Consider the following 72,089-nt stretch of genomic DNA (forward strand, 5'->3'; position numbering starts at 1 on the left):
TGTAATGTAATTTTCTCGAAAACTATGCAAGATAATTCCATGAAAATCATCATACATTCGTTTCTACATAAGATCTTGATCCTTCCAGAAAATTGCCAGAATCGGTCCACAATTTCATATACCTCCCATACAAAAGTACATATTCCCGGAAAATGGCTTTTTTGTTAATAACTTCCGTCAGAATGTCGATATCTTCACAAAATTTTACAAATTAAAATCTTATGTCAATAGAATTCTTTCAGAGAAAAATTTTCTGTATCGGGCCATAATTGGACATAGCTCCCATACAAGGTCCCCTCCCGAAAATCACTTAAACGCGCATAACTCATTACTAAATAAAGATATCCATATAAAATTTGGTATAAGTATTGCCCATATGCATAGAAATATTACTGTGAAAATTTTTTCCGATCGGTTCAAAATTGGTCATAGCTCCCATTCAAGGTCCCCTCCCGAAAATCACTTAAACGCGCATAACTCATTACTAAATTAAGATATCCATATAAAGTTTGGCATACGTATTGCCCATATGCATAGAAATATTACTGTGAAAGTTTTTTCTGATCGGTCCATAATTGGTCATAGCTCCCATACAAGGTCCCCTCCCGAAAATCACTTAAAAGCGCATAACTCATTACTTAATTAAGATATCCATATAAAATTTGGTACAAGTATTACACATATGCACAGAAACATTACTGAGACATTTTTTTCCGATCGGTCCATAATTGGTCATAGCTCCCATACAAGGTCCCCTCCCGAAAATCACTTAAACGCGCATAACTCATTACTAAATTAAGATATCCATATAAAGTTTGGCATACGTATTGCCCATATGCATAGAAATATTACTGTGAAATTTTTTTCTGATCGGTCCATAATTGGTCATAGCTCCCATACAAGGTCCCCTCCCGAAAATCACTTAAACGCGCATAACTCATTACTTAATTAAGATATAAAGTTTGGAACAAGTATTGCTTATATGCACAGAAATATTACTGAGACATTTTTTTCCGATCGGTCCATAACTAGTTATAGCTCCTATACAAGGTCCCCTCCCGAAAATCACTTAAACGCACATAACTCATTACTAAATATAAAGTTTGGCAGAAGTATTGCTCATATACAGAGAAATATTACTGTGAAATTGTTTTCCGATCGGTCCATAATTCATCATAGCTGCTATACAAGGTGCCTTTCAGAAAACACTGAAAGGCACATAACTCATTACCAAATAGTGATACCCATAAAATATTTGGCATTAATACTATTTTTGTACACATAAATGTTATTTCAACATTTTTTCACGATTAGTCCAACCTTGGTCATAGCTGCCATACAAGGTTCCCTCCCGAAAATCACTTAAACGCACATAATTCATTACCAAATATTGATTTAGCAAACTTATTGCTCTTATATACATAAATTACACTATAAAATTGTTTTACGATCGGTCCATATTTGGTCATAGCTCTCATACTAGGTCCCCTCCAGAAAATCATTTAAATGCACAATATTCATTACCAAATAATGATATAGATACAGAATTTTGAAATTTTGTCTTTATATACATAATTGGTCATAGCTCATATACAAGGTCCTTTTACGAAAATCTCTTAAACGCACATTACTCATTACCAAATAAAGCTATTGATACAAAATTTGCCACAAATATTAGTTTTGTATACAAAAATTCTATTTCAAGATTTTTCACGATCGGCTCTTAACATGGGTGCGGTCGGTCCCATACAAGGTTCCCTTCCGAAAATCACTTAAACACACGTTACTTATTACTAAATTACGATATAGATATAAAATTTTACTGAAATATAGCTTTTATGTACAGAAATTTAGCTTAAAGAATTTTTTACGATCGGACTATAATTGGTCATATCTAGGTCCTGCCCCTGAAAGCACTTTAACCGTATTTAACTAGTTGCATTATCAATTTGTGTAGATTATATATATGTATTTTGAAAATCCTTTAATTTTTCACACACATGCAAATTACTAAATATCGCTAAGAGCTATAAAAATATAAAGAAAATTGTGTTTGTAATGTTCAATAAATCTTGGAATTGTAATAGATTTAAGTTGTTTAAATCTTGGGATTTTTCTATTTAAGACATGAGAAAACTTATTTCTACAAATATTTGATCAATTAGAAAAGTCTTAATATAAAAGTAGCTGGTGGAGGGTATTTAAGATTCGGCTCAGCCGAATTTAGCACTCTGACTTGTTCTAGGTTCTTATTAGATTCTAAGACGACATAGCCATGCCCGCCGTCTGTCGAAACAGTTTTTTAAGAACCGAAATCTATGCCGATTGGTCCACAATTGATCCTATTTCAGCCATATAGCCCCTTATCAGGAAAATAATTTTATTATCAATAAATAGCAAATTAGTTAACCGTAGTATAATAAAAGGATTTATCCATAAAGTCCTAAATTTATACGATAGATGCTGATTGTCGATATACATATGTGATCCGTCATAACCGAATATAATACTATTACTATTTTCTCGGGAATGATTTTGGTACAAATTTTTTCGAAAACAGCAATTATGTATTTCATAACTATATAGTACGAAAGTATTTGGAAATTTTGTCTAATTACGTAAAAGCAAACCATTGACTCTTTGGAACAAATCATTGTTTGATTTTACATATTAGTTTTAAAAAAAATAATGAAACCCTAAACAGAAGCAATTGTCCCTAAGGAAAAATTTGGTTGTGAGAACTCAATTCTCTCACAATGCTTCAAAACTTTTTCCCGGAAATAGCGGGATAATAGGACTTGAAAGATATTTTTTAACAAACACATAACGGTTTTTATTTTTTTTACACAATTTTATAGCGTTTAACAACCCTAAATATTTTTATTTTTCACAAACAAAAAAAAAATATTTTTTATTTTTTTTTTTTTGACAATTAAGTTTTGTGTGTTGAAATTAAAATAGATAAAACAAAGTTGTAAATTTTGGCATTGAAAACGAAAAAATTATTTAAAATAAACTAATTTTTTCCAAAAAAGAGATTTAAAGTCCGTCAAATATATTTATTAAATGTTTACTGATCAGATATGGGCAAAATAAATTGAAAAATCTGCGAACTTACAATTTTAAATGTTATGTTATACTTATACAAAAATTCTACCATTCTTAGAGTTAGGTACCGAATGACAACTCCTTTAGGTACCAACTGACAAGCATCAATTTCTTTATATTCTTTGGTTATATCCAAGAACATATTTTTGAGTTTCAGGTTAAAACGTCATTTTGGGATTTTTTTTTTAACTTTTAACTTTACACCGCTATAACTTTGGCGGCCATTGCTAAAAATTATTCCCGAGAAGATAATTATACTTCTAAGATGTCAGACAATGTTCACACAAAGTATAGTTGAAGTGCTATTAAAAAATTATTTTTTTTGGAACCGTAAAATTTAAAATAGAAAGAGAATTCCCGATATATATGAGTTCCCCACTGGAGCATAGGCGCAAATTTATCTTAAGTAACCATTAAAGTTTATACTAACTTTGATATAAAAAATAATTTTTTTTTTTTTTTTGGAAATTCAATCTACTGTTTTCATTTGCTCTTCCCGAAATCGTAATAAAATAATTTATCTAATTGGTGTTTACACACTTTTAAGCTCTAAAGGGAGCTGCAGGAATGCTAGGCTTAAGATCAATTTCTTGTCGAGATAGTATATTTAATATATTTGTATATATAGAGTCTAAACGGAACGAAATTTTCACAAATATTTTTAGTTGATGCAGTTTGTTTGGTATTGAAATTGGGCAATATCTGTCGACGGTTTCATTGCATTATGAGGATCGGGCCATAATTCACTTTACCACCCATATAAAGCCCCTGACAGAATATTACTTTGACGTCCATAATTGGCTTAAAAGTACCAGTATATAAATTAAATTCGACATAAACAGATATTAAAGCATGTGAAATCATTTTTTCAAGTTTTAAAAGTATACAAGATCCACTTAAGAAAATTACTATAACGCTCTTAACTTTCTTCAATTCAATTCAATTCTGCATAAACAGATTTTATAGGAACTTCAATATATGTATCAAAATTTTATGAGGATCGTTTCATAATTGCCCCTACCCCCCATATAAAATCCCCTACAGAAAAATTATGATATAACAACGAAATTCGACATAAACAGATTTAATAGGAACTCAAGTCTCTCTATTGAATTTTATGATGATCGGTCCATAATTAGCCCTAACCTCCATATAAGATCCCCTACAGAAAGTGACTATAACGCTCATAACTTGCTTCAAAATTATAGTATAGCAACGCAAGATTTTGACAAAAATATGTAGTTCATAAGCAAAAATTGCATTTTTTATACCCTCCACCACCATCAGTGGTGATAGAAGTTATATATAAGTTTGTCATTCCGTGTGTAACACCAAGAAATATTCATCTGAGACCCAACAAAGTATATATATTCCGGGTCCTTATTAAATTCTGAGTCAATTTAGCTATGTCCGTCTGTCTGTATGTCTAAAACACGCTCACGTTAAAACTAAGTAAAAGAAATCAACCAAATTCACCAAAAATATTCATAGTTATGAGTAAAAATTTCAGACTACCTCGAAAAAATTACGGATTTTTTCGTAATTCTTTCTCAGAAACTACGATGAATTTTGTCACACATTATTTTTCTTACCCAGGGATCAATTATGTTGAAAATCAAAATAATCGATCCGAATTTTCCAATAGCCCCAATACAATGGTATATATTCCCAGAAATTAGTTTATCATTAATAACTCCCTCAAATATATCGGTATCAACACGAAATTTTGCACATACAAATATAATGTGAACAGAAATCATACTACCAACGTAGATCTCAGTCGGTCCACTATTGGTCATAGCTCCCATATAAGGCCCACTGCCGAAAATCACTTAAAAGCACATATTCCATTGTCAAATAAAGTTATTTTGATAAAATTCGACACAAATATTTTTTGTCTAAATATGAATCACTCTACGAAATTTTTTCCGGATAGGAAAATCACTTAGACGCATATATTACTTAGTTAGGGAATATTTATGTTAAATTGGAGATATAAAAGCAATTAAATTTGGTCGTTTGGCATAAAAATATTTAATTTTTCACACTTATTTTCGAAAGTATATAAGTTCTGGAATCTAAATGATTTCTTGTCTTGTAAGTAATTTATACATACACATTACTAATGGATACATACATATAAAATAAATAGTAAATTTATATTATAAGGTTTTTCCAACCAAACCAAGCGACAAACAATCAGATGACAAGTTAATGACATTAGTTTTTCCATTAGAAACCAAAGGAAATTATTTAACTTTTCTTTTATCTGTGCACTCTGCCATTTGATCTATGTACGTACTTTTGTGATTTAGTACGTCCAATGATACGAAATAAATAAGTTGTACGACAAACATCATCCACATTTCTTTAATAAGAGAATAAATTATTTTTTGTGTTTCATGCCACTTAATATCATAAAATTAATAGCCTGTTTATCGATATCAAATGAAAAGCTAAGCGAACGAAAATTAGTCACTCGAATTGGACTCAAATTTAGTTTATTGAAAAACAGTGGAATATAAAAGAAAACAAGTCAGAGTGCTAAATTCGGCTGAGCCGAATCTTAAATACCCTCCACCAGCTACTTTTATATTAATACTTTTCTAATTGATCAAATATTTGTAGAAATAAGTTTTCTCATGTCTTAAATAGAAAAATCCCAAGATTTAAACAACTTAAATCTATTACAATTCCAAGATTTATTGAACATTACAAACACAATTTTCTTTATATTTTTATAGCTCTTAGCGATATTTATTAATTTGCATGTGTGTGAAAAATTAAAGGATTTTCAAAATACATATATATAATCTACACAAATTGATAATGCAACTAGTTAAATACGGTTAAAGTGCTTTCAGGGGGAGGACCTAGATATGACCAATTATAGTCCGATCGTAAAAAATTCTTTAAGCTAAATTTCTGTACATAAAAGCTATATTTCAGTAAAATTTTATATCTATATCGTAATTTAGTAATAAGTAACGTGTGTTTAAGTGATTTTCGGAAGGGAACCTTGTATGGGACCGACCGCACCCATGTTAAGAGCCGATCGTGAAAAATCTTGAAATAGAATTTTTGTATACAAAACTAATATTTGTGGCAAATTTTGTATCAATAGCTTTATTTGGTAATGAGTAATGTGCGTTTAAGAGATTTTCGTAAAAGGACCTTATATGAGCTATGACCAATTATGTATATAAAGACAAAATTTCAAAATTCTGTATCTATATCATTATTTGGTAATGAATATTGTGCATTTAAATGATTTTCTGGAGGGGACCTAGTATGAGAGCTATGACCAAATATGGACCGATCGTAAAACAATTTTATAGTGTAATTTATGTATATAAGAGCAATAAGTTTGCTAAATCAATATTTGGTAATGAATTATGTGCGTTTAAGTGATTTTCGGGAGGGAACCTTGTATGGCAGCTATGACCAAGGTTGGACTAATCGTGAAAAAATGTTGAAATAACATTTATGTGTACAAAAATAGTATTAATGCCAAATATTTTATGGGTATCACTATTTGGTAATGAGTTATGTGCCTTTCAGTGTTTTCTGAAAGGCACCTTGTATAGCAGCTATGATGAATTATGGACCGATCGGAAAACAATTTCACAGTAATATTTCTCTGTATATGAGCAATACTTCTGCCAAACTTTATATTTAGTAATGAGTTATGTGCGTTTAAGTGATTTTCGGGAGGGGACCTTGTATAGGAGCTATAACTAGTTATGGACCGATCGGAAAAAAATGTCTCAGTAATATTTCTGTGCATATAAGCAATACTTGTTCCAAACTTTATATCTTAATTAAGTAATGAGTTATGCGCGTTTAAGTGATTTTCGGGAGGGGACCTTGTATGGGAGCTATGACCAATTATGGACCGATCAGAAAAAAATTTCACAGTAATATTTCTATGCATATGGGCAATACTTATGCCAAATTTTATATGGATATCTTAATTTAGTAATGAGTTATGCGCGTTTAAGTGATTTTCGGGAGGGGACCTTGTATGGGAGCTATGACCAATTATGGACCGATCAGAAAAAACTTGCACAGTAATATTTCTATGCATATGGGCAATACTTATGCCAAATTTTATATGGATATCTTAATTTAGTAATGAGTTATGCGCGTTTAAGTGATTTTCGGGAGGGGACCTTGTATGGGAGCTATGACCAATTATGGACCGATCGGAAAAAACTTTCACAGTAATGTTTCTGTGCATATGTGTAATACTTGTACCAAATTTTATATGGATATCTTAATTAAGTAATGGGAGCTATGACCAATTATGGACCGATCAGAAAAAACTTTCACAGTAATATTTCTATGCATATGGGCAATACTTATGCCAAACTTTATATGGATATCTTAATTTAGTAATGAGTTATGCGCGTTTAAGTGATTTTCGGGAGGGGACCTTGTATGGGAGCTATGACCAATTATGGACCGATCGGAAAAAAATGTCTCAGTAATGTTTCTGTGCATATGTGTAATACTTGTACCAAATTTTATATGGATATCTTAATTAAGTAATGAGTTATGCGCTTTTAAGTGATTTTCGGGAGGGGACCTTGTATGGGAGCTATGACCAATTATGGACCGATCAGAAAAAACTTTCACAGTAATATTTCTATGCATATGGGCAATACGTATGCCAAACTTTATATGGATATCTTAATTTAGTAATGAGTTATGCGCGTTTAAGTGATTTTCGGAAGGGGACCTTGTATGGGAGCTATGACCAATTTTGAACCGATCGGAAAAAATTTTCACAGTAATATTTCTATGCATATGGGCAATACTTATACCAAATTTTATATGGATATCTTTATTTAGTAATGAGTTATGCGCGTTTAAGTGATTTTCGGGAGGGGACCTTGTATGGGAGCTATGTCCAATTATGGACCGATACAGAAAATTTTTCTCTGAAAGAATTCTATTGACATAAGATTTTAATTTGTAAAATTTTGTGAAGATATCGACATTCTGACGGAAGTTATTAACAAAAAAGCCATTTTCCGGGAATATGTACTTTTGTATGGGAGGTATATGAAATTGTGGACCGATTCTGGCAATTTTCTGGAAGGATCAAGATCTTATGTAGAAACGAATGTATGATGATTTTCATGGAATTATCTTGCATAGTTTTCGAGAAAATTACATTAGAATGTGTAAAAAATGCTTATTTTTTTCGAGGTTGTTTTAAATTTTGATTCATAACTTTTCCCGATGTGAACCGATATTGCTCATTTTCAATACCAAACTGTACCGGATAATAATGAATATTTTGGGTGAATTTGGTTAAATTATATTGCTTCGTTTTAACGTGAGCGTGTTTTACACAGACAGACAGACAGACAGACGGACGGACGGACGGACGGACAGACGGACATAGCTAAATCGATTCAGAATTTCATAAGGACCCAGAATATATATACTTTGTTGTGTCTCAGAGGAATATTTCTTGGTGTTACACACGGAATGACAAAGTTATATATACCCTCTATCACCACTGATGGTGGTGGAGGGTATAAAAAGAGGGATATGTGTATGTAAATCTGTAGCTTCTAAATAATTTGTCGGTTATATAATACATCAAACTTGCCCTTTTCATATGTATTTAATATTAAGGGTATACATATGTATATTTAATAAATTATATTAAAATATGATTAGGTAATTTACAAAAATTTTCGAAAAAAGTAGGATTTTGAACATGACTCTCTACGATTTCAATGAAATTCGGCACACACATTCTTCATGTAAATACGGAATTTAAAGATATCCAAAATTTCCAAATTCGTTACAGTTCAGATTTTATATTTTTTAGGATTTTTTTCAACAAGCATAAAATTTGACATCGTATATTTTCTTAACTATTTATCCGATTTAAATCGTTTTAGTCCCCAATTAATGTCTTGTAGTTCGACAATATTTTATTTAAAATATTAAAGTTTTAACGTAAGGATGATTATATCAAACAAGTACTTTTGTCAAAGATATCTCAAAAAAGGTACCTTCCATTTTCTTTATTCCTTCACATAAGATTGCTTATAGTGTACTCAACAATAGATACAAAATTTGGAATGGGACAATGAGGGGATCTCAAGTAAATCAACTTTAAGTAAAATAATCCACATCATTTCCATACAAATTTCAAAATTTATACTTTTATTTGTTGATGAACACAAAAATAAATTTGAAACAAAAATTAAATTATTTATGAACATAAAATGTATGTTCAATAACAAATAATTGTTACAAATTATCATAAATTGTTTTTGTATTTCAATACAAATTTGAAATATTTTTGTGAAAATTAGTATCAACTTTTAGTTATTGAACAGACCCAAAATTAAAATTTGTGAAATTTGTATGGAAATGATACAGATTATTTTACTAAAAGTTGATTTACTTGAGATCCCCACATTGTCCCATTCTGAATTTTTTATATATTTTGAGTACACTATAAGCAATCTTATGTAAAGGTTTAAATAAAATGGAAGGTACCTTTTTTGAGATATCCTTGACCGAAGGACGTTTTTCGATATCATAATCCTTATGCTAAAATTATAATATTTTAAACAAAATATGGTCAAACTAAAAGACATAGGCTTTCATTAGGGTCTAAAACGATTAAAATCGTATAAATAGTTTAGAAAATGGCGTCATAAAATAACTCCCCAAAACAAAAATGAAATAAGTCCTCAAATTTGGGAACTTATTTCATTATGACATAATTCCCCAATTTTAAAATGAAAAAAAGCCCCAACGAAATGAAACAATTTCCTAAATTAAAATGAAACAACACCCCATTTTTTGGGATTTATTTCATATAAAACAAATCCGTTGGACATACCATAGAGTAGAAAGTCCTTGCGACCGGCCGCAGGTCGTCTATTAAGGGAATCTTTATTAAGCGATTTAATTGAAATGTATTAAACTTTGAAGCCCCACTCGAAAGTATGAGGCACCTTCTTATTTTGGAAATATCACTAAAACCGACTTGTTTCATATGAAATAAATCCCCAAAAATGGGGTGTTATTTAATTTTTATTTAGGAAGTTATTTCATTTCGTTAGGGCTTTTTTTCATGTTTAAATTGGGGAATTATTTCATAATGAAATAAGTCCTCAAATTTATATTTAATTTTTATTTTGGGGAGTTATTTCATGACGGCGCCCCTAATAGCCGGCCTGCGTCCGGCGCAAGGATTTTTCATTTTTTAAGAATTAAATCCCCAAATTTCGTTGTTTTTGCTTTCTGAACAAATTTTTAGGGAGTTATTTCATTTTTGTTTTGGGGAATTATTTCGTGGGGAGTTATTTCATGACGCCTTATTTCTCATTTAAAATGGGGAGTTATTTCATTATGAAATAATTCCTCAAAATTCAAAAATGAAATAAATTCCTAAAAAAATTTTTGGGGAGTTATTTCATTATATTACTTTTATCACACGGGGTAAAAAAAATATATGAGCAATTATCAAAATTTAATACACATCACTTCCAGCCTAAAAATTGCAAAATTGTAAAACTCTATGTCTTCATTTCTAAACGTATTCGGTTTTGAAAGTTTACAAAATTAAAACAAGTAAGAGTGTTATATTCGGCTATGCCGAATCTTATATACCCACCATCAAACCTCGTTTGACTCGAACGAAACTTACTTATGTCGAATTTCATCTATATACTCGTATATTTAGGCCAGTTATAAGCGTTAAAGTAATTTTCTGAAGGGGATCTTATATAGGGGGGTAGGGTCAATTATGGGTCGATCCTCATAAAATTTGGTAGACAGAATTTGGTTCGTATTAAATTTACTTGTGTCGAATTTCATCGCTACACTCGTATTTTTAAGCCATTAATGAGCGTTGCAGTCATTTTCTGAAGGAGACCTTATATGGGGGGTAGGGTCAATCATGGACCGATCCTCATAACATTTTTTAGATAGATTTTGACTCGTATGAAACTTACTTATGTCAAATTTCATCTATATACTAGTATTTTTAAGCCAGTAATGAGCGTTAAAGTCATTTTCTGAAGGGGACCTTATATGGGGGGTAGGGTCAATTATGGACCGATCCTCATAAAATTTTACATAGTGATTTTGGATCGTAAGAAACTTACTTATGTCGAATTTCATCGCTATATTCGTATTTTTAAACAAGTTATGGCTGTTAAAGCTGCTTTTCGAGGGGCCACTTGTATGGGGGCTATCCGAAAACGTGGACCGATATTACCCATTTCCAATACCAAACAAACCTTACCTATAAGAAATATTTATGTGAAATTTCAACCCTCTAGCTCTTTCCATTCGGACTCTATCGTGCTTTCAACAGACAGACAGACAGACAGACGGACGGACGGACGGACAGACATGGCTAGATCGTCTTAGAATTTAATGAGGACCCAGAATATATATACTTTTGTGGGTCTATGATCAATATTTGGATGTGTTACACTAACTAATTTTTTCACCTTCCTTTTTTTTTGTCCATAGCTTTAAACTTTTGGACACTATTCGTTATAGTGCTTAAAAGATAAATTCTTTACAAGCTTATCCGTGTGATATCACTTTACGTATTACAACTTGGATGATGAAATTTGTCACCAGGTTTTTCCAATTTTGAATTTTTTACAGTTTTTTTTTTTTTTGACCGGGTGCTGACGCCCCTTAATAAAATACAAAAATATTATACACAGTATGGTATATATCTCGTTAATGTGCCCTGAATAGGAGACCGGTATGACAGCTACAAAAGTGGGAAAACTTGAACATAAATTTTTTTAAATATCAGTTTTTGGTGCGGCACATTCGCACTTATATAGGAAATAAATTGCGTAAATTGAGTTTTTTGTTATTTTGAAATATAAAATCGGAGGAGCATGCAAAAATATTCGAATGCAAAAATTTTATGAACTTTTTAAAAATTTTGTAAAATTAGCTTTTTTTTATTTTTGCGATTTTATATATCAAACATCGACTTATACAAACATTTAATGATTAGACATGAAGATAATGACAAACACAATGGTTTAATGGTTTGGGATCATAAATGTATTTAAAATGTCCTTGTAAGCTACAAAGACGTCACTTTTATCTAAACACATTTTGCCAATGCACATCATGGATGATGCTCAAAATTCGTCAAAATGATCACCATTTGCAAGTTTTTTTAATACTTTAATGTAAAACTGGGGCTCATCAAAAGCATCACTCTATAAATATTTAATTCCTTCAAACTATAATTTTTTAATTGCATTCCCTTATAAATCAAGCTCGTAGAATTCAGATATTAACAGTTTTTTTCTTAAATTTTACTAATTTGCGATTTTTCAAAAACTATAAGCAACAAGTTACAAAATTACCGAAATGAAATTTCTTACTGTGTATTTTTAAAAATTTTTAAAATAAATTTTATGGTATGTATTTAATGCGCTAAATTTGAAATATTTTTATAATTATGTGCATTTTTTTATACCCTCCACCACCATCAGTGGTGATAGAGGGTATATATAACTTTGTCATTCCGTATGTAACACCAAGAAATATTCATCTGAGACCCAACAAAGTATATATATTCTTGGACCTTATGAGTCGATTTAGCTATGTCCGTCTGTCCGTCCGTCCGTCTGTCTGTCTGTCTGTCTGTCTGTCTGTCTGTATAAAACATTCTCACGTTAACACGAAGCAATAAAAATTAACGAAATTCACCCAAAATATTTATTATTGTCCTAGGCAGTTTGGTATTGAAAATGAGCAAAATCGGTTTACACCGGGAAAAGTTATGAATCAAAATTTGAAACAACCTCGAAAAAAATAAGCATTTTTTACACATTTTGATGTAATTTTCTCGAAAACTATGAATATAGCACTCTAACTTGTTAATATTAAATATATAAATACTATTTTTAAGAATTTTTTTTAATATTTAAATGAAAACCGCTATAACTTTTGCGCCCCTCGATCAAAATGATTAACGCGAACGGATTCATTACGTATTAGGGTCTGTTCATATTCACACAAAATATTTTGAATGTGCCATCAAAAAATTTTTTTGATTTTTTTTAACTCTAAAATTAAAAAAACTTTGATAATTGCTCATATGTCTGATAGACGGCCTTCGGCCGGGCGCAAGGGTCTTATCCTCTGGGGTACATTGGACACCGGCTTCGCTAACAATACACTCTCCCTGCATCAAGAGTGTTCAGCCTTAGGCCGGCTATTTAGGAAATCTTTACTAAGCGAAGCCGGTGTTGGTCAAATTATAGAGTGGTGAAGCCTTGCGTCCGGCCGTAGGCCGCCTATTTAGGAAGTATTTATTAAGCGAAGCCGTTGTTTTACATACCATAGAGTAGAATGTCCTTGCGCCCTGCCGCAGTCCGGCTATTAAAGTAATCTTTATTAAGCGATTAAACTATTAAAGTAATCTTTATTAAGCGATTAAACTGAAATGTATTAAACTTTGAAGCTCCACTCGAAAGTATGAGCGACCTACTTCTTTTAGAAATGTCACTAAAACCGACTTGTTCCATAATTTGTTATTTTTAAATTGGAACTTATTTCATTTTGAAATTAGGGATTTGTTTCATATGAAATTAATCCCTAAAAATGGGGTGTTATTTCATTTTAATTTAGGAAGTTATTTCATTTCGTTGGGGCTTTTTTTTTTCATTTTTAAATTGGGGAATTATTTCATAATGAAATGTCCCCAAATTTGAAGACTTATTTCATTTTTGTTTTGGGGAGTTATTTCGCAGGGAGTTATTTCATGTCGCCCCAATTGTGTTTGCTGTAAAAATTGCAGACGATTTACTTAAAAATGCATTACGAATTCATTTACAACAAGTAAAAAGTATAATCGGGCGAGCCCTACGATCTGATACCCCACAATTGTTGTAAGTATATCTAAGATGTGTGGGATGTAAATATCAAATATGAAAAGCTGCTTTTCTGATAGAGGCTATATATGGGGGCTAGGAAGCGATATCAAATCAATAGGTTGGATCAAACACGTGTACCAAATTAATCGACTCAGAAAATGATTCTTAGCCGATTGGTATACTTAAGGTTGTTATAGGGACATTAATTCTATGCGTTACACACGTTAATACAAATCCAATATACCCTCCCAATTAAAGTGGTGTAGGGTATACAAAATATATCTTCCATTTTCAGTATTCATTCACTAAATTTTTAAATATATAATTTAATTTCTTGATGAAAACAATAAAAATTTGAAAAATAAATAAATTTTTTATTACCAAAAACGTATTTTTAACTGTATGAAAATGATGTGAATTATTTTACAAAGTAATAGGTGATATTCTTGGGGTTCCCCTCATTGTTCCACTCTGATTTTTTATATATTTTGCTTATGACACAATAAACTAAAATACTGAAAATAGAAGAAACATTTTTTGAGATATCCTTGATTCAAGGATTTTTTATTTTATTTATTCTTAAATCCACAATAGTAACGACTAAAGGTGGAAGTACACAACACGCGTTGAGGTGGCAACGCGCTTAAAGTTTTTCAAACTTTTCGCGCTTTACAAGCTGCAAGTTACACACCACGCGTCATTTTCATCTTTCTTTGAATGTTTTTTAATGGGGCATTTACATATTCACGAAATCTAGTACTTATGAAAATCCACTTCGTAAGTAGATTTCGTTAAAATCTAATGAAGCAATGGAAATCCACGAAATTCACCCAAAATATTCATTATTATCCAGTACAGTTTGGTATTGAAAATCAGAAAAATCGGTTCAACAGGTTCAGAGATATGAATAAAAATTTCAGACAACCTCTAAAAAAATCTTGCTTTTCAACTGTGTTTTTGTATTTTTTATACCCTACACCACTTTAGTGGGGAGGGTATATTTGGTTTGTGCTGATGTTTGTAACATACAAAAATATTCGTCCTATACCCACGTTAAAGTATACCAATCGGCTTAGAATCGTTTTCTCAGTCGATTAAGCTATGTCCGTCCGTCCGTCTGGCTGGCCGGCTGTCCATGTAAACCTTGTGCGCATGGTACAGGTCGCAATTTTTAAGATATTTGGATGAAATTTGGCACGCACGGTTCATTTGGACGAAGCCTATTGAAAATGGTTAAAATCGGTAAATTATTTCACCTAGCCCCCATAGAACAGAACCCCCCGAAAAGGGCTTCTGAGCTCATAATTATGTTAAATATACAGGTATATCGATAAAATGCGGTACAACTAAGTTTTGTCTTGATGGCCCTGCCAAATTTCATAAAGATCGGGCCCCATTTGACCCTAGTTCCCATACAAAGCCCCCTTCAGAAAATTACTTGAATGTCCAAAGTTATCTTATAAACACAAAAATCGCGATGAAATTCAGCACAATAAAATATTATGTAAATATAAATATATTCACAAAATTTTATCACAAAATTTTATTTATATTTGCCCCTAGCCCCCATATAAAACATCTTTCAGAAAATTAGTTTTTCATCCATAAATTGCTTAAATGTATCGAAACAAGGTAATATTGAAGATAAATGCTTTATTATAAAAAATAAATCACATTTAATATTCATAACTGGTGAAGGGTATCATATGGTCGGCCACGCCCGACTATACTATCTTACTTCTTTTTTTTTAACTACTGCAGATTAATGAATGAATTTTGGCATTTATAAGGTTTCATAACCATAAAATATGTCAAAAAGTAAATTAAAAATTGTTTTATTTTAAAAAAAAAATAAAAATAAAAAATAATTAAAAACAACAACTGAACCCACCGAATAGGGCTTTAAAGTTCATAATTATGTTTAATTATACTCGTATCTCGACAAAAAGCTGCAAAACCAAGTTCTATACTAGCCTTGATGACCCTCATGAATTTTATAATTATAGGCTCTCATTTGATCATAGCCCCTATACAAAGTCCCCTTCAAAATTTGACCTAAATGTCCACAATTTTATTTAACAATAAATAAATGGCTTAAGTATATCTGAGGAAAGGTACAATTCAACTTAAATGTTTTATTATGACAAGTAAATCACAATTTAGTTTTGTAACAGATGTAGGGTATTATATGGTCGGCCTCGCCCGACTATAATTTCTTACTTGTTTTAAAATTACAATTTTTTTTTGTTTTTATTTCGATGAAAAACATTCAAATTGAATGGATAGCCTATAGTTGTGTTGTACAAGCAAATCTAGTTCATTTTCGACATGTTTTAAATCAAATCTAGTAGATTTGGATTTGTCAAAACTGTATGGCAAATCTACATGATTTTAACTAGTCACAAGTCCACTAGATTTGTTCAAAACGTCTCAGTGGAAAGGTAGCATAATATTAATTTTTTAGATAGCAAATTTTGTATAGTGAAACACCCTCTTGTGTCAACATAGAGAGGCAATAGCAAAAATTAGTGTCATTCACTTTTTGTCGCCATATTAACCTTTTGGCATTTGCTGGTTTTATTTATTTATTTTGTTTTATTCAACAAAACAAAAATAAAATAAAAATCAATTTAAGCTGAAAATCAAACAAGAAATATAAGCTGTTAAGCCCAATATCAAATTAATGGACACAAAAGCGCCTCCGAAAGCATTGTCTGTTGCTTCCCATGTTCATCAAGTTGTAGAATGGATTAACAGGAGGAACCAACTAAAAACACGTTAGAGTGCTATATTCGGCTGAGCCGAATACCCTTCACCAGCTAGTTTTATATTAATAACCTTAATCTTTTCTAATAGAACAAGCAAAGATTTAAATATTTTAAATCTGTTACAATTGCAAGTTTTTTTTCGCAGCATTAGGTCTGTTCGCGCACTTTCCAGTAAAAAATATCCAGTAACTTTATGATATAGAGTAATTTTTAATTTACTCCCAATCAAAAAAATATCCAAAAAAGTACGCGAACGCAAATTTGTAAAAAATTGCAAGTTTTTGTTTATAAACAACTATTAGTAATGCCCTTTTGCTGAAATCTCAATCGCTAAATAAAACACCAAAAAACAAACAATTGAAACTATGATTTTTCTTATAAATAAATGGATATTTAAAGATAACAAAACATGTAATATCATTACAAATATTTTGTTGTTTTAAAACTTCATGTTACAAACATATTAGTAAAACAAGTAAGAAAGTATAGTCGGGCGTGGCCGACCATATGATACCCTACACCAGTTATGAATATTAAATGTGATTTATTTTTCATAATAAAGCATTTATCTTCAATATTCCCTTGTTCCGATACATTTAAACAATTTATGGATGAAAAACTAATTTTCTGAAAGAGGCTTTATATGGGGGCTAAGGGCAAATATGGACCAAGCCCGATAAAATTTTGTGAATATATTTATATTTACATAATATTTTATTCTGCTAAATTTCATCGCGATATTTGTGTTTATAAGTTAATTTTGGACATTCAAGTAATTTTCTGAAGGGGACTTTGTATGGGAGCTAGGGTCAAATGGGCCCGATCTTTATGAAATTTGGCAGGGTCATCAAGACTGCTATAAAACTTATTTGTGCCACATTTTATCGTTATATCTGTATATTTAACATAATTATGAGCTCAAAAGCCCTTTTCGGGGGGTTCTGTTCTATGGGGGCTAGGTGAAATAATGGACCGATTTTAACCATTTTCAATAGGCTTCGTCCTTGGGTCAAATAAAACGTGCGTGCCAAATTTCATCCAATTATCTTGAAAATTGCGACCTGTACCTTGCGCACAAGGTTTACATGGACAGCCAGCCAGCCAGCCAGCAGACGGACGGACGGACGGACATAGCTTAATCGACTCAGAAAACGATTCTAAGCCGATTGGTATACTTTAAGGTGGGTCTAGGACGAATATTTTTGTATGTTACAAACATCAGCACAAATCCAATATACCCTCCCCACTAAAGTGGTGTAGGGTATAATAAAAATTTACACAAAATCGCTAAGAGAAAGACAAACTAAGTGATTTTTATATATAGATTGACAATATTTCTTATGATTTTTCACAACAAACAAACTCTTTTAAAAACTAATTTATGATAAATAAAATTATAATAAATCTAATTACATATAATTTTTTAATATTCGTGTGTTACTTATTTAAATATTTCTTTCAAAAAATTTAAAATTTACCAAATTTTCGTTTTCTTTGGTTTGTTTACGTATTCATATTTCAACCATATGTTGAGAACATATGATTGATATTTTTTACTGGGGAAAAATATCCAGTAAAATCAAAAAATTCTCTATCAACGAACTGTCATTTTTATCGCTCTCTTACTCTCTCGTTGCAAGTTTTCAAAAGTACGCGAACGGAATCCAGTAACAGTCGTTGAAAATTGTTACAAATTATCGAGTACGCGAACAGACCTATTATAAACACGATTTTCTAAAATATTTTATAGCGCCTTAAAATATGCTTTAAAGATATTTAATATCTTCCAGGTATGCACGTTTAGATATGTGTACTATTGTTCAGAATTTGTTTATATTAAATTCATTTTACAAAAAAATTACAATTAATTATATACGGTTAAAGTGTTTTACAGTAACATTTCTGTAAATAAAAGCTATATTTCTGTCAAAATTTGTATCTTTATATGTAGCTATTTGGTAATAAGTGATGTGCATTAAAGTGATTTTCGGAATAGGCCTTGTATGGGACCGATCGTGAACAAAATTTAAAATAACATTTTGTATACAAAAGTAATGTCTGTGTCAAATTTTGCATGGAAATTATTGTTTGGTAATGAGTAATGTGAATTTATGTTATATCGGGGAGGGGACCTTATATAGGAGCTATGACCAAATATGGGCCGATCGTAAAATTTTTTTAAATAAAATTTTTGTGAATTAAATTAATATTTGTGCCAAATTTTGTAAGGACATCATTATTTGGTGATGAGTTATGTGCGTTTAAGTGATTTTCTATAAAAGATCTTATATGGGAGCTATGACCAAATATGGAACGATCGTGAAACAATTTTAAAATTAAATTTTTGTATACAAAAGTAGTGTTTGTGGCAAATTTTGTATCGAAATTTTACAGTATTATTTCTATATATAAAAGCAATATTTGCGCCAAAATTTGTATGGATTCCATTATTTAATAATGAGTTATGTGCGTTTAAGAGATTTTTGGGAGAGGACCTTATATGGGAGCTATGACCAAATATCGACCGATCGTAAAAAACTTTCACAGTATCATTTCTGTATATAAAGGCAATATTTGTGCAAAAATTCTGTATGGATATTGTTATTTAGTAATGTGCGCTTAAGTGATTTTCCGGTGGGAGCTACGGACAATTTTTTTCTCAAAATTTCATTAATTTATTAAGCATCGTTTTTACGTGAGCTTGTTTTACACAGACAGACGCATGGACATAGCAAATCAGAATTTGATAAGGACCAGGAATATATATACTTTGTCTGTTAAAGTGGTTTTTCGGAGGGCACTTGTATGGGGGCTATGCAAAACATTGACTAATATTGCCTATTTTCAATACTAAACAAACCTTCCCATAGGAAATATTTGTGTAGAATTGCAACCCTCTAGCTCTTTCCGGTCGGTCTCTATCATGCTTTCAACAGACAGACGGACATATCTAGATCGTCTTCAATAAGGACCAAAAATATATTTACTTTTGTGGATCCATGTAAATTTTTAAATATCTTCCGATTTTTAGGGTATATTGAAGATTCTAAAAATGGTAAAAAGATCTACTCCTCTAGGTCTATAAGAAGCATTATATCGCGTAATGAGTGTTTTTGAGTTTCACACAGTGTTATTTTTATTTGTAATACTTCTATATTCGTCTTCTGGCCTTGGTTGATTGTTAGATGTTTAGGAATACTTTATATCCGCGATAGCTTGCAGTGTGATTTTGACCACAGTTACTGCATTTTCTTTTATTACTATATATTTTTGGGTAGGGACATTCTCCACATTTCACACAAACAGAAGGTAATTTGCAAAATGTTCTGGTGTGTAAGAACTCTTGGCAATTTAGGCATTGAGGAGGACCTCTGCGTTTAATGGGTTCCTCTACCGTAATTCTGCGATTTAGAAGATATCTTAAGCTGTATATTAGATGTGTATTACCGTTTTTGTTTAATTGTGAAGAGTTAAAAGTAATTTCAACCCTAAACATTGGCTGAGGAATTTTATCCTTGTTAAATATATTGTGAATGGACTTCACTTCATAACCTTCAGACTCTAGCGCTTTTTTAATGTCATCAGTTGCTACAGAACTGTCTACATCTTTGATAATTACTTTGCACTTTTTAGTTGATACGTGTAATAATTTATTTTCTCAGAATAAGCGTTATTTTTATACCCACCATCAAAAAAGATGGGGGGTATATTGATTTTGTCATTCCGTTTGTAACACATCCAAATATTGATCATAGACCCACAAAAGTATATATATTCTGGGTCCTCATTAAATTCTAAGACGATCTAGCCATGTTTGTCCGTCCGTCCGTCCGTCTGTCTGTCTGTCTGTTGAAAGCACGATAGAGTCCGAATGGAAAGAGCTAGAGGGTTGAAATTTCACATAAATATTTCTTATAGGTAAGGTTTGTTTGGTATTGGAAATGGGTAATATCGGTCCACGTTTTCGGATAGCCCCCATACAAGTGGCCCCTCGAAAAGCAGCTTTAACAGCCATAACTTGTTTAAAAATACGAATATAGCGATGAAATTCGACATAAGTAAGTTTCTTACGATCCAAAATCACTATGTAAAATTTTATGAGGATCGGTCCATAATTGACCCTACCCCCCATATAAGGTCCCCTTCAGAAAATGACTTTAACGCTCATTACTGGCTTAAAAATACTAGTATATAGATGAAATTTGACATAAGTAAGTTTCATACGAGTCAAAATCTATCTAAAAAATGTTATGAGGATCGGTCCATGATTGACCCTACCCCCCATATAAGGTCTCCTTCAGAAAATGACTGCAACGCTTATTAATGGCTTAAAAATACGAGTGTAGCGATGAAATTCGACACAAGTAAATTTAATACGAACCAAATTCTGTCTACCAAATTTTATGAGGATCGACCCATAATTGACCCTACCCCCCTATATAAGATCCCCTTCAGAAAATTACTTTAACGCTTATAACTGGCCTAAATATACGAGTATATAGATGAAATTCGACATAAGTAAGTTTCGTTCGAGTCAAACGAGGTTTGATGGTGGGTATATAAGATTCGGCATAGCCGAATATAACACTCTTACTTGTTTGACTTTTATTTTTTTGAGCAGAAATAAAAGTCAAAATATAAACTTTTATTTTTTCGGGCAGAAATAAAAGTTATTTTTTGACTTTTATTTTTTCGATCACAAATAAAAGTTATTTTTTGATTTTTATTGTATTGAGCAAAAATAAAAGTTATTTTTTGATTTTTATTTTTTCGAACAGAAATAAAAGTTTTTTTTTACTTTTATTTTCTGCTCGAAAAAATACTTATCAAAAAATAACTTATTTCTGCCTAAAAAAAAAAAAAAAAATAATAAAAGTAAAAGTAAAAAAACAACTCTATTTCTGCTCAAAAAATCTAAAATTTAAAAAGCATGGCATTTTCTTAAAATTTTGTTGTTGTTCTCCGATATTTTCTTGTGGTTGCTTTTTTTATTTAAAAATTCAAAAAAATTTATTATTTTCGGTCCCTGCTAGTAGTAGATCATCCATATTTCGAATTTTTAATATACTCCGAAATAAATCTGTAATGAAGATACAAATTTTTTGGAATTTTAATTCCATTTTGACCAAAACTTTTTAAAGAGAGATAATTTTTAACTATTTTTATATACCCACCATCAAGATGATTTTGTCATTCCGTTTCAATCCAAAATCTAGCTACCACATTTTATGAGGATCGGTCCATAATTGACCCACCCATATAAGGTACCCTTCATAAAATTAGTACAGCGGTGAAATTCACCATTTGTGAGAGCCAAAAACTCTCTATCAAATTTTATGAGGATCAGTTCATAATTAACCCTACCCCACATAAATATAAGGTGACATTCAGAAAATTATTTAAACGCTCATTACAAACACAAATAAAATTCGACATGAACAATATTTGTAGATTTTTGAAATTTTTTGTTTTTGCACTGAATTGATTTCTATTATTACTTATTAGTAGTTTATTTTGAATAAAATGTTTTTTTTTCTTCAAATAATATTTAATATTTTATTTGTTTCAAATACTTATTTTTTATTTATAAAATACAAAATGTTCTTGGAAATTTTGTTGGAAAAATAAGCAATTTGCTAAATTTTAGATGGCTAAATGAATGTTGGCGCAAGGCATCGCGCTGTACGCGGGAACGCGTTGTAGGCTTTTGTCAAAAAAATACTTTATATAGTGGATTTTGAGAACATAATGATCGAAATGACGCGTGATGTTTAATTTGAAGTTTTAAAAGCGTGAAACACATTGCCGCTTCAAAGCGTGTTGTGTACGTTCAGCTTATATAATGGACCAAAAGTCTCGTGTACCTTAAGAATAATTTCTGACATGCAGACATGTCCCATAGAGTTATTATGACATATGTATGTATAATATCTCGCTTAGCGCTTATTAATATTATACTAATGCTTAAATATCTAACAGTGTTTAGATATCTATGGTGTAAATAAAATTTGGTCATTTCTACTCGTGGTATGCTTACCTAGCAGATTTATCTTACCCCATAAAATTCAATTCATTTGGTAAATTAATTTAAATGTTTTATTTTGAAAATTTTCCACATCTGAGGTCAAAAAAGTGGTTTTATAGTGGGTATTGGATTAATTATGGACCTATTATCATAGAAAGTGATTGTGATCATATTGGTAAATTTTAAGGTTTGTATTGGTGCTATACAATCTTAGAGATAATGAAAAGGCCAGTGATATAAGGATGGCCTAAAAAAATTTATTTTGAAACAGGGAAAATGGTTAAAACGTTTTAAATTAAACCTCTCAAATATGGCGTGCATCCTGCAAACTATGTATATGGAGGCACAGTGGTCTAGTGCATTACATAAACGTCCTATTTTACGGTGGTATTTTTTCAACCAAAGAGTGAACTTAAGACAACTCATCATCGCGAATTTTTGGACCGGCAATTTTTGTACATGGTTCCGCCGGTCCATGTACAAGCACTTTGCTCGAATACATAAGCTGTCTAATCTCTGGCCATTGCTGCCAATGGTTGCTTAACTTCAACAACTGCAACATAATCGGTAGACTAAACACGAATTCATCAAATAAGCCAAATCTAGTTAACAAACACCGGGGTGGAATATGGACGCACAATAATTTTTTTTTTTTCATTATACCCTACACCACTTTAGTGGGGAGGGTATATTGGATTTGTGCTGATGTTTGTAACGCACAATAATATTGGTCCACCTTAAAGTATACCAATCGGCTTAGAATCATTTTCAGAGTCAATTTAGCTATGTAAACCTTGTAATCAAACTACAGGTCGCAATTTTGAAGATAATTCAAAGAAATTTGGCACATGATCTTCTATTGTCCCAGGGACGAAGACTATTGAAAATGGTTAATATCGGTCTATTATTTCACCTAGCCCCCATACAACTGAACCCCCGAATAGGGCTTGTAAACCTTGTAATCAAACTACAGGTCGCAATTTTGAAGATAATTCAATGAAATTTGGCACAAGATCTTCTATTGCCCCACGGACGAAGTCTATTGAAAATGGTTAACATCGGTCCATTATTTCACCTAGCCCCGATACAACTGAACCCCCGAATAGGGCTTGTAAACCTTGTAATCAAACTACAGGTCGCAATTCTGAATATAATTCAGTGAAATTTGGCAGATGATCTTCTATGGTACCGGAGACGAAGCCAATTGAAAATGGTTAACATCGGTCCATTTTCTCACATAGCCCCCATACAACTGAACCCCCGAATAGGGCTTGTAAACCTTGTAATCAAACTACAGGTCGCAATTTTGAATATAATTCAATGAAATTTGGCAGATGATCTTCTATGGTACCGGAGACGAAGAAAATGGTTAACATCGGTCCATTATTTCACCTAGCCCCCATACAACTGAACCCGACGAATAGGGATTTTATGTTTATAATTATGTTTAATATACTCGTATCTCGACAAAAAGCTGCAAAACCAAGTTCTATACTAGCTTGATGACTCTCGTGAATTTTATAATTATAGGGTCTCATTTGACCATAGCTCCTATACAAATCCCCCTTCAAAATTTGACTTAAATGTCCACAATTTTATTCAGCAATAAATGGCTTAAGTATAATTCAAGGCAAGGAGAAATTCAACTTAAATGCTCTATTATGAAAACTTAATCACATTTTATTTTTGTAACAGGTGTAGGGTATTATATGGTCGGCCTCGCCCGACTATAATTTCTTACTTGTTTTATTATTCTTTATTGAATCTTTCTTAAGTAGAAATTTACAATAATTATTAAAATCTTAACCTAAACTATGACTAACGTTGTTACTGCCACTGCCTTGGCAAGGTGATTTGGGTGATCCATTAGTTTCGACAGGTAGGTTAAACTGGAGAGTTTGATCTCCTCACGTATTATGGGGACATTGAGATCCCTGTGAATATTACTATTGCGAATGTACCACGGGGCACCTGTTATTGTCCTTAACAGTGCTGACTGCTTTCTTTGCAATTTTTTAACATTAGATGAGGACGCTGTTCCCCATAGCTGAATGCCGTATAGCCATATCGGTTTAATGACAGTCTTGTACAAAAGTACTTTGTACTCTAAGTCTAGATCAGGGCCAATTAGCCAATGCAATTGTGCTGACTTTGATTTTATTTGTTTAACCTTAGTTTTAATATGGTGGCTCCATGTTAAACGGCGATTAAGATGGATACCAAGGTATCTCACGTGGCTCTGTTCTGGAATTTTGACGTTGTTTATCTGTATTGAAGGACAGTTTTCTCGTCTTAGAGTAAATGTAACGTGAGTATATTTTGTTACATTGACTTTTATTTTCCATTTGTCCAACAATTTTCAATTCGCCAATGTGAGTCTGGAGTTGTGCAGAATCTATTTAAGGGTTTTCATGTATATAGTACTCACAAATGCGTTATCGTCCGCAAATGTAGATGTGTGAGTCAGTGCGCTCGTTGGCATATCTGCAGTATATAAAATATATTGGAACGGACCTAGAATACTTCCCTGGGGTACTCCAACAGATATTTTACGACGTGAAGAGATCACATATTTGGATCTGATTTGAAAAGTTCTTTCATATATGTAATTTTTAAGCAGTTTGTGAACATTCGTAGGTAGTAATGTGATAATTTTGTGTATTAGTCCATCGTGCCAGACTTTATCAAAAGCTTGAGAAATAATGCTGAGCAATATTGCTTGCTCTCGAAGGCTTTCCGAATAAGAGTGGTTATTCGATGTACCTGTTCGATAGTGAAATGGTTGCTTCTGAAACCGAACTGATGATCAGGAATAATGCAATTATCGTTAAGTTGTACTATAATGCTTTCGAGCAATAACTTTTCGAAAAGTTTTGAGAATATAGACAAGAGGCTAATGGGGCGGTATGAAGTCAGTTGAGTGACATCTTTTCCCGGTTATTTTCCATGAGATAGGAAAATATCCAATACGTAGCATCGAGTTAAAAATGAACAAAATAATTCTCAGTGCTGAATTGGGCAGGTTACTTATCATGGTGATAGTAATTTTATCTATACCAGGTGATTTTCCTGCCATAAGACCTTTGATTGTCGTCTTAATGGCAGAGAGACTGAATTTTATTGGTGTGGAACCTCGTTATCTATAATGTTAGCACTAATAGATGAATTTGTGCCATTTTGAGTAAACACATTCACCAAGTGATTGGCGAATGCTTTAATTTTTTCTGAAATATTTCTTGTCCATTCACCATTCTGGAGGCGTATCGGTGACTCATATGCAATAGGGCATTGCATATTTTTGACAGCCTTCCAGAGACTATATTCTGTTTTCTTAGTTGGGTCTAAGTTTTTGAGGTAATTTTTCAGATTAGATTCTTTATTATTTTTAAGACGATATGGAGTCTTCTTTGGCACTGATTAAATTTAACCTCTATATTCGGAGATCGCGATTGTTGCCATTGACGTCTGAGTATTCTCTTTTCTTTTATAAAAGACTAAATGTTTCTCACAATATAATCGCTATATAAAGCTACTTCTATCTTTAAAGGAATTGATATGACATATGTTTTCAATCAATACACTGTATTCTGGACAGGCCAATTTAATCCACTTTAATTGTTTCCATCCCCTTTCCTACTATTTCAGAAGAAAATGTTTGTATATATGGGAGAATTTAAAAAAAAAATGTATTTTTAATTTTATTGAAATAATTTTATAAATAATAAACAATATGACATAAATGTTGCCATATTTGTAAAAAATCTGCTAGGCGGAAACACGTAGGTAAAATTAATATTAATACCCCTTGATACCCCTTTTACACGGTGCAATTATTCGTAATCCATGATCTCATTCATCATTCAATCCCCAATTACGTACTGAATGACATGATTCGCCATACAAAATTTCAGCTGCGAATTACACAAGCTGTACGTAATTCAGTTTGAATTACGAATGAATGAGTGTCATCTCTAATTTTTATCGGGTATTTATTATAATCAGCTGTTTGTTTTCATTGGTTGGAGATAAATAAAAAATAAAATTACAATAAAATGCAAAAACATAGAAAATATACAACTTAAACTGTTCAAATAATGTAATAAACGTATTTTTGTAAGTATTCAACTCCTCCGTGTGAACTTGGTATAATAGGTTATCACTCGTAGATATCTATTTGTTGAAATTATGGGCATAAGTGGTAATTTACATTTTGCTTTTGTTTGAAATTTCATTAATTTGAACCATAAAGAACTTATTTTACTTGAGTAAAATATTTTGAAAATAGTTATTTATATTTTGCATTTTAAAGAAATTGAACATGATCTATTTTGTATTTTTATATGAAAATAAAAGTATTTGATTATTTTCTATTTTTATTTCATATATCCATTTTTAACAACTTAGGGTAGTTCAGTATCGTCACCTCCCAAATTTAAAGATGGATTTAGAGGCGAAATAAGCCCTATCATTGTTCTTAATAAGACTAATAACGAAGTTCTGTAGAAGTACAAGTAGAGGTCTCTCAGATTCTCCACTCCTGTGATATACATTTAAGACGACTAAAGTTTCTTTTTGTGTTATTTTTAAAAATTTCTTCCAAATAGTCGTAATGAGAGGTACAAGTTACTTCACTGTTTGAATAGTTTTGACAATAAAAGTACTTTGTTCAACTTGATATTATTTTATATCAATTGACATCAACTCAATGTCTTGTCTTGAAAAACGTTGTATTCTTTATTCATTTTACTATGCATATCTTAACATAAAACATCTGATTAAAAAAACTTTGTTCCTAAATTCTGGGTAAGAACGTGTGATGGTATAAGTTGTACGCAAATCTATAATGGTGTTTATTTTTGGCAAGTTTTCTTTTTATGTTTAGGTTTTTGCCAAGAAAATGGCATGTATAAAAAGTATTGAAATGAATGGATACTTACTCACGCTTATGTAGACGAAAACTGTTTTACTTTCTATCGCCTCTTGAAAATCACTGCAGGTGACGACGACTTGGTTGATTGGACGTTCAAAAGTGCTTAGTTCTTCTTTTATCTGTGTTCAGATTGAAAAACTCTGCTAAACATCAATTGAAAATGAAATTTAAATTGGCACTTTTCATTGAAGTGTTTACATTCAATTTGTTTCTTTGAAATATACTTTTCTTCAAACATTTTATGCATGCGAATGTTCGATAAAGTATAAAAACTAAATATGTACCTATGTATGAATACGTGAGGTGCCCAGAAAATGACGACCAAAACTTACTTTGTCTACAATCCCAGGAAAAACTTACATTGAAAAGTAATGACCCAGCAAAAATTTTCATTACCTAGTAATCTAGAAAGTAATATTGGAATCACGTGGAAACTAATTACTTTTGGTGTGAATAACTAATTATTTTTGTTCGACGAGGTTCAAATAATATGTACCTACCTTAAACAAATTAATAAATGGTTACTAATTTGATTACAAAAACTTTGCGAAATAACTAGTTACAAATAAACCTACAAATATGTTATGTGATAGCTAGTTATTTTGGGCCGACTTTGTATGTAGAAAACAAAAAATAAAAAAAATCCTCGGCCGGGATTTGAACCCAGGCATTCAGTTGTTTTCTATGTTTCTCACTCCAGCCGCTTACTCGATGCTCCATTAACATGTTGCTTTTTGTAATTTTGAGAACGCCATTTTACAAAAATATATAAATGAATGTCATTTTGAAAAAAAATAAACAGTATACAGCAGGGATCGAACCACGAACCCCCTGTTTGTTATATAAACGACCTAGACAATTCAGCCATAACAAATCCAAATTGTTTTGTTCTTTACCAGTAATAACCTATTCATCTAAATGAAATAATGTGGATGATAATGAACACTCATTACCAAGTAATGTATGAAATAACTACTGGCTATTACCAAAAATTTCAGATTTTTTGCTGGGGAGTTAAAAAGCTAATAAAACCTCTTTTCACTACTACTTCTTCATTAGTCATTATTTTAACACGTCGATGTAATTGGGGGCAAGTACTTCTACTCTTACAAATAGGGAGTTAAAGAAGTACTTGCAATTTCTCTTACAAAGAAGTTGTTTAGTAAGTAGTTTTATTTTTTAATAATAAAAAGAGCCAGCTAGAATACGAACCAGGGACTTAAGTTTGTTAGTCAAATGTTCTACTAACTGCACCACTGCTCAGCTATTTTATTGCGCGTCAAATAATGGTTTTCACATACAAATCTAATTTTGTTTTCTTTTTTGTAAAACACAATTCTTAACACGCAATTAAATAAAATGTGCAAACAAAATGACAAAGCCGAAAATAAAGTGCTTCTATATCAGATTATGAGAAAGTCATTACTAGAGTACTACTAAGTAATGTTGGCGGTAAGTAGTAGTCATTGAAAAGTAAGTGGTTGTGGAAGTACAACCCATTACCAAGTTTTGCTGGGTTGCATGCAAAACAAAGACCAAACAAAGCAAAAAATGCATGATTTATTGTTATAATAGCGTGGGGAATTTTCAATAACTTTGTTCTAAATGTATTGATATAAATGTTTTACATGTACCTAGAAAATTTTCTCTAGAAGATTTCGTCGAAATGATAAGAGAAGATAATTTTAATTGCGCAATTTTTTTTAAATAAAAAAAATTATTTACTCTATTTTACACTATTCAATAAATTTTCGGCGCAGGTTCCCATTATCCAATTGGGCTAAAATTTTTCACCAGTTAGATTTAGACGCTAAGGAATAAAATGTGGCCCATCCAAGCAAAGTACATTTTTTGGGCAACTCTAATGTACATTGTACCTTCGTATAAAAGTTATTCATGCTCCTTTATTTGGAGGAGTGCACAAATATTAGAATTTTTATTAGGCCAAACGAGATCGGCGTGAAAGACAATGAACTTAAATATTCTTTTATACATACATACAAATATATTACATGTCTGTATATTTTCGGCTTTATGGATGGTAATATACCAAAAATATACTGCGAATGTAATAAAGACATGTTCTACCCTGTCGTCCAAGTCTTCAAGACATCAACGATGATGCGTACAGGATAATGTTAAATCATTAATGATTTGTTGGCGACAGCCGGAGCAAATCATTAATGATTTGTTAGCGACACTCGGAGCAAATCATTGACGACATTTTCGAACAAAAGGCCCTTTTTTCGTGTCCGACAATGTGAGTGACATTACCTGCATATTGTCGTTGACGATCAGATAAGTAACAATGTGATTGAACTTGTCATTTACGAAAATATAGGCGACATTTTTCTGTTTAATCTCTTTCCCGAAGAGCCACTTTATGGGGATCATGAATCTACACTTACTAAATTTTATACACTTCGTCCGAAAGACACAGCAAAACATTTGTGTCAAATTATATCAAATTATCTTGAAATTAGAATCTGTATGTAAGAAAGAAAATGTGCTAAGTCCACCAAAAAAAAAAAATTAAAAAAAAGAAAACGTGCTAAGTCCTAAAGAAATCGGTATAAGTATTCAACAGCATTATTTTTAAATTGTTTCACAACTGATATTAAAAAGGAGAAGTCTAAGAAGAAAAATACAAAAGAAGACTTGTTACATTTGCGTACTAAGCTAACGATATTTTTGTTAAAATTCGCTCTTAAAATCATAATTAAACAACTTGTTAATGAACCCAGCAAAAACTCGGTAATATATTGTACTTCCATAACCACTTACTTTTCAATGACTACTACTTACCGTCGGCATTACTTAGAAGTACTCTATTAATGACTTTCTTATAATCTGATATATTTATTTTCGGCTTTGTCATTTTGTTTGCACATTTTATTTAATTGCGTGTTAAGAATTGCGTTTTACAAAAAAGAAAATAAAATGTGATTTGTATGTATGTGAAAACCATTATTTGGCGCGCAATAAAATAGCTAAGCAGTGGTACAGTGAGTAGAACATGTGACTAACAAACCGAAGTCCCTGATTCGTATTCTAGCTGGCTCTTTTTATTATTAAAAAACAAAACAACTTACTCATCAACTGTTTTGTAAGAGAAATTCAAGTACTTCTTTAACCCTTTCCGTGGATTTGTCGAATATATTCGACATTACAATAGACTCTGTTTTTAAGCATTTTTTGGGTATAATATTTAACTTTAGTTTTAATTTTTTTCTTTTAGATGAAAATGAAGACTTTATTATATTTATAATTGAGATTTTGGAAGATCTTCCTTATTTTAAAAGTATTTAAAATCAGATTTTAAGAAATTGTCACTTATGACTACTTTTTAAAAAGTGCTTTTTAACAACGTTTAAAAAGCAGCTTCATTTAATGGCCAAAAAATTGTATTTTAGGAGATCGGACTATGCAGATTTAAATTGTATTGTATTGAAAGAGGTTTAAGAAGACATTTTACAAAAAAAAAAAAAATTCATAAAAAATATTGGTGGTACTTTTTGGAGACTGTTTTTCGATTGTCGAATATATTCGACATTTAACTTTGACCTTCTATAACTCACAAGAGGGAAAACTCAAATTCAAAAAATATTATTTTTCCCGGATTCAGCACACTCAAATTATCTTAAATATAAGTTTTCAAGTTTTTTTCTAGACATAAATTATTTTTGACCCTGAAAGGGTTAACTCCCTATTTTTATACCCTCCACCACTATCAGTGGTGATAGAGGGTATATATAAGTTTGTCGTTCCGTGTGTAACACCAAGAAATATTCATCTAAGACCCAACAAAGTATATATATTCTGGGTCCTTATGAAATTCTGAGTCGATTTAGCTATGTCCGTCTGTCCGTCTGTCTGTCTGTCTGTGTAAAACACGCTCACGTTAAAACTAAGCAAAAGAAATCAACAAAATTCACTCAAAATATTTATTATTATCCTAAGCAGTTTGGTATTGAAAATCAGCAAAATCGGTTCACAACGTAAAAAGTTATGAGTAAAAATTTCAGACTACCTCGAAAAAAATTACGTTTTTTTCCTAATTATTTTGAAGTTTTCTCAGAAACTACCAAAGATATTGCGATGAATTTTGTCACACATTATTTTTTTAGGGCAGTGATCAATTATGTTTAAAATCTTTACAATCGATCCACTATTTCCCATAGCCCCCATACAAAGTTATATATTCCCGAAAATTCGTTTATCGTTAATAACTCAATCAAATATATCGGTATCAACACCAAATGTTATACATACAAATATAATATGAATAGAAATCATACTACCAACGTAGATCTCAGTCGGTCCACAATTGGTCATAGCTCCCATATAAGGCCCACTTCCGAAAATCATTTAAAAGCTCATAATTCATTGTCAAATAAAGCTATTTTGATAAAATTCGACACAAATATGTTTAGTCTAAATATAAATCACTTTACGAAATTTTTTCCGGATAGGCCCATAATTGGTCATAGCTCCCATATAAGGTCGGCTTCCGAAAATCAGTTAAACGCATATATTTCATTGAATTATAAAGCTATCGGGATAAAATTCGACACAAATCTGTTTTGTATACATACAAATCTTTCTACAAAATTTTTTACGGATCGGTCCATTATTGGTCATAGATCCCATATAAGGCCCACTTCCGAAAATCACTTAAAAGCACATATTTCAATGTCAAGTAAAGCTATCTTGATAAAATTCGACACAAATATGTTTTGCCTAAACATGAATCATTTTACGAAATTTTTTCTGGATAGGCCCATAATTGGCCATAGCTCCCATATAAGGTTCACTTCCGAAAATCACTTAAACGCATATATTTCATTGAATTCTAAAGCTATCGGGATAAAATTCGACTTGAATATGTTTTGTGTACGTACAAATCATTTTACAAAATTTTTTACGTATCGGTCCATTATTGGTTATAACTCCCATATAAGGTCCACTTACGAAAATCACTTAAAACCACATATTTCATTGTCAAATAAAGTTATATTGAGAAAATTCGACACTTATATGTTTTGTCTTTACATAAATCACTCTACGAAATTTTTTCCGGATAGGCCCTTAATTGCTCATAACTCCTATATAAAGTCCACTTCCTAAAATCACCTAAACGTACATATTTAATTGATTAATAAAGCTATTGGAGTAAAATTAGACTTGATCTTTTTCTGCATATAAATCATTATACGAAATTGTTTCTGATCGGTGCATAATTGGCCACAACTCCCATATAAGGACCATTTCTGAAAATTACTTAAACGCACATTTTTTGCATAGGTATACAATTTTTTCTGGATCGATCCATATTTGGTCACAACTCCCATATAAGGACTATTTCTGACAATTACTTAAACGGACATTTTATACATGTGTAGGTGTAAAATTTGACATACAGAATTTTTTCCGGACCGGTCCATAAGTTGTCTTAGCTCCCATATAAGGTTAACTTTTGAAAATCACTTAATACCACTTAATTCGTTATTAAATTATTATATCCGGATAAAATTCAACATAAGTATGTTCTGTGTATGGATAAATCATTCTAAATTTTTCTGGACCTAATCAAAATTAGTTCGACAAAAATTTGGAAGAGTTATCTAAAAATTAGATAGTTAGATGGGTTTCAATAAAAAGTAGCTTGCTGGTGGAGGGTATTTAAGATTCGGCATAGCCGAATATAGCACTCTAACTTGTTTTAACTCATTACTCTTCAATGTAAGTTTTTCCTGGGAAGCATTGAGTAAACAACTGGAGTGAGAAATACAGAAAACAAAGGGTTCAAATCCAGGCTGAGGATTTTTTACATACATTTGTACATACATAATTATTACATAGTAGTCTTTACTTAGCTCCTACATTACTTTTTGTTTACCCGGTATGTAAATGACCAGTATATATTACACTTTTTTAATGAAAACCTAAATGCAATAACAAAAGAGTGCCTCTTTCTGAAATCCTATTCAAATATTCTAATGCATTTCGGTATTAAAAGTCTCACAGTCTTTAGGAAATTACGACACTTTTAAAGGATTCAAAATGTCTTTGGACACTATGAGACGTTTTAGTGTGTTATAATATCCATGAATGTTATGGCGTGTCACCATCTCCGATATTTATCTACCGATTTTTCGAATGAGTTTGAGAGATATTTTTCGAATAAGCAAGTTATATTATTTAATATATGTAACTCAGTTATATTTATTGTACGTCTATACATACAGTGGCCCAATAAAGTCTACATGCAGGAATTATAAAAATGTTTCTTACATTCAAAGCAGTTATTTGCTGTGTTTTGTTGCTATTATTGAATGTTAACGCTCAAAGTTAGCAACAAAATGAACATTGCATGACTTGGCATTACTTCAATGAAAAAATCAGCTAAATCATATTCAAGATTTAGCTGATTTTTTTGCAATTTCTTGAAAAAAAAATTCTTTATTAGTTAATTTTTTGTAATATAAATTTTATTTTGAAATATTTCTTTTATTATTTGACATCCACACATTCATATTTGTATTTTTATTTTTGAATTGGTAGCACTTTTATCGAAGTTAAAATTAACTTGTATAATTTTACACGTTAACTCCTAACGTGTATAAATTTTAAATTCATATGAAATTGACTTTGAACGTTAGCAACAAAACACAACTAATGTAAGTTTTAAATAATGGAATGTACTTGTTAATAAATAAATACATACTAAAATAAATAAAAACAATGTCACTTAAGTCGATTTTAGCAACATTTTTAGTCACGTCCAAATTGTGACCATTTTTAGAATTTTTGATTCCGAGTCAAAAACGTAAATTTTTTGGGATTTTTTTGGACTTTTTATTCGTTATTTCACTCCGTCTCAATAACTCTAATAACGATGAGCGTTATTTGAAAAAAAAATATAGCTAAAATCGACATAAGGCATTTATTATTATATATTTCATTATTTAAAACTTACAAATATTGCTTTAAACAAAAAAAATATAATTATTACTATTGTATGTAGACTTTATTGGGCTACTGTATGTGAGTATATTTGCATCAACTCATATCTAATAAGCATTTTGGCCTAATGAAAATTTATTACATGAAATTTCCGCCTTTATGTCCCTTTGGATTAGCCATATGCCACCATTTAATTCATGCTTCATATTTACAAATGAACGAAAACTTGAATTTAAACGAATACAAGCAAACAGATCTGTATCCCTGCATATACTAACATACATACATATGTACATTAGGGTGATAACTTTTTTCAAATTTTGAAAATATCAAAAATGCCATATCAACCTCTTGTAGAACACGAATAGATGTTAAGTAATATGCAATCGTGAAAAAGTTCCCGCACCAAACGTCATGAAGTTTTGTATAAACATTAGTTTTTCTAAACGAGAAAAATAAATAATTTTGCAATATTTTTGCATTTTTGTTACACTATCTTTACAACCTTGTTATGGATTTACTAATAAATCGTGATAATATTACATATTTTGCCTCCCCAAAAAAGTTATTGTCCAAATGTACATCCGATATATGTATATATGTTGTATATATAGAAAAACTGTTTGTTTGTGTATTTGTTTGTAACGCTTTCACTGCAAAACTACTAAAAAGGAAAATATGTTATAAAAGATCTTGGTCGAATGACACGCCCCTTTAAACCCACTTTTTTTAAAACTATTATTATACCAATTTTGCAATCAAGAGATGGAAAAAATATTAATCCTATATACATATAAGATCTTTATCCTATGTCACATCCATTATTTTTAAATTGTTATATGTAAATACATTAGGGTGCCCCGTTTGTATGTAACATTTTTCTATTAAAGGATTTTAAAGTGAAATAAATTTCGTAAAATTATTTGACTTCAAACCAGTGATGCCAGGAGATTATTTTCAGAAATCCATACGCTTATGAGAAAAAATCCCTTTTTTCCCTACACCCACTTTTTATTTTCCCTACATTTTTCCCTACACTACTTTTTTCCATTTTTTCCAAGTTTATCTTAAAAAAATACAAAAATAACATAAAAAACTAAAATATTAGCTGTTTTATAATATACATATATATATGTTTTTTTTTTTTTGTTTAATTTTTAGGAATGAAGTTTCTAGAATTTAAATTTTTACTTTCAATTTTACATCATACAAATCTTCCAACCCTGACTCTTCAGTTAAGATTAAAAAAAACAAGACAATTGAGAGATTTATGGCAGTATCACGATTCGATGTTAAAAATTTATTTTATGTGCCCCCAACAAAAAATTTCATAAAATTTAATATAATTATTTTAAATAAGGTTTACTTTTTGCGGTTTACTTTTATAAATTTTCAGAACATGAAATTATTTTTTTCAATCCTGAGTTACTGCATTAAGCCCCCGACTACTCTATCTATAAGGAGTCAGAATATATCGCCCTACAGGATTGGCATAATCCAAAAAAGTAGTTTCAAGAAAAAAGGGTAAGAATATTTAATACATATTTTGCCTCCCCAAAAAAGTTATTGTCCAAATGTACATCCGATATATGTATATATATGTTGTATATATAGAAAAACTGTTTGTTTGTGTATTTGTTTGTAACGCTTTCACTGCAAAACTACTAAAAAGGAAAATATGTTATAAAAGATCTTGGTCGAATGACACGCCCCTTTAAACCCACTTTTTGTAAAACTATTATTATACCAATTTTGCAATCAAGAGATGGAAAAAATATTAATCCTATATACATATAAGATCTTTATCCTATGTCACATCCATTATTTTTAAATTGTTATATGTAAATACATTAGGGTGCCCCGTTTGTATGTAACATTTTTCTATTAAAGGATTTTAAAGTGAAATAAATTTCGTAAAATTATTTGACTTCAAACCAGTGATGCCAGGAGATTATTTTCAGAAATCCATACGCTTATGAGAAAAAATCCCTTTTTTCCCTACACCCACTTTTTATTTTCCCTACATTTTTCCCTACACTACTTTTTTCCATTTTTTCCAAGTTTATCTTAAAAAAATACAAAAATAACATAAAAAACTAAAATATTAGCTGTTTTATAATATACATATATATATGTTTTTTTTTTTTTGTTTAATTTTTAGGAATGAAGTTTCTAGAATTTAAATTTTTACTTTCAATTTTACATCATACAAATCTTCCAACCCTGACTCTTCAGTTAAGATTAAAAAAAACAAGACAATTGAGAGATTTATGGCAGTATCACGATTCGATGTTAAAAATTTATTTTATGTGCCCCCAACAAAAAATTTCATAAAATTTAATATAATTATTTTAAATAAGGTTTACTTTTTGCGGTTTACTTTTATAAATTTTCAGAACATGAAATTATTTTTTTCAATCCTGAGTTACTGCATTAAGCCCCCGACTACTCTATCTATAAGGAGTCAGAATATATCGCCCTACAGGATTGGCATAATCCAAAAAAGTAGTTTCAAGAAAAAAGGGTAAGAATATTTAATGACATTTAACTATTTTCTTTGATAACTTTTAAACAAATCAAGGGATTTTAAAAATCCAAATTCAGATAGTTGAGTTTAATATGTTTCTCATCTAAATTGAAATTCAATTTTTAGTTATCTAATATTTACGAAAACGTGGGTTTTAGTTTTTACGTTTACAAAAAATCGTTTTCACATCGAAAATAATAGACATATTAGAAATTTGATAAATCTATATGAAAGATTTTAGTATGTCGCATGTTTTTTAGACCTCAGTTCAAGAAACCCGAATTTTGGATTATGCCAGGCTTGTAGCGATATGTACATAGGTACACATATTGTAGAAATTACAAGCGGAATTTTTACTAACGATACACTTAAAATTGATTTCATTTTTAATTTTAAAGTTTAATACATGAAAGAGTATATTTTTATTTGATAAAAACTATGAAATTGAAAAAATCCCTACAACTTGACGATAGTAAGAAATCTTTCCCTTTTTCCCTACACGTGAAATTTTTTAAAAAAATCCCTACAAAAAGGGAAAAATCCCTACACTTGGCATCACTGCTTCAAACTATTACTTTTAGAAAAAATAAATAGAACATTTAATGATTTTTTAAAGGTCCAAATTTCCCAAAAATCGGGTAGTTAATAGACCGTAACTCCTAGGGAATAAGAGAGAACAAAAAAGTCCTACACTGTGCTGGAGCCTGAACCATCCCCTACATGTGTATACCACATTATATATCCGCCCGGTTCCACCGGTGTGCACAAGAGCAATTTTTCTGACCCAAAGTCTGTTATTTTGTGAGAAAATTAATGAATAAAACTTTTGAAATATTTGTGTGTTTGTTAATATTTTTATTTATTGTCTATAGACTGATAAACCGATTTTCTTTAAATTTTCACAGTATATCCTATAAGTTTGGAAAAAACCATACATCACATATTGTTTTGAAATTTTTAATGGGCGAGATGCCACGTTCACTTTGAAAATAAGTATTAAATTTTGCACGAAAAACTCTGACATCCATATAAACATTTTGGAAAAAATGGCGAATTAGCAATAGTGGGCGTGGCATCTCCCATATGAATTAAAAACCAAAATTCTTATATCTGAAAAAATTTAAAACTAGAGCCACCAAATTGTGTACGATTAATTTTAGTTTTAATATGAATGTTTAGAACAAAAAAGTAGGCGTGGCATCCCTTTATGAATTTATGACTAAAATTCGTATATCTGGAAAATTATAACCTCTACAATCCTCAAATTTTGCATGATGAACACTGATATCCGTTTTACTACTGTCGGTTTATTCTAAATGTTGATTTTTCGAATATCGAATAACCTGGTATTTTTACTTTAAAAATCGGTTTCTTAAATTAAATTTTGAAGTAAATAATAATACATACCGAAAAAGTTTGACAAATTTTGGGCCCAGGGACTAAAAAACATTTGAGAAATCACAGCCGTTTTTTCAAATGTTAACTATTCGAAACCTGGTTTTTGGAAAATGTCGAATAATCGATCACCCTAACCAAAAATGCAAAACCGATTTTATTGTTGAATATAATGTATTGCATCAAAACATATGTCCACACAAAAAATTGGACTCCACCGACCAAAACTAACGATTTAATTGACAAAAAACAAAAGGCCCTATCTACAAAAACATTTAAATATTAAAGGTAAAAGGTCCAATTTATCCATTTTTATATACGCCATTGTCAACTATCATAATAACTGATAGGTTTCATTTTCTAAAAGGGGCTTATGAAAGAAACTTGCTTATGTCGTATTTAATCGCTATACTCTTATTATAAAGGCAGTAATGAGCGTAAAAGTGATTTTCTGAAGGGGACTTTATATGGGGGGTAGGAAAAATTATGGACTGATCCTCATAAATTCGGCAGATAGATTTTTGATCGTGAGAAACTTATTTATGTCGAATTTCATCGCTATACTTGCATTTTTAAAATAGCTGTTAAAGCTGTTTTTCGGGGGGCCACTTGTATGGAGCTATGCAAAAACGTGTACGGATATTGCTCATTTTCAATACCAAACAAACCTTACCTATATGATGTGTTTGTTGAAAATTTCAACTCTCTAGCACTTTCCGTTCTATCGTGCTTTCAACAGACAGACAGAAGGACAGACTTGGCTAGATCGTCGTAGAATTTATTAGGACCCAGAATATATATATAATTTTTTTTGATCAATATTTCTATGTGTTACAAGCGATATGACAAAATATTTTTTGATAGTGGGTATAATAATAATAAACAAGTAAGAGTGTTATATTCGGCTATGCCGAATCTTATATACTTACCATTAAATCATGTGTCTTAAATTTCAAGTGAATTTCGGGAAATGGACCTGTTTTTGCTACCAACATTTACACATTTGTTGAATTTTTTTTAAACTGATTTTTCATATATAAATAATAATATAGTCAGGGTGATGGTAGTACTTAAGTATTTAATAATATATTTTTTTAAAGATTTTATTTCCTGTAAATTTACTTATGGTCAATTTTGGACCGAATCCTCCTAAGATTTTACAAAGATTTTGGTTTCAATAAAACTTGTTATGTCGAATATCAATGCTTTCTAAGCCTTATATAAATGCTTTGATCCAATATGGCCCGATGCTCATAATATTTGACATAAAGATTTTAGATCCTATAAAACTAGTTCATGACGAATTCTATCGCTAACTGGTATTCTATAGTTAGTTAGTTAGATAGTTAGTTAGTTAGTTTGAAAGGAGGATGTATATACATCAAATCCGAAGAAATACACCTAGGCCTCTATCGGGCCTGTTGTGCGCTCCTTAACCAGTGCCTCAGGTGGGAATCGAACCCACCACCTCCGGTCTACCAGTCTAGAACACTAACCACTAACCTACCGGAGGCCACATGGTATTCTATAAGTAAGGCCGTTTATAGGGGATAATGTTGAAGCAAGTTATAGTTATGAGCGTTAAAGCCATTTTATGAGGGGAATCTTACATGGCAGGTAGAATCAATTATGGAACGATCCTATTAATATTTGGCAGAGAGATTTTAATTTCCATAAACCATGTTTATGTCAATTTCGTTCATATACTGGAATTTTAAAGTAAATTATGAACTGAAAAAGTAATTTTCTGAGAGGAACCTTATATGGGGGGTAGGGTAAATTATGGGCCGATCTCCATAAAATATTAGAGAGATATTCTATTTCCACTAAAACTTGTTTATGTCGACTTTCGTTGTTTTACTATAATTTTGAAGCAAATTATAAGCGTTAAAGTCAATTTCTGAAAGGGGAGCTTATATGGGGGGTAGGGTCAATTATGAACCGATCTTCATAAAATTTGGCAGAGAGTTTTAAGTTCCTCTAAAACTTGTTTATGTTGACTTTCGTTGATTAACTGGGATTTTGAAGAAAGTTCTGAACTTTACAGTAATTTTCTGAGGGAACCTTATATGAGGGTTAGGGTCAATTTAGGGCCGATCTCCATAAAATATGAGAGAGATACTTTAGTTCCACTAAAACTTGTTTACGTCGAATTTTGTTGCTTTATTATAATTTTGAAGCAAGTTATAAGCGTTAAAGTCATTTTCTGAAGGGGAGCTTATATGGGTATAACTAGAAATATAACACATTACATAAGAAACAAAAAAATAACATGCTTAACACTTCACTTTATACTAAAATTCAACTAAAAACGGAAATATTAATTTTAACTCCAAATAACTTTTTTATAGTAGATCATCTACCAAACACCTACGGGTTCAAAAATTCCGATCCAATCAAAAGTTAGAGGTTTTTGACCGCCATCTCGTAGAATGGTCCACTGTGCGGCCAATTTTTGTAAAACAATTGTACCAAATTTACTTTCAAGACATCTGAAAGTATACGAAAACTTTAAAATATGCTTAAAAACTGGTACAATAAAGCATGAAATTGTATACTACATTGCCGGCAATAACAAATTATAAATATTGAAAGAAAAATATTGTCTTTAATATTCAAAGAAACCCGGGCAACGCCGGGTACCGCAGCTTGTATTTATGTATATGTTTTTATGTAAGAAATTATGTATGTATACATTTGTGTCAGAGGTCACCCTATTCGCACATTTAACAATTGACGGTTGCTTTCGCTGCAGTGTTACCACATGAACATTTTTTGATTGGGATTTTTTGCAAAAATTTCAAACGTAAGAAAAAGTGTTATATTTTATATTTTTAGTCAATTTGTAGCAATTTTTATTGAAGAAATTTGAACAATTTTTAAGGAATTGTGATACAAATTTAAAATCTTTTCCAAAATTTTAACTAATTTTTATAAAAATACTAGCTATACCCAGTGTGCTTTGCCAACCTAAAAACAATATAAATAAAACCCCCACTTCACAATATCTAAAGATTCTACCTTTAATGGTTTCCACACAGAGGGAAAAAATATACACGCCTGGTACCAAATTAACACCAAATTTTTCAATAACATCCATTGTCAAATATATACATATGTACATACATACAACAACAACATGTAATGTACCACGCAACTTTGTCAACATTGCAACAATTCGTTGTCGTAATCTAAACTTTATGCACATCCGTTGTCTAAAAGTTAACAAACGTGGAAGCTCAAAATGCGTTGCCAATAGTGAGCTTACCACGTTTTGTGTCAATTTGGTACCAGGCGTGTATATTTTTTTTCCTCTGTGCATATGCATCTTTTGTGTTTAATTCATATGGGAGATGCCTCGCCAACTATTTCAAGTTCCCCAATTTTTCCCAAACGTCAAATTGGATTTTTCTTTCACATATGAAAAATTTTTAAAGATATTCTAATAGTTTCCAAAATATACGAATTTATGTATTTAATTTATATGGAAGGTGGCAAGCCCTCGTTGAATGTCCATTATTTTTCTCCATATGTTCAAATGAATATCGAAGTTTTTCATGCAAAATTTTATATTTAATTCATCTAATGCTAGTCCGCAAATTTATTTGTATGTACATTAGACCGACTCACTCTGTATGAAATGCAAAAACGTGTTTTGTTACCCCTCTCAAAATTCACCTTGCTTTGTTTTATGATGATTCCCAAAATATTTTAAGTCTAGCGATGGCCGTTTGTGAGGTGTTCCAAATTTAAAAAAGGTATTTATGAATTATTTTTTTGTTAAATTTTAGTTTTGTTTTAAAACAATATATCGAGGGATTATATTCAATAGTCTCTATCAAAAATAACACAAGAAGATTTTTGAGTTTTTTCTTCTACAAAATATTTTTACAACCTTATTCTAAATCGTTATATAAAAAGAATTTAAAATTTTGCATTATTTGCAAAATTATTCACAAATTTATATGAGATAGAGCTTTTTTTCTACGAAAAATTTTTTCCAACCTTCAGATAGAGAGTTTTTCATAGAAATATATATGTTTTATTCGATTTAATATCAATAAATATTATATTTTATGCAATTTAATGAAGTAATATAAACCAAATTGTTGAAAAAGCAACAGATTATAAGGTTTTGGTCCAAAATCAATGTTATATGGTTAAACACGGCAATAAAATTAATCAAATTAGTATCATAATGAGCAATATCTCGAGGAGCAATATCTTTTGAGGATTTGTGTTCAGTGTTTCCAAATTAGTAAAAACACTTGTTTTGTAATAGAAAATTATCCAAAATAATAGAGTTTGAGGCAAGTTTTGGATAAGTTAGAGAAATTTAAAAATTGCTATAAAATTGCCAAAAATATTTTTTTCTTTTGAAATTTATGTCACTGAAGCGGGATAGTTTGCTGGGTATTTTGCATTCAAAATCTTATTTTCATGAAAATGACAGATAGAGACTATTGAATATAGTCCCTCATAAACCCTCTGCTCGTAATTGTCATATTCCAAACAATTAAACATTTTTTAACTAAAAAGGGACTTTTTGGTAACCGGCCCAGCTCATGAACGCCCATCGATAGACTAAAAATATTTTGAGAACAATCATAAAACATAACAAAGATTTTTTGAGCCTAGGTAAAATTTTGAATTGGACATGAAAAATCGTGTCCCCCATAGAATATTTTCTTGAAAACTGTCCAGCTCACGAACGGACAACACTAAACCCAAAATATTTTGGGTAACATCATTTTACACAACAGTGAATATTTTGAGAGGGGTAACTCTATCACCATTTTTTCAGAGTCGGTCTAATGTACACATTTTCCCCCAAATGTTTACATAGATGTTAAAGTCCTTCGTCCAAAATTTGAAGATTCGAGATCTACTATTAAATAAACGAATAGTTGTGTTTTATTCATATGTAAGGTGCCAAGTCCCCTATTGCTAGTCCGCCAATTTTTTACCAAAATATTCACATTCATGCAAAGATATTTGTGCAAAGTTTGAAAATTTTGGCTTCAGTAGTTTCTTAGTTATACGACGTTTTGTATTTTATTCAAATTTTGAAGATTCTACCTCTAATTGTTTCAAAGAAAATCGATTTTTTTATTAAATTCATATGGGAGGTGCTCCGCCCTCTATTGCTAGTCCGCCTATTTTTTGTCTTAAATATTCATGTCGAAGTATCCGAAAAAAATTGAGGACTCTAACTGCTATATTTTCTCAAATATACTATATTAAGATTTTCTTATATAGGAGGTACCACACCCACTATAGCTAGACCGTCTACTTTTTCCCATATGTTCATATGGATGTCAAAGTTGTCCACACAAAATTTGAGAACTCTAGCTGTTGTAGTTTCTGATATATAAAATTTTTAATTCTTATTATGGATGTGAGCGTGACACCGCGCCAAATTAAAATTTCGAAATAAAAAGTAGCCTATAGTTCCTTCTAGACTTACAGGAAGGCACTGTGAAAATTTCAACAGTTTAGGCGCCTATAAACTTCAAATAAACAAACCCACAAACAAATAAACACACATTAATTTTTATATATATGTATATAGATATTATGACCTGTGACCCTAACGAAATTTTCAATAGACAAACTTTGCACTATGAGCCAGAGTAATGCAAAATTAGTTTTTTTATAATTATTAACAGTATTAAGTGAGTTTCGACTTTTTAATCAGATTTGAATTAATTGAATTTTCCCGCATAATCAAGTTAGAAATATCGCTTAAAGGCACTGGATGTTTAAACAGAGAGTAATAAGTACAGCCTGCTTTCACTTACCAGATCCATTTTTTCTTTTACCACTTCACCCTAACAGCGGATATTAAAAATCTAGTTCAGTGTTCATCTTCTGCTTAGTGCAACATGAATGTCAATTTTCATATTTCTAGGTCATTGAGGACCTTCTCAATTAGTTAAAATGGGGACAAAAAAGGGGAACAAAAAGTGAATTTTAACATGCCCCTTTTTCCTCCTAATTCTCCGCCCACAGGTTAAAAATTAAAAATTTAACCTAGGTATTTTACTATATCTGTGCCAAGTTTCAGCTTTCTAGCCCATCTGTGAGCTTCAAAAAGCTCTAGGTAGACAAAAAAGGGGAACAAACATTTAAGAAAGTTATATACATATATAGATTATATCGCTCATTTATTGCATAACTAAAAAACTTCGCACAGTGAACCGTTCTACAAGAATGCGGTCAAAAATCTTTACTCCCTACACAAGCATTGTTCGTACAAACACCGATTTTTTCACGTTTCTGTGGACTTGCAAAGATATGGATGTCAATTTTTTTTTTTAGAAATGTAAATTTTTTGAAAATTTTTTTATTTATGAATATAAGCCATACAAACGGTTTGACAAAAATTCAATATGTTTCTGTACAAACACGAAACACCCTCATACACTACACAACAGGCTTGTTTGTCAAGCCTACACAAGCGTCTTGGTCCTTAACGTTTACACTTTGGCATAGAAAACGTTCTGAATCGAAAACCAAATATATACTGACAACAACTTCTAGTTTTTGTTTGGTGTAATTACACCTAATATTTTATGTCATTTAATGGCATATTAGGAAAAATATTTTTTTATCATTGTCGAGAATTTGAAAATTTTCTTCTGGCAACACTAAAGCGTTTTTTCGATAAAAGTACTCGTATATTAAAAATTTACCTGTTCAACTATTACGTTTATAGGTGGGTGTTTGTACATACATATGAGTGAGTTTGCATATATGAGCTTTGTAGGCATTAATCAAACTTCCGGATACAAAACGTATAACCATACATATGCATACATAACAGAAAATGGTTTTAAGTCTGCCTACATATTAAACAAACTCGCATGTGATGTGGTTTAAAAACGTCAACAAACGCCCTATTCAGTGGTACTTTTTCATACGCACTCAAACAGTCCTGCAATCCTCGTAGTTATTTTGTCGAAGAGGCCCAATTTTTATATCACCATATGTAAGGTTATATAAATATGTACATAGATCATGAATTCATGCTGAAATTAACTAAACCTGTAGCTGTTGAGGCATTTTCAGACTACAATACTGGATATACTATAAACATACTTGTCAAAAATATTTTAGTAGTTTGGTCTGAAATTACCTGAAGTTAAATTAAGACCCATTGCCAATAGCAAAATTTAGGAAGATATCGTATAGACAATTTTATATTTTAAGCTACCTTTAACTTAAGCTTTAGACATTTGAAGTTGCCATATTCAATTTTTTTTAATATGAAAAAAATATTAATTTAAATTAATTGAAATATTCATATAAAAAATAATGAAAGGCTGAAAGTATATACATAAATACATTCTTATATTCTACGTATCAAAAAAAATTGCACTGTAATAATGAAAATCTTTAAAATCCTTTTTATTGCTTTCTTTAGTTAAACTGGACTTTACACTAGCCAGTTTTGCCTTAAAAGTTTATTTTTTTAAGGTATAAATTTACCTTTAAGGTTTACTCTAGAAAAATTTAACTTTAACTAAAGTGATAAAATGAATTTTAGATACATATGCACATATTTTCATTATTCCTAATAAACATTGATTCAAGCCTATGAAAATTTTTTAAAATCCCCTTAACTAAATATATAAAGTATTTTTCAAATTGTTTTCAAATTAAAAAGTGTAGCCTTTGAAATAAACATAATTTCAACAAAAGTTTAATAAAATATAATGAGTGATATTTATAAAATTTTCAAAGTTCTGTTTCAATTGAAACAAAAAATAAATTATTTTAGAAAAATAAAAACAGAACTTTTTTCTACACAAGAATGAAGTTGAACAATTCCTGCTACTTCAGGAAATTGACATACTACTCGTCTCTGAAACACACTTTACCCTAAAGAATTGTTTCAGAATTAACGGATATTACACTTACGATACAAAACATCCAAGTGGCAGAGCCTGTGGTGGAACAGCCATATTAGTGAGAAAAAATATTAGACATTTCCCAATGCCAGAATACAAAAAGGACCATATCCAGGCCACCTCTATAAATATACCTGATAGCAGAGTTACAATATCTTCAATATATTGTCCTCCTAGGTATAATATTAATCGAGAGCAGTTTCTCGATTACTTTAAAACTTGGACCAAGATTCATAGCAGCTGGTGATTATAATGCAAAACATACATTTTGGGGCTCTCGCCTCATTACTCCCATAGGCAGACAATTGCTAGAAGCAATATCGCATAACAGACTAGATGCCATATCTAGTGGCCAACCTACCTATTGGCCTACAGACCTCAATAAGATTCACGATCTAATTGACTTTGCTGTAATCAAAAACATAAAACGAGAATTTATTTCAGTGATCCCTTCACTGGACCTCTCGTCAGACCACTCGCCTACAGTTTTAACGTTATTAGAAACCACAAATAAATTGGAAAACTATTGTTCTTGTTTCCCTAACAAGAAGACGAACTGGTTAAAGTATAAAATGTATGTCAGCTCAAACTTGCCACAAAACATTTCATTGAAAAATGACCATGCAATACAATCCGCTGTCGATATATTTACGGATATCTTACAAGATGCTGTCAAAGTTTCTACACCCCCAGTCACCTTGGGATACCACAAAAATTCGAAATGTCCTAGGAACATTGAGTCTCTAATTAAAGAAAAGAGAACACTCAGGCGTCAATGGCAACAATCGCGATCTCCAAATATAAAGGTTAAACTTAATCAGTGCCAAAGAAGACTTCATATCGCCTTAAAAAATAATAAGGAATCTAATCTGAGAAATTATCTCAAAAACTTAGACCCTACTAAGAAAACAGAATATAGTCTCTGGAAAGCTGTTAAACATATGCAATGCCCTATTGCATATGAGTCACCCATACGCCTCCAGAATGGTCAATGGGCAAAAAATACGTCAGAAAAACTTGAAGCATTCGCCAATCACTTGGAGAATGTGTTTACTGAAAATGATACAGATTCTTCTATTAGTGCTAACAATATAAATAATGTGGTTCCACGCCCAATAAAGTTCCGGTTCTTTACCGTGAAGACGACAATCAAAGGTCTAAAGGCAGGAAAATCACCTGGTATAGATAAAATTACTACCACGATGATAAGTAACCAGCCCAATTCAGCACTGAGAATTATTTTGTTCATCTTTAACTCGATGCTACGTATTGGATATTTCCCTACCTCATGGAAAGTATCCGAAATTGTTATGACCGGGAAAAGATGTCACTCAAGTGACATCATACCGTCCCATTAGCCTGTTGTCTATATTCTCAAAACTTTTTGAAAAGTTATTGCTTGAAAGCCTTATAGTACACCTTAACGTTAATTGCATTATTCCTGACCATCAGTTTGGTTTCAGAAGAAAGCACAGCACTATCGAACAGGTACATCGAATAACTACTCTTATTCGGAAGGCCTTCGAGAGCAAGCAATATTGCTCAGCATTATTTCTCAAGCTTTTGATAAAGTCTGGCACGATGGACAAAATTATCACATTACTACCTGCGAATCTTCACAAACTGCTTAAAAATTATATATATGAAAGATCTTTTCAAATCAGGTCTAAAGATGTGATCTCTTCACGTCGAAAAATATCTGCTGGAGTACCCCAGGGGAGTATTCTAGGTCCGTTCCTATATATTTTATATACTGCAGATATGCCAACGAGCGCACTGACTCATACATCTACATTTGCGGATGATACCGCTTTTGTAAGCATACATGATAACCCTTCAATAGCTTCTGAACAACTCCAGCTTCACATCGCAGAATTGGAAAAGTGGCTGGACAAATGGAAAATAAAGGTCAATGCAACAAAATGTACTCACGTTACATTTACTTTAAGACGAGAAAATTGTCCTCCCGTACAGATAGACAATATAAAAATTCCTGAACAAAGCCATGTGAGATATCTTGGTATCCACCTTGATCGCCGCTTAACATGGACTCACCACATTGAAGTCAAGGTTACACAAATAAAATTAAAATCAGCTCAAATGTACTGGCTAATTGGACCACGGTCAGCTCTAGACTTGGAATACAAAGTGCTTTTGTACAAAACAGTTATAACACCAATATGGCTATACGGCATTCAACTGTGGGGAACAGCCTCCTCATCTAATTACAAAGAATTACAAAATTACATCTAATTACAAAATTACAAAGAAAGCAGTCAGCACTGTTAAGGTCAATAACAGGTGCCCCGAGGTACATTCGCAATAGTAATATTCATAGGGATCTCAATGTCCCCATAATACGCGAGGAGATCAAATTCTCTTGTTTAACCTACTTGTCGAAACTAATGGATCACCCAAATCCCCTTGCCAGGGAGTTGCTGTCATTTGAGGGTCATAGACGACTGAGAAGAACGGAAACATTGGATTTTGCAAGATAATCAAATTATCGAGAACTTTGGTTGAAATTGCATTGGCAATAACAACGTTAGTTATAATGTAGGTTAAGATTTTAATACTTATTGTAAATTTCTACATAAGAAAGATTCAATAAAGAATGACAAAAATAAAATGACAAAAAAAAAAAAAAGAAATGATAAAATGTATCATATCAGGTGATGGAAAAAATACATATATGAAGTTTGCAATAGTTAGCATTATAATTAGGGTTTGAAAAATTCATGAAAATACCAGTAAAGCTGCCTACACACTATAAAAGAAGTCGTTAGATTTTTATTTCATACTGCCAAAACAAAATAAAATGAAAATTAGTATGATTATCAAAAATATCAAATAGAAAATATATTTTGTTTTTACACAGATTTGAAATAAAACAAGTTAGAGTGCTATATTCAGCTGAGCCGAATCTGAAATGCCCTCCACTAGCTACTTTTATATTAATACTTTTTTAATTGATCAAATATTTGTAGAAATAAGATTTCTCATGTCTTAAATAGAAAAACCGCAAGATTTAAACAGCTTAAATCTGTTACAATTGCACGATTTATTGGACATTACAAACGCCATTTTCTTTATATTTTTAAAGCGCCCTAAGATATGCTTTAGCGATATTTAATAATTTGTGTGAAAGATTTAAGGAAATTCAAATTTTCGGGGCAGGACCTATTATGGGAGATATGACCAATTATAGACCGATCGTAAAAAATCTTTAAGTAACATTTCTGTATATAAAAGCTATATTTCAGTAAAATTTTGTATCTATATCGTAATTTAGTAATGAGTTATGTGCGTTAAAGTGATTTTCGGAAGGAAACCTTGTATGGGAGCTATGACTAAATATGAACCGATCGTGAAAAAAATTTGAAATAATATTTCTGTGTATAAAAATAGTATTTATGACAAAATTTTTTATGGATATCACTATTTGGTAATGAGTTGTGTTCCTTTCAGTGTTTTTCTGAAGGGGACCTATGACCAATTATGGACCAATCGGGAAAAATTTCCCAGCAACATTTTTGTATATAAGAGCAATACTTGTACCAAATTTTATATGGTTATCTTAATTAAGTAGTGAGGTTTGCGCGTTTAAGTGATTTTCGGGAGGGGACCTTGTATGGGAGCTATTTCCAGTTATGGACCGATCGGATCATAACATTTCCCGATGTGAACCAATTTTGCTCATTTTCAATACCAAACTGCATAGGACAAAAGGAAATATTCTGCCCAAATTTCAATAATTTATTTCAGTTCGTTTTTCGTGAGCGTGTTTTACACAGACAGACAGACAAACGCACGGACAGACCGGCATAGCTAAATCGACTTTGTTGGGTCTCAGATTTTTAATTTTATTTGAAAATTTTGACAAGTCGTTTTACTGAATATTATGGTATGTAGCCAGCTTAAAGAATAGTGAAAAACGCTGGAAAAAATTTTCAGTTTCAAGCTTATCTCTAGCCTATTTTTAGATTTGAAATACATTTGAAAAATAGGTTTGATTTCTAACTGCCTTTTTGTTTGAGATGGTACTAATTTTCCATCTGATAACAAACATTTTCAAATTTGTTCTCAAATGCTATATATGATACATATTTATGAGCATTAAATATATTATTGAAAACATTGTCTTTCAAAATTTTTTTGGAATTTCAAAATTTCTTTTACATAAATCGTTTTGATTCAAGTTAAAAACATATTTTACAATAAAATCTTTAATCTTGTTTAAAGCAATTTATTAGTGTAAGTAAAAAACTGTTGTTCCATAGTTGAATTTGAGACTCAAGCTTAAAGGGCTAAAACAGGACAAATGAATAGTTAGTTTACATTAAGTAAAAAACTATTTCCATATTTATATGGGATTTTCTTGTTTTAGATTTTAAGAAATCAACTTTATGCATTAATTTAATTAATTTCATTTAATATTTTGGAAATTAAGCGATGACGAATTTTTATTCACAAGACTTGAAAGAATACGTCCGTAAAATTTTGTGGTCGAGAGTAGTTCCATGTTGGAGAAATAAACACTTAAAGTCAAAATTTAAAAAAGAAAACTGATTGAAACCAACTAGTTTTTTTTTCACAAATTTTTGGTATTATGAGGGCGGCTTACAAATGAGAAAGTCAATTTTGCTAATGAAGGCAATATACACTTGTCGAATGACTATGGTCTATATTTAATTGTTGTGCGAATTATAAGTAAACCCATCAAAAAGAGAACTTCCAAAAAAGCGAAAAAGAAATAGAATTTACTCCATGGAAGTACTAAAAAACCTGAAGAAGAAATATTTTTAATACAGCCCAGCAAAAATTAAACGAAGTACTTCCAAATGCATAACATTTATCACCACTTCTAAAGTAGCACTAAGTGATTTTTTTACCTTCTGAGGAAGGATGTTTAAAGACATCCGAAGAAGCGAAAATAATTATATTTTTTCAATGAGATAAACAATTTTATTTTTGTGCTTCTGTTTTAAATGTATCTATTACCCTTATTAATGTTTATATTATTTAAGTCAAATTAGTTGTATTAGGTATTTTTAAGGATTATACATTAATACTTAACTCGGTAGAAACGGCGTTGAATGAAGTTGTCCACTATATAGGTGAATCCTTCGAAAGCAAACTGTATACACTGGTGGTATGTATTGACATCGAAGGCGCCTTCAATAACGCACACACTGATACTCTTATCCAATCCCTAGAACAGTTATATGTTGACCGGGTGCTCCGTAACTGGATCAACTACATGCTAAGGAACAGATGGATAAGCTGCGAGATGTACGATATAACAATCAGGGAAAGGGTATTTCGCGGTACACCACAGGGCGGCTTTTTGTCCCCTTTACTCTGGGTAACCACGATAAATAGCCTACTAAGGACCCTAACCGAGAGAGAACTTAGACCTGTCTGCTATGCAGACGATGTCCTAATACTTCTAAGGGGAAAGGATCCAAATTACTTGTGTGGAAGGGCTGAGGAGGCTCAGAAGACGGCCTTGAGCTGGGCTCAAACTAAAGGCCACAATGTTAAACTGGCGAAGATAGGAATATGTCTTTTTACAAGAAAGACAAAAATAAGATACCGGTGACAGACAGAGTTAAATACGTAGGTGTAATACTTGATCGGAAATTAAGATGGAGGCACCACATAGAGGAAAGTATTAACAAGGTACATCGGTGCTGTGCTGCTATGTAGAAAAACCATAGGCATGAAATGGGGCCTTAGTCCTACTACGACACATTGGGTCTATAAAAGTGTAATTAGACCAAACCTAAGTTATGCATCAATAATCTGGTGGACTTCTCTGGAAAAAAGTGTAATATCAAACTACTACAGATAGTTCAGCGTACATGCTGCTTGGGTATAAGTGGAGCCATGAGCACTACGTCAACCAAGGCTCTAGAAACAATGCTAGATATTCCACCTATTGAAACATTTATGTATAAGGCGGCACTTACAGCCGAACGGCTCATAACTTTAGGCGAACTGGCCAAAAGCGGCCATCAATGTATACTGGATACATTGGAAGGCCATACACAATCATCGGACGTGCCCCATCGCATACCAGAGACAAAATATGTCGGAGACTTTGAAACGCTGATCCCAAATAGATCTTCAGAGCAAATACCAATAGGAATCCGTTGCTACACGGATGGATCTAAATTGGGAGGCAAAGTGGGCTTGGGTTTTTATACTGAAGACCCAGAAACAGAAATATACCACCGTTTACCTAATCACAACACTAGCTTCCAGGTAGAAGTCCGAGCAATAACGGAATGCGTAAATTGGATTAGAATTAATGTGGGGCCCATAGGGCTTTACATATTTACCGACAGCCAGAAGACAATAAGGTGATAAAGTTAAATCTAAAACCGTATTGGATTGTAAAAAGGATCTAACCGAATACTCTCCCAGAGGTAAGGTTCACATCATATGGGTACCAGGCCACTCGGGAGTAGTCGGCAATGAAAGAGCGAATGTAATAGCTTTAAAGAGAAGGGAACTCGAGGTAGTTAACCTGGGTGACCGTAACGAGAACAGGACGAGAAGCCTCCTTAAAATGAACAAGTCTGAGATTAGTATGATGGTACGTATTCTGAGTGGACACACAGGATTACGTGAAACTCTTTGAGCACTTTCTTCACCATTGTCAGGCTTTCGCCGAAATTAGATCCAAATATCTTGGAAGTGATATTTTTCCGGATATAATATCCCTCACGAACATTGATTGGAAAATTCGTCCAGGAAACTGAAATTTTGAACATCGGACGATAATACATTTAGTGAATACTACATAAGGTTTTTGTTTTTACCAACAAACATTTTCCATGAAAAGGAGCGCACAACAGTCCCGATAGTGGCCTAGGTGTATTTCTTCGGATTTGATGTAGATTCATCCTCCTATCAACCTAACCTAACTCTGTCTTGCCCAGGAATCAGGGTTCAATATATTTGAAAATATTTGACTTTCTCGTGAAAAGACAGATTTTAGTCTTTGCCAGCCCTTCTACATACGAAATTTGGATCCTTTCCCTTCAGAAGTATTATGGCATCGTCAGCGTAAGGGGACCGCGAAATACCATTTATATCGTATCTCGCAGCTTATCCATGTATTCCTTAGCATGTAGGCGCTCCAGTTACGGAGCACTCGGTCAACATAAAACTGGTCTTATTATTGGATAAGACTTATTGAAGGCGTAGTCAATTTCAATACATACCGCCATCTTCATTCAACGCAGTTTCCACCGATCGTTCCTTTACATAATAATGATTATATTTGAGGTCTTTTCTGATAAACTGCTTTTTACCATGCTATCGAAAATCCGTTCCAAGGTTTTAAGTAGTAAGGATAACCATTATCAGTGTTAGCATCCATCCAACAATATCGGTTCATCTATGGTAACCGATATACCAGGTGGGACATGAGAGTCCATTAAGAGTTTCTTGGTCTCCTCTATATCCTCCAATCTTCTGTTCAATACTTACTCAATACTCATCCCAGTATACTACGGTGTTTTCACGCCGAGTTTGAGAAGAATTTTCCTAAGGTTCCGGATCTTTCCTGTTGATATATGTTACTTTGTTTTTACCTCCCATGTCCCTAAATGAATTTTTCGATTTTAATTTTCTCCTACATGCTTCTTAATAGAAACTGTGGACTATTCTTTATCATATTCCATTTAATTTTCTCCATTATAATGCCCATAACGCCAATTCTAGCCTAAACAGGAATTTACACTCTTTTTATACCCACCATCAAAAAAGATGGGGGGTATATTGTTTTTGTCACATTGAAATATCCACCTAAGACCCATAAAAGTATATATATTCTGGGTCCTTATTAGATTCTAAGACGATCTAGCCATGGCCGTCCGTCTGTGTGTCCGTCTGTCTGTTGAAAACACGATATAGTCCAAACGGAATTAGGTAGCGAGCTGAAATTTTTCATAGATACTTTTAGTTGATGCAGTTTGGTATTGAAAATGGGCAATATCGGTCCACGATTTCGCCTAGCCCCCATATAAGGCCTCCTTCAAAAATTACTTTATTGCTCATAACTGGTCAAAAGAAGCATCAATATCGGTGAAATTCGGCACCAACACGTTTTATATGAACATAAATCTTTTTGTAAACTTTTAGAAGAATAGGCCCATAATTGACCCTACCCCCCATATAAAGTCCCCTTCACAAAATGACTTTAACGCTCGTAACTGTCTAAAAGAAACATCTATTACGGTGAAATTCGACAGGAACATATTTTATAGGAACGTAAATCTCTTCGTAAAATTTTATAAGGATCGGTCCATAATTGACCCTACCCTCCATATAAGGTCCCCTTCAGAAAATGACTTTAGTGCTCATATCTGACCTTAAGAAGCATATATAGCAATGAAATTCGACATAAAAAATTTTATAGGAACTAAAATCATTTTCATAAATTTTATGGGAATGGGTGCATAATTGACCCTACCCCCATATAAGGTCCCCTTCAGAAAATGAGTTTATTAATAAGGAAGCATCCCTTTTCGGCAATGTTTTGATGGTGGGTATACAAGATTCGGCACAGCCGAATATAACACTCTTACTTGTTACTATTCAGTTTTTCCTATCTCCAAATATTAACGACTATAGCTGTATTTCGTATTAAATTCTTTTATACGCAAAGTTGTAAATTGCTATGATGAAAACTGCAGGGAAAATACTTAATCGTAGGTTAAAACAATCCTATATTGGTGGTACAAAAAATTTTTCTTTAAAAGTTCTGATTTTCTGAACTGACTTTAAATTATAACAAAAAATTTAAAATTAATTAAATTTTGATAAAAAATTGTTTGTTATTAGAAAATTTACCACTTCTTTAATTCTATAAAGTCGAATTTAACACCCTTATTAGTTACAAGTGGAATTCAAGTATGTATATTAGGTGGGCTCCCTATATAGAAGCATCGGCATAATACACATACTTACATAAATAAGAGATATTTATGTTTATTGTGTTCAAATCCTCTTCTGAATATACTTCGCATTGGTGCTCAAAAGCGGTCCGATCGGTACAGAAATCGGCAGTACCAATTCGATTTTTATAGAAATGCAAGTGCATACATTTAACATGATAGTGAGCTACACAATTCTTGTCTATAGTATAGAAGGGTTCATATAAGTTTAAGTTAATTGAAAAATTGGCAATATTTGTTCTAGCAACGACTACCACATTAAATTGTAACAGTATTTTGTGTATTTGTTGGTTTTTGAAATTCCGTTATTCTATGCTGCAAAAATTAAGAAAACAAAAACAGGAGCAATATTCGTATTAATGTTACAGTCAGTCAGACAACCAGTCAGTCTGATAGTCAACTTATTATGCTTTTGTGCGTAATTCATGGTCTGATATAATCACACAGAGATTTTAAATCGCACAATTAACTAGAGTTTAAAATGATTGCGATGAAATGGTGATTACGACAAATATCCTGTTCTCACTCCGTTTGTTTAGTGGAGTAGTTCGTCGAGTGCGTGTTCTGTGTCTAATAGTATTATGTATGCTTTCATGTCCGTTCACATGTTTGTTAAACTAGACCAACCACATATGAAATGTAATAGTGTGTAGTAGTTGACTTTTACACTACCAACTAACTGCTACTCTAACTTGTACCAAATACATACTACATACTACAACATGCATACATATTGAAAATAAATTTTTGAAATTAACATGTGCGGAGATATAACTCCATGTGTACATACAGTATGCGTGTAAAGGAGTATTTCCTGTTTACATATATGTGTCACTATCTGTTTCTTATAAATATTTTTGCAATGTGCTCATTTTTATAAAATACTTAGATTTGCTACAAGTGTTGGTCCATTGTAGTTTTGTTGTTCATCTCAGGATGATAATGATAGTGTGGTGAATATGCGTAAATTTTCTCTTATACGTTTTCATAAATTTAGATGAGTACTCTGTTTGCCATAAATATGTATTTGTTTAATACTTGGAGATGTGAAATTCAGTGGCTGACTTCATAGAATTGCATTTTTACGGCTATATTCATTCTTGTTATAAATTTGGTGCATAGTTAAAGTAGAAAAAAGTGCTGAGGGTGCAGAGTCAAAATACGATACGAAAATATGATGGCACCTGGTCTCGAAGTCCAAAGTATAAGGTCATAGGGTGCGCTGAACATTTATTTGCATTTAGATGCTACCTTTTCACTCAGAAACAGACTAATTCCTAAAAATTATCCAGGTTATGATGAAAATTATTGAACTAACACTACATATTATTAAATGCAAATACTATTTTGACGCAGGAGCTTTTCCATTAACATGAAAAGGAAAAGATTTAACGTTAGCACCATCCTATAGACTAATTATGTTACTGCCTTGTTTATCAAAACTATTCCAAACTTAAATTATATAATTTTTAGTGTGGGGACCTTGTATGGGAGCTATGACCAATTGTGGGCCGATCGGAAAAAACTTTTACGGTAACATTTCTGTATAAAAAAGTAATATTTGTAGCAAAATTGCATTTAAATGATTTTCGGGTGGGGACCTTGTATAGGAGCTATGACTAATTGTGGACCCATTGGAAAAAACTTTTACGGTAACATTTCTGTATACAAAAGTAATATTTGTGGCAAATTTTGTATAAATATCTTAATTAAGTAATGAGTTATATGATTTTCGGGAGGGGACCTTTTATGGGAGCTATGACCGATTGTGCACCAATCGGAAAAAAACTTTTACGGTAACATTTCTGTATACAAAAGTTTTTTATTTTGGTTAAATAAATATTTTAATTAGGTAATGAGTTATGTGCGTTTTAGTGATTTTCGTGTGGGGACCTTGTATGGGAGCTATGAGGTATATGAAGTTATGAACCGATTCCGCAAATTTTCAACCGGTGTCAAGCTTACATGGTGAAACAAAAGTGTGGTGATTATCTTGGAATTATATTGCACAGTTTTTGTGAACATTACATTAAAAGATGTAAAAAAGCGTAAATTTATCGGAGTTATTTTAAATTTTGATTCATAACTTCTCCCCATGTGAACCGATTTTGCTCATTTTCAATAAGGACCCAGAATATACATACTTTGTTGGGTCTCAGGTGAATATTTCTTGGTGTTACACACGGAATGACAAAGTTATATATACCTTATCACCACTGATGTTGGTGGAGGCCCAGCTAGCATTTGGAAGATTGTTGGATGATTAATCAGTAAACTGACTCATTTTTGACTCCTTTTGATGACCTAAACGTGATTAATTAGTTGAGCGCTTAAAAAATGATTCGAAAATGATCCCGATATATGTTTGAAAACTGATTATTTGAAAAACAATAACAAAATGTATAGCAATCATAAATTGATCATCCTGGTGTTTAAAATATGATGGTTTTAAAAACTTATTTTGTAATCATATTTCGAGCAGTTGTAAGATCAAAAATTGTTTCTTGTGTAATTGTTTTTGTTTACAATGGAATAGCAACACTTACAACAAAATTAATCAAAAACGATTCAAAAATGAGTCGAAACTGATTAGAAAATGCGCTCAGGAAAGACTCTTTTAGAAGAGTTGGCAAAAAATTTTGTGTGGCCTAAAATAAGTTGATATAATTCTCATTTTGTTTATAAAATTAAATGTATAAGTATTTCAATTTGTGAGATACTTATAAATTTGATTTTCTGTCAAGGAAATTGAAATTATATTATGCTTTAATTATAATAATTTTCTGTTTTTAATGATCTTCTACGGAAGATAGTTGGGTGACTAATCACTAAACTAAATCTAAATAATTCCCATTAATGTTTAAAATCTGATTTATTTGAAAAACAAAATGTAGAGCAATCACAAATAGGTCTTCCAGGTGTTCGAAATTTAATTGTTTATAAATTTAGTTTGTAGTTACATTTCGAGCAGTCGGAAGATCGAAAAGTGTTTTCTGTTGTATTGTATTTGTCTGTAACAAACATAAAAATTACTCAGAAAAGACTCAAAAATTACTATAATATGATTTGAAAATAATTATAAGATGACCAGTAAGTCGGCTCATTATGACTCGAAAAATATTAAAAAATGAGTCAGAACTGATCAGAAGTGGGGCTCATAAAAGACTCGTTTAGAAGAGTCGCGGATAGGGTACCATTTTCTCCCGACGAATGTATCATTTATGATCAGAAAATGAGCGCATATATGATCATTTTAATCGAGCAGAAGAGTCATAAATGACTCGAATGTGATCAAAAATTTCAAAAAATGCTAGCTGGAAGGGTATAAAAAGGGATTTTCTAAAAGAGGGGTTATATGGACCAATCTTTATACATTTTGGTAAAGGGATTTACGTCAACATTAAAGTTAATTATGTAGAATTTCGTCGTAATATTGGTGTTTATAGGTGAATTGGAACCATCAAGTCCTTTTATGAAGGGAACTTTATATGGGGAATAGGATCAAATAAGGACCGATCATTACGAAAATCAGCAGTGTCATTAAAACTTATAAACTTAGTTTTGTTTTGCCGAATTTTGAAGTGATACAAGAACATATAACTTATATATATTTGTGAGCTCAAAAGCCATATACGAGGGTACGGTTGTATGGGGGCTATGCGAAATAATCGACCGCTTTTAGGTTTTTTCAATCGGATTCGTCCTTGGATCAAAGGAAGAGTATGTGCAAAATTTCATCAAATTATATTGAAAATTGATACCTGTAGTACGCGCACAATGATTACATGGACACACAATAAAGCCGGAACTTTTTTGGTATCTTTTTTTAATCACACTAAAACGGCAAAATTCGTACTTTTAAGCGTATATACTTATTATTGTCTATACTTAAGCAAAAACATTTCCGATTAAGCCTTTAAAGTGTCTGAAATATGTATTAGCAAAGTTCTGTTTCGAAAGTGTGATAAGAAATAGGAGAAACGACGAAAAAACGGGAAAAGTTAGTACTTCTATGTTTTAAGTCCGATTTTTTTTTCGTTCTAAAGCAAAAATATTTTAGACGATGTGTTTTATAGTTTAAGGAATACATATGTATATTCGAAAGTCCAATGCTAGGGGGAAAACAACATCGATTTCTGACGTGATACAAAATTTATTAAACAAAATACATAAATTTCGATAATTCAATGGAGATGGAGACCTAGTGACCTGGTCGCGGTTGGAGCATACTTTGTATATTTTGATATTATGTGATAAATGTTGCTATTAGGTAAATATTTAACATATTATTGTTAAAGAATCATAATGTACATGGATTTAGTATTTCAAAAAGATTTAAAACGGAAAAATTGGTTGAAAAATGTGAATGTTATTAAAAATTCCCCAGGAAATTAACGTGTCTCTGATCACTTGATTATGAAATTAACCTGTTCTTACCTAAAAAATAATGCTTTAAACTGCAGTTTCAAAACTCCATTTTCAGTTATTTAAAATCTTTGTTAAACAAATTTTAAATTTTTGAAATATCACCATGGTATTTATGGTTAATAGATTAGGGAATAAAACAGTGAAAAAATTAGGTCAATACCTCTTATAGTTAAGCTGTACCTGCGATTTTAATTCTGCGAATTTCGCGAAAAACTAATTTTTTTGTAATATTTAAAAAAATATTCCAAATTCTTTACTGTTAAACATTTTAAACAAAATATTTACGGAATATTATCTCTCAGATAATATAAAATATGTCCCTGAAGTTATATATAAATCGGTAAATCCTAAGTCGTAAAATTTGGAGGTCAAAGGTCAAATTTAGCAATATTTGGAAATTCTCATGTCGAACTATTATTTATTTCTTTGCTATATTTTCTAAAATTACAGGAATTTATAATATATGGTCCGATATTTAAAATAACAAGAACAAAAAATAAAATTAACCCTTTAAAGCACTTGGGTCCAAAATATTCCCAAAGTTCAATAAATCAATTTTGCTAAATTTGACCTTTGACCTTCAAATTTTGCGCCTTAGGATTCCCGATTTATATATAACTTCAGGGTCATATTTTATATTATCTGAGAGATAATATTCCGTAAATATTACAAAAAAAATAGTTTTTCGCGAAATTCGCAGAATTCAAATCATTTTGTGGGGTTAAGACGAAAAAGATTCCAACATTGACTTTTTGTGGTCACTCTAATGTATATTTTAGTTTTACCTAACTGGATAGTATTAGAATTATAATTTTCGATTTTTTTCACGATTTTTCTTTCTATAGATCTGGTGCAAATAAATCTGAGTTATAGTTTTATAAATTAGCAAAAAAATTTTTGTGAAGTAATCTCTTACTGAGGGGTAAAAGGAGTCACATTTTTTTATTTCGTAAATGTTATTTAAGTCAACGAAATTTTCATATTTCTGAATGTTGAAAATTTTCAGAATTGATCTATGGACATAAAGCAGATTTTTTAGTTTACTCTGACAGGAGAATACTTAAGTGTAATGTTATGAATCCGGGCAACGCCGGGTACAAAAATCTAGTAATAAAGAATTTTCGTTAAATTTTTCAGATTTTATTAATATTTTATTAAATTATTCGAACAAAAACGTTTATTCGTTTGAATAATAGAATACTTTTTAAAGTTTAATCGACTACTCGAATAAAAATAATATTGTTAATTTTTATTCGAATAATTTAAAGCACGAATAATTAACATAATAATGCATATGCTTTAATGTTCATGTTCATTTTTATAAAAATACTTCTGGTGCAACAAAAATGACTAAAGCTGGTGATTATAATTGTTAGGACGTTGTAATCGTATTCTTAAATTGTTCAACAGATAGAAAATTAGTTCTTGATTTAGTCATTAAATTGTAAAGTAAAATTATCTTTTATCACTGGTATTGTTGCGCTGTTGCTGTGTTCTACGATGGTTGTTGCCGCTTTATACAACATTTGTTTTTCACTATGGACATTAGGCTGTCCAAAATATTTGTGAATCGAAAAGTATCTGCAGTAAAATGTTTTTTATAATTTTTTTCAATAGTATGTTATTTAACTAATTAAGAATGACCAGTTTTTGAAAAGGCACGTGGGGCTCTGAAATTTTGTATGAATCCCTAGAAATTATTCAAAAGTTTGTTTGGTATTGAAAATGGACATTATCGGTCGATGATTTCACCTAGCCCCCATACAAGTGGTCCTCTGGAATACAGTTTAAGCAGACGTAACTGCTTTAAAATATAACATAAATAAGTTTCATATGACCCTTTCCACCAAATTTTATGAGGATCGGTCTATAATTGACCATACCCCCCATATAAGGTCCCCTTCTGAAAGTGGCTTTAACGCTCATTACTTGCTTAAAAATACGAATATATCGATGAAATTCGACATAAATAAGTATCTTACGAGCTAAAATCCCACTACCAGATTTTATGAGGATCGGTCCATAATTGACTACACTCCCCATATAAGGTCCCCTTCAGAAAATGTCATTAACGCTAATTACTAGCTTAAAAATTCGTCATCTTAATTTTAAAATCTTCATCAATATTTATTTTTGTAAATTAAAACAAGTTTTATCTATATATCATGAATTCCAGGAAAGAACACAGAAAAACTGACAATTTTTGACCTCATGTCTTCCAATTTCCTTCATATTATCAATATAAGTATGTTCTTGAAGTAGAAAATAAAACAACTCCGTTGTTTATTTTCAAAAATTTCAAGAAACGCGCAAAAAATCAAAAAGGTATAAAACTTTGAACCTTTACATCTTTGAGAGTTTATATCGGATTTTTTTGATTTAGAACCCAATCTATTACTGTGGGTGAGCTCTTTCATTCTAAAAATGAAAGAGCTCAATATTTTTTAAAAGTGCATAAGTCGATTATTTGAAGCTTTTTATGCAAAATATAAAAATATTTTGTTGTGACGTTCATAACATCGTTCATTACATGTTTTATATTGAACATTTTTTAAATTTTATTGATATTTTATGCATTTAACAGAATTTAAGACTACTTAAAATACATTACTGACCACAATTGGGATGCAAATATTTAAATACGATTACAACTAATGTATATTTTCATAAAGATAAATACATTTTTATTGCAAATGCATATTGGGTGCATTTTCTCCATTTTACTCCATGTTTAACGTATCTTGTAAGTGCATTATTGATAAATTTATATAAAGTAAAAACTTATATATTTTTTATGGGCATTTCAACTAACTTAAACTAAAAAAATAATTTTCAAAATATCGTGAAAAATTATCTTATATAATAAAAAAAAATCAAATTTTGATTTATGATATTTTAAAATACTTTCAACAGGGAGAACAATTTGGAAAATGCTCTCAAGGTGCACTTGCATCAAAAATGCATTTATCTTAAAAAATATTATTTAGAAATGCATTTTTATGAAAGTGTACATTAGTGGTACACGAATTTAAATATTTGATCAGTAATGTATTTTAAGTAGTTTTAAAATCTGACAATTTCTTAAAATATCAATAAAATTTAGATATATAATACATTTTAAAAAATCGAAAATAATGGATGTAATGAACGTCATAAAAAATATTTTTATATATTGCATAAAAAGCTTCAAATAATCGACTTATGCTCTTTTAAAAAATTCAAAAAGTGCATTTCCATAAATAATGCACTATCTTAAACTTTTTATACCCTCCACCACCATCAGTGTTTATAGAGGGTATGAAATTATGAAATTCTGAGCCGATTTAGCTGTCCGTCCGTACGTCTGTCTGTGTAAAACACGCTCACGTTAAAACGAAGCAATGGAAATGAACGAAATTCAGCCAAAATATTAATTATTATCCGATATAGTTTGGTATTTGGAAATGAGCAAAATCGGTTCACATCGGGAAAAGTTATGAATCAAAATTTAAAACAACAAGTTAATTTCATGAAAGTCATCATACATTTGTTTCTACACAAGATCTTGATTCCTGCCCAAAATTGCCAGAATCGGTCCATAATTTCATATACCTCCCATACAAAAGTACATATTTCCGGAAAATTAGTTTTTTGTTAATAACTTCCGTCACAATGTCGATATCTTCACAAAATTAAAATCTTATATCAATAGAATTCATTAAGAGAAAAATTTGTCTGGATCGGTCCAAAATTGGACATAGCTCCCATACAAGGTCCCTTTCCGAAAATCACAGAAATATTACTGTGATTTTTTTTTTCTGATCGGTCCATAATTGGCCATAGCTCCCATACAAGGTCTCCTTAAGAAAATCACTTAAACGCACATAACTCATTACTAAATTAAGATATCCGTATAAAATTTGGTACAAGTATTGCTCACATATACAGAAATATTATTATGGATGTTTTTTTCGGATCGGTCCATCGGCTCCCAAACAAGGACCCCTCCCGAAAATCACTTAAACGCACATAACTCATTACAAAATATTGATATCCATACATTTAGCACAAATATTGCTCTTATATACATAAATTACACTATAAAATTGTTTTACGATCAGTCCATATTTGGTCATAGCTCTCATACTAGGTCCCCTCCAGAAAATCACTTAAATGCACAATATTCATTGCCAAATAATGATATAGATACAGAATTTAGAAATTTTGTCTTATATACATACTTGGTCATAACTCCCATACAAGGTCCTTTTACGAAAATCTCTTAAACGCTCATTACTCATTACCAAATAAAGCTATTGATACAAAATTTGGCACAAATATTAGTTTGGTATACAAAAATTATATTTCAAGATCGGTCCATAACATGGGTGCGGTCGGTCCCATGCAAGTGTCCCTTCAGAAAATCACTTGAACACACATTGCTTATTATTAAATTACGATATAGATACAAAATTTTACTGAAATATGTATGTATATTTTTTACGATCGGTCTATAATTACATATCTCCCATACTAGGTCCTGCCTCTAAAAGCAATTTAACCGTATTTAACTAGTTGCATTATCAATTTGTGTAGAACAAAATTATATATGTATATGTATGTATTTTGATAATCCTTAAATCTTTCACACACATGCATACATGCACATTATTAAATATCGTTAAAGCGTATCTTTGGATGCTATAAAAATGTAAAAGAAAATGGGGGTTGTAATGTTCAATAAATCTTGGAATTGTAACATATTTAAGCTGTTTAAATCTTGGGGTTTTTCTATTTAAGACATGAGAAAACTTATTTCTACAAATATTTGATCAATTAAAAAAGTATTAATATAAAAGTAACTGGTGGAGGGCATTTAAGATTCGGCTCAGCCGAATATAGCACTCTAACTTGTTAATATAACAATTATATTAGAATAAAAGAGCTCATCCACAGTAATAGATTGGGTTCTAAATCAAAAAAATCAGATATAAACTCTCAAAGATATAAAGCTTCAAAGTTTTATACCTTTGTGATTTTTTGTAGTTTTCGAACAAATTAAAATCGTCATAAAAATCACGTTTCTTGAAATTTTTAAGAATTTAACGTTGCACAGTGGTATAGGAAAAAAAAAAGAGGGAAATAATTCGGTAACTTCTAAACGGTTAATCCGATTTTAATGAAATTTGGTGTGCACAAAGAGGAGGTGTTGTCGAGTTTAGGTTTTGAATTTGGACCTTATAGGCCAACCAGGGGCCCGGCGGGGGGTCATCAAATTAGGACACCTCGGCTATGTTAAATTTTTAAAACGATCCTATTTCTTCATTTGAGTTCCGATTTAAAAAATATAGAATCTCCTCATCGAGCACTATAAAAAATGTTGTCATAGCAGTAAATTATCTCTTATAGTTTAGGAGATATTCGCATTTGAAAATTAAAATTTTAAAATTTTTACCGTCCTTACTTTAGTTTTTTTTGATAATAGCAGGTCCAAATATTCCCGATTTTCGCCATTTTGTTTTATTCGCTTAACAACAAGTTTATATATCAAGCAGTGAAAGAATTATGTAAAAATCATGACTGAGTCCAAAGTTATAGGCATTTTAATTTAAAAAATTAAAAAAAGGCGATTTTTTGTCATTTTTTTGGGAAAAAAGTATCTTTTTCTTTTTAAGTTATCTAAAAAGTTTCTAAGAAGATGTATATAGAATTTATACTTTTTGGAAAGCTGACTTTACATAAAGTACGATAAATGAAACAAAACCTAAAAATTTTTGATACCGAGGGGACCAGGTCCATCCAAAAAAACCCTATTTTTTATGGAAAATTAAATTTTGAGCAAAAATTCTCAAATCGCATAGTCGATATCAAATTATAGTGACCTGTTTTATATGACCCAATATGTTCTTAATCATTTTGTAACGGGTTTCGATAACCCCGCCCCTGGTATGGATATAATAGGCAAAAAACTAAAAAATCCCATTTTTGGGATTTTTTAAAACTTTTTTGGGAATTCCGGGATTTCTAATAAGAAAATTCGAAATTTTGATTTAATTTTGGATTTTAAGTAAAAAAATCTACCTAACTGTAAAATTTCATCAAAAAATATTCATAAATAAAATTTTTATTGCAATTAGAAAAATTTGTATCTTCGCAAAAACTGAATAAAAAACATTTTTTAATTTTTTTTAAAAAAAGTATTCCGCGAATTTTTTAATTTTCAAAAATTATATACAGTTTTGAAAAATAGACAAAATTACCTTTCCATTGATATATAACATGCCTACCTAATGTTTTTTAAGTGACAAATTAATTAGGGAAAACTCAACATCTTTTAGAAAATTTGCCTAGCACTATTATTTTCATCCATAAGGTTAACTCTTAAATTTGTTACATATATGGATGAAAATAATAGTGCTAGGTAAATTTTCTAAAAGATGTTGAGTTTTCCCTAATTAATTTGTCACTTAAAAAACATTAGGTAGGCATGTTATATATCAATGGAAAGGTAATTTTGTCTATTTTTTAAAACTGTATATAATTTTTGAAAATTAAAAAATTCGCGGAATACTTTTTTTAAAAAAAATTAAAAAATGTTTTTTATTCAGTTTTTGCGAAGATACAAATTTTTCAAATTGCAATAAAAATTTTATTTATGAATATTTTTTGATGAAATTTTACAGTTAGGTAGATTTTTTTACTCAAAATCCAAAATTAAATAAAAATTTCGAATTTTCTTATTAGAAATCCCGGAATTCCCAAAAAAGTTTTAAAAAATCCCAAAAATGGGATTTTTTGGTTTTTTGCCTATTATATCCATACCAGGGGCGGGGTTATCGAAACCCGTTACAAAATGATTAAGAACTTATTGGGTCATATAAAACAGGTCACTATAATTTGATATCGACTATGCGATTTGAGAATTTTTGCTCAAAATTTAATTTTCCATAAAAAATAGGGTTTTTTTGGATGGACCTGGTCCCCTCGGTATCAAAAATTTTTAGGTTTTGTTTCATTTATCGTATTTTATGTAAAGTCAGCTTTCCAAAAAGTATAAATTCTATATACATCTTCTTAGAAACTTTTTAGATAACTTAAAAAGAAAAAGATACTTTTTTCCCAAAAAAATGACAAAAAATCGCCTTTTTTTAATTTTTTAAATTTAAATGCCTATAACTTTGGACTCAGTCATGATTTTTACATAATTCTTTCACTGCTTGGTATATAAACTTGTTGTTAAGCAAATAAAAAAAAATGGCGAAAATCGGAAATATTTGGACCTGCTATTATCAAAAAAAACTAAAGTAAGGACGGTAAAAATTTTAAAATTTTAATATTCAAATGCGAATATCTCCTAAACTATAAGAGATAATTTACTGCTACGACGACATTTTTTATAGTGCTCGATGAGGAGATTCTATATACGAAATTTTTTTTAAATCGGAACTCAAATGAAGAAATAGGATCGTTTTAAAAATTTAACATAGCCGAGGTGTCCTAATTTGAGGACCCCCCGCCGGGCCCCTGGTTGGCCTATAAGGTCCAAATTCAAAACCTAAACTCGACAACACCTCCTCTTTGTGCATACGAAATTTCATTAAAATCGGATTAACCGTTTAGAAGTTACCGAATTATTTCCCTCTTTTTTTTTTCCTATACCACTGTGCGTTGATATGTCTTATGTGTCTAATAGAGTATGTGTATGTATGTATGTATGTATGTATGTATGTATGTATGTATGTATGTATGTATGTATGTATGTATGTATGATATGTATGTATGTATGTATGTATGTATGTATGTATGTATGTATGTATGTAGTATGTATGTATGTATGTATGTATGTATGTATGTATGTATGTATGTATGTATGTATGTATGTATGTATGTATGTATGTATTATGTATGTATGTATGTATGTATGTATGTATGTATGTATGTATGTATGTATGTATGTATGTATGTATGTATGTATGTATGTTGTAGTATGTATGTATGTATGTATGTATGTATGTATGTATGTATGTATGTATGTATGATGTATGTATGTATGTATGTATGTATGTATGTATGTATGTAGTATGTATGTCTGTATGTATGTATGTATGTATGTATGTATGTATGTATGTATGTATGTATGTATGTATGTATGTATGTATGTATGTATGTATGTATGTATGTATGTATGTATGTATGTATGTATGTATGTATGTATGTATGTATGTATGTATGATGTATGTATGTAGTATGTATGTATGTATGTATGTATGTATGTATGTATGTATGTATGTATGTATGTATGTATGTATGTATGTATGTTGTATGTATGTATGTATGTATGTATGTATGTATGTATGTATGTATGTATGTATGTATGTATGTATGTATGTATGTATGTATGTATGTATGTATGTATGTATGTATGTATGTATGTATGTATGTATGTCTGTATGTATGTATGTATGTATGTATGTATGTATGTATGTATGTATTTTTAAAGTCTATAGCCGCCTAAACGGCTAGAAACTTAGAAACAAATTTTGCATGGACACCTTTGATATCCATAAGAATATTTTTAGACAAAATGGGCGGAATAGCTATAGTGGGCGTGGCACCTTCCATATTAAGAAAATATTAAATCAGTATATCTAAGAAAATATATCAGTTAGAGTCCTCAAAGTCGGAGTCGAAGCCACTTAAATTTCAATATGATTATTTAGGATAAAAAGTGGGCGCACTAGCAGCAGGGGGCGTGGCACCTCCCATATTAATTAAATACAAAAATTTTTTCTTGGAAACTATTACAGTTAAAATCTTCAAATTTTGCACGAAGAACTTTAACATACATGTAAACATTTTGGGTAATAATTTGGTGGACTACCAATGGGGGAGCGGCACCACCCGTATGAATTAAATACAAAAAATCTTATATCTGGGAAACTAAGAGAACTAGATTCTTAAATTTTGGCACTAAGGACTTTCATATTCATGTGAACATTTTTGGTAAAAAAGCGGACTTTCATCAGGGGGTGGCTTGGAACCCCTTTATGAAATAAATAGAAAATATTGTGTATCTGTGATACTATAGAAGCTAGAATCTTCAAATTTTACATGAAGAACTTTGACATTCATGTGAACATTTAGATAAAAATGTATGTATGTATGTATGTATGTATGTATGTATGTATGTATGTATGTATGTATGTATGTATGTATGTATGTATGTATGTATGTATGTATGTATGTATGTATGTATGTATGTAATTAAATACAATACAATATTATTCACATTTTTCATAGCTTTCATTAAAACCCCATTAGCGTTCGGAAAAATTGGCGAACTTGCAATAATTTGCGTGTCATGCGTGTCTCATGTGTAAGTGTTTTTTTATTCATAAAAGTCAAATAGCTTAAAATCCCTTCATTAAACCATTGACAAATATACGATTTTTTCGTAGGCTCAACCCTATTTTAAGCCAACAATAAGTTGATTTTTAAAATGTTTTTCTCAGATCTCAGCTTTTTTCGTTAATTTTATGTTGATAGCGAAAGCGAATTATGATTTCTTTTAAAATAAATTTTAGATTTTATATAATTTTAAATCAAAAATGTAAAATTTTATGTTAAATATAATGCTATATAAAATATTTATCAATAATTGCAATAATTTAACAAAAATTGCAATAAAAATAAGAAAATGTGCAATAGTGATGTAGGAAAATATTCGTTATTCGGATACTTTTAATAATAATATAAAATTTTAGAAAATAAACAGGTTTATTTAAAGAAATAATCAAAGTTTATAAAAGGTACAAATCTAGCAATGAGAAGATAAGCGAGTAGTTTTTATAGATGTTAGGGGAGACAGTACATACATATGTATTTAGCTAAATACAACGGAAACTTTTTGAGCAATCCTAATGGATATTATTTCTACTATTCTTACTTTTGCTAAGTACATACACACATTCACAGATGAATTTACAAACTGATATTCGTCCTTTCATTCCCTTCAAAGCAAAACATCCATTTGCAGACAAATACTGTAGCTACACTTGTACCAAATGGCTTAAATAAGTAAATATACACCTAATTATTGCAAATTCTTTTTAAATATTTATAACGTAAAAATATGATGTAAGAAGAATTTCATCTTTTTATTATAACGGAATTTTTTCTCTCGTTTTCATTTGTTTCCCTCTGTTTATTTTAACACAGACAAATTATTTTTTATTGCCACATTTTCGTTAACAAGCAGGGGTGTTAGGCATTTTTTATGACAAATCGTCAAAATTATAAAATAAAATCGTAAAAAAATTTTTAAAAATCGTCACAATAAATTATGTTAAAGTAGGGACCGTAACAGTTATAAGTTATATCAAAAAAGTTACTTTATAACATTTATTTTGTGACTTTAAAAATAAAAATCCATCTGAAAAAGTTATTTTTAAAACTAAAAATAAAAATTCAAATGAAACTTTTAAAAAGAGAGTTTTATTTTTCCGTCATAAAATAAAAATTATTTGAGGAGTTTTATTTTTCCGTCAGAAAATAAAACTCATTTTCAATAATAATGCCTTCAGAAGAAATTAAAAAAGCCTTCAGAAGAAATCAACTATTTAAAAAATATATAAAAACATTGTTAATTGTTTGACTGGGAAAACAAAACTCCCCAAATGAGTTTTATTTTCTGATGGAAAAAATAAAACTCCTCAAATAACTTTTATTTTATGGCGAAAAATAAAACTAATTTTTTAACTGTTTCAATCAGACTTTTATTTTTCGGTTAAAAAATAACTGTTATTTGTGGAACTAAGATCGTTTTTTTAAATCACCATATGTTCTGAAAAAGCACTTCAATACGAGTATATTTGTATATAATAGTATAGGCCTACGTTGACTCCAATATAAAGATTTTTTGGGTTAAAAATTTCAGAATAACTGTTATTTACAGTCCCTGTGTTAAAGTATACATTTGGTATTTAGGAAGATTGCAACTGACGTAGAGCAGCCGAAATTTTTCTAAGCTATTTTTTATTTTTAGAAATCCAGAGCTACGCTTTACAAACAATAATACATTTTCTAGAATATAACGAATTCGGAAAGTTTCATTCACATTTTATTGTTAGCTTATTTTTGGAGAATATTAATAATATTAAGAAAATATAATAATATCTTTAGCAAAATAGTTGGGGGTTGTCATAGAATACAATAATTGTCGGAATTGGATTTGAAAGCTTCAAAAAACATGATCAGATTTATTAAAATCTAATATTACCAGTTTTGTGTTCGATTTAGGACACGATTCATAATCGAGCAAAAAACCGAAAATATGTATAAGATTCCATGAATCCCATGTATACTTTTGGTCATTTTTAAAACCAATTCCGACAATGATTGGATTCTATGACAACCCTGAATATTCAGTATTCTTAAAACTATTCGTGCAGAATTTATATTTCAGCTTTATAACGTGAAGTAAAAATACAATTTATTAAAACCGGATATTTCGTTAAAATACGAATATGTATTCTACCACTTCATTCTTCTTTTTTTTCCAAATTTACTTGTAATATGCAATTTGTAAATTGACATTTGAAACTTCTTAATTTTTATACCCACCATCAAAAGATATTGATTTTGTCATTCCGGTTGTAACACATCGAAATATTGGTCATAGACCCACAAAAGTATATATATTCTGAATCCTTATTAAATTCTAAGACAATCTAGCCATGTCTGTCCGTCTGTCTGTCTGTTGAAAGCACGATAGAGTCCGAACGGAGCGAGATAGAGGATTGAAATGTTCCACAAATATTCTCTATAGGCTCTACCAAATGTATTGATGATCGGTCCATAAGAAAATTACTTTAACGATCTTTGCTGACTTAAAAATACTTGAACAGTTATGCAATTTTATATAAAAACATTTATAGAAACATAAATCTTCCTACCCAATTTCATGCGGAAAGTGTCGGGAAGTGATATTCGATGTAAAGATGTTTTGCATGAACCAAAATTGGTCTAAAAATGTTTTATGAAAAACGGTCAATTATTAATCCTATCTCTCATATAAGGTCCTCATCAGTTAATTTGATGAGTAATGTCCTTTTAAGGCATACGGTTTGATGGTGGGTATATGCGATTCGGTACAGCCGAATATAACACTCTCACTTG

The sequence above is a fragment of the Lucilia sericata genome, unplaced genomic scaffold, assembly GCF_015586225.1.
Source record: "Lucilia sericata isolate MDLA Ls3-8-SP2 unplaced genomic scaffold, ASM1558622v1 Contig000013F_arrow, whole genome shotgun sequence".
Lineage (NCBI taxonomy): Eukaryota > Metazoa > Arthropoda > Insecta > Diptera > Calliphoridae > Lucilia > Lucilia sericata.